This window comes from Lates calcarifer, unplaced genomic scaffold (genome assembly GCF_001640805.2).
Source record: "Lates calcarifer isolate ASB-BC8 unplaced genomic scaffold, TLL_Latcal_v3 _unitig_1009_quiver_891, whole genome shotgun sequence".
Lineage (NCBI taxonomy): Eukaryota > Metazoa > Chordata > Actinopteri > Centropomidae > Lates > Lates calcarifer.
In genome coordinates this window covers 1-54,634 of record NW_026115222.1, presented here as the reverse complement: position 1 = coordinate 54,634, position 54,634 = coordinate 1, and the positions used below count along the sequence as shown (strand labels likewise).

The window sequence follows — 54,634 nt, the reverse complement described above, 5'->3', positions numbered from 1 at the left end:
ATTTTTTATGTGGCTAATCCCATGAATGAGACACAGCCTTGCCCCCATCTCACATGAACAAATTGAGCAAATTAGGAGTCTGGTTATGCAGCCTCTCAGTAGGCAAGATGCTTTCGAGAGGCAGCAACAATCATATAGATCTTATTCCTCAAGCACAAGCACAGTGTAAGCAAACACAAATACGTGCACACAGTGTATACCAATTGCTAATGATGATTATATGCCCAACCTCGCCAAACGAGCTCAGACTCTGCACTCCAGGTGCCCCCTCTGTAAATACCATATTTTGAAGAGTATGGTCTAGACCTGCTCTACATGAAAAGTGCCTTGAGATGACTTTTGTTGTGATTTGGCGCTATATAAATAAAATTGAATTGAAAATTGAATTGGCCCCTCCTGACCCTGACCCTGAGGAGGGGCCTCCTCCTCCCCAACAAGCTGGTCTAGCACCTCAGGGGGCACTGGCACCTCCTCCCCTTATCAATATTACAGTAAAATAGCAAAATATCAGAAAAAGTTGAACATTTCAAAAAGCATAAATAGTTCAATAAGTTGAATAAGCAGAAACATAAAAGGTTAAAAAGTTAAACATTTGGAGTGGACTGGAGGAGCCTGGGATCAAATTGCCAACCTTTTGATCAAGAAGCACCCCCTCTACTTGGTGCTCCACTGAAGCTCACACTGCAGATATCTCTGGTGCATGGGTTTAAAAATAAAGCTTTCTTGTTGAAATGTTAGTATTTTCTGAAGCGCTTGAGTAGTTGAGCATGACAATATACAGCATGTGTCCACACTCCAAACACAGAAGGAGTTTTGGCAAGTTAAAGAAGCGGGGAGCACAGAGGAGCGCTCCACTCTAGCTGGTCATGTGATAAATCCTCAAGCTGTAACAAGCCTCACTAAAACGCCATAAATCTCCTAAAATAAACATTTTTAGCAGATTTAAAGGTACAACATTAAAAGATCAAGTCTGTCCCTGTCTGAGTCTGTTTTAGAGAGTTGAGCTGAGCTCCAACAGGATCCCATTCATTTTTTAATTGATAAAATAAATTAATATAAATCGCCCCATAAATAGCAGAAAAAAGTTTGAATAATAGCAAAAATGTCCTCAAGAGCTGAACATTTTGATACCTGAACTGTTTCTGTAGCACAAAGTATGCAGGAGTAGTTAGCGACCAAAAAACATACATAAAAATAATAATTAAGACTCACTCAAAATGCATTTCCTGCAGAAAATGCAATGTTGAATGCTGATAGCTAAATGGAGTTGCTGAAACAATGCTGAAAAATGGCAGAAATTGTTGAAATGCAGAAAAACTTAAAAGCCAAAAGTATATATATATCAAAATATATTTTTCAAAATGCAGAATATAACAGTAGCAAAAATAATAAAATAGTAAAATTGCTGAGTATATCCAAACCACTAGTCTTGGTACATTACCCATCATATTGTGCACAATGGAAAACACTATATAATCTTTAACAGTTCATTCTCCTGCCAAGGCCAAACTTTAAACAACCAACCCCTCCCAGGACCAATACTAGGCCCACTATTGCTATGTGTGCTGCTCTGTTTCCATCAACACAAAGTGGCAATCAGTGGGGACATTAAGTCCATGTTCCACCAAAAAAGAGTGGGTCAGTAACCTTTGATTGGTTGTGGACCATTTAACCCGAAAGACCGAAAGAGGGCACACTTGGTAGTAAGCTGACACTTCTCATGAGACACTCTAGGCTACAAGCACATACCAGCAGTCTGTAATGAAATGAATGAATCATGTGCAATGAAAGGGCTTATGACTCTGTAGCCTACTTAAGTAAGGAGAATGAGGAAGGAGGGACTCATGTTTCATTTGTTATGGCTCCCAAAAGACAGCTCATCATCTCTCACCTTGAGTTGTCTGCAGCCCTTACAGGAGCCCAGCAGGCTTAATCACTTAACAGTGAGTTAACAATTCCAATCAACAAAACAGTCAGATTCCACCCAAGTCCTAATCTGGTTAGAGTCATGCAGATATGAAGTCTTAAATCACTAATCACTAATCACTGAAATCCTAGACCTCACCTCCCCTGACCAGTGGTGCTATGTTGAAAGATCTCACAATCCTGCTGACAATATTACCAGAGGGATTAATGGAGCTGACTGAACCTTGCAGATGGAACAGAGGCGTTCTGTCACCACCCATCCATGATCCAGTCCTTTACACCCTTTACACCCCTTGAACCTAAGCTAAACCTTAGGTTCAAGGGGTGTAAAGGGAAGGAGGCAGACTCCATCTGGCAGATAAACTTGAACCAGGGGCAATGCATCCCAAGCATACAGTAACCTGTCTGATAATAAAGGACTATGACACACACCTCCTCCACACTGGTCCTGGCAGGGTCTTTGCAGAGATCAGATGTTCAAACTGGATTCTCCATGGCCGACAAGCCATTAAACAGCACCAATGGACTTGTATGAAATGTAGGAAGTGGAGGGGTAAACCCATGACACCCCAAACCCCAACCCAAAATGGCCAACTTGTCTCCTCCCTGAGTCAGTTTAATTCAGCTTTTCACTGAATGCTGAAGTCATCCCTTCAAACTTCTATCAGACTGTGGGATGAACTTGTAGGAGTTAAGGAGCTCAGCGATGCCTTTGCCACTTTGAATCAAGCACTAAAGCAGCTGTTGAGAAAGAGGAAAATCCAGTTCAAGTTTAATACTCCTAATGCTGCTCACTTTGGAGGATTTGGGAGAGGAAGGTGACATCAATGAAAACAGCAGTACAAGTGACACTGGGAACAGAAATGGTTACAGAGGAGGTGCTTAACACTTAACACTGTTTTGATAGAAATTGAAGGTATTCTGAACTCAAAGCCCTATGGGTATTTGTCATCAGCCAACTCCGTCAAAGTGACCCCAGGCAGTCTATGCTGACTCAGATCTTATCAGTCAAAGAAGATGAAGGCATAGCCAGATTCTAGCAGACGACCTCTGAATACGCTTCATCACGGACAACTTACCCAGCCTTCAAGCCTGCCAGACATGGCAAGGGGATATCTAACAGTGTCAGATATGGTTATGGTAATTAACCCACAGCTGCCTAGAGGACTCTGGCCCTTTGGGAAGAAACAGTAGAGGTCAACATTAAGGGAAAACATCAGACCTGTGGCAAGACTAAAAACCCTACTTTCTGTTAGCTCCTCAACCTAACCTTCTGCAAGTTTAATTCAGCATCTGCAGATGGACTTGCAGCATTCAAGTACATGAGATGATATCAGAGATCAGCCAAGAGCAAAGGAGATGTCAGGTTATATACAGTTTTGTGAGTCACACATTATCTAAGTCAGAGTTACACATTGTCCTGTGTGTGGGTGCAAAAACAGCATCTCGAAGGATAACACAGCAATTTGGGCCATTTTATCTTGTCTTCACCTTGGGTACAGACCAGGGGTTTCTTTTCGCTCCTTCTCATTTTCTTCCACACCACTGGCTGTTTTTTGAATGGTGATTTGTACCTGCTGGATGCTTGTAGTAGCATCCAGAGTCACTAGGGCACTGTCAGCCATGATGGTATCTTATCCTGGCTTGTTGTGGATGGATGTTGAGGGCCTTAGACTTTGCCCCGAATGTAGTCCGGGGTATCCTGCTTGTATTTCTTGATTTAGTTGTCATCAGGCCATCTTCATGTGACTTGAGTGTAGGAGTTGGTAGGAGTTTAGCAGAATCAATGACATTAAAATCATTATCCAATTTCATCCTCATGAGTACTTCATGATTTGCAGTGTCTTTCAATGTGTCCTATTTATTCAATATTTCACACCACTTCTTTTAAGGTCCCTGTGGAATGTGTTATTTGTGCCAATACTCACTCAGGACACAAATGTAATTTGAGACGTTGTCTCTCTTTAAAAACAACAACAACAACAAAAAAAAACTGGGTTAGCTTTGTTTTCATCTATTCAGATGAGGAAGGATGGTTTCCAAATATATTAGCAGCTGGAAATAAAATCTGCTTGGCATAAGCATCAGAGAAGGCAAAGGTCTCAGCTCCTTTAGTGGATAGAGCATTCATTTCTTAAAAGGACAATGAATAAATGTGCAGATCTGGGGATAAATATTTGCAGGATGACCACCAGTCCACCTGACCAGTTTTGTTTTAAGGTGTTGGAAGCATCAGCATGTCCAAAATTACAGAAGATGTCTGCACACCTAGATCCATGCAGTTTTTTCACTTTTTTGTGAGCTTTTGGTCTATCAGATCCTCATCAGTGCATACAAGACTCAACAATGAGCAGACAGGCAAAGATACACAGTCACACTATGATCATTGGCAGTATGAGCTACACCACTGTAAACCCTGGTGATAGAGACTCCCCCTCTTGGGAATTGTAGTTTTAGAGTACTATGAGGCCTACAGATTGAAGCCATATTTGTTATAAGACACAAGACAGGAGTGGGGCACTGTGAATATAGAAAAACATATAGAGAAAATCAACAAGCACTTTATACTAATGTAGCGACATCTGGCATCAGCCTGGCACCTATAAACTACGCAGAGGTAAAAGTACTTGAACCCCCATCTTCTCCTCAGCCTCCCCAACATTCTGTGATAAGAAGCAGATACAGAACTCTTCCTCCCAAGCCAGGGTCAAAGGTCAAATGGCCCGTTCAGAAGAGACAATTCTAATGGACCCCAGTTCATCAGGAACTTATGAATAAACACTCTCCAAATTTTCATTCTGTGCAACAAACTTTGTCTCTGCATGAAACATTCAACTGTTACTTTATCAAGAAAGTAACCTGAAAAAGAACTATGCAGATTGGACTCTAAGATCCACAGACCTAACCAGGGTCTTTCTTTTACTTGTTTACCTTTGTCACATTCCTGTACATCCAGATCAAAACATTTCTCAGGTATTGGAATCAAATGATTATTCTTCATGTCTTGTAATGCCACTCATTTATTACTGATGGTGAACACAATCTATTCTTTTGCAGCTTCATTAGTTAATCAGCTTAATTGTGCTTTGTGTTGACATTCACTCAGTGAATGAAAAACAACTGTATGTGTGTGACTACTGAGTAATAATAAAGTAATAATAAAGCACCACCACCATGAGGAGACACTGGTCTTCTGTCTTTCTTCTGCCGCCACCACTTTCCCCTCCCACAGTATGGTCCAGTTAATATGAACCACTTTTATTCACCTCAGCCTCCCTCTGGTGGCTTTCCTAGGGATGCTGCTTATTATCAGACACCTCGGCTAGTCCCAGGTCACCTCCAGAGGAGATACTTAGCCATGGATATCGTACCTGGAGCTCCCACCTCACAGCAGTGGAGTTCTTATAGAGACCCCTCCTTCTATCCAGATATCCAAGCCATCCAGGAAGAGAATGAAAAGCTGCTACAATCCCAACAGGCTTTCCAGTCTACATTAAAGGAACTGCATGAGGCCTGGAAAGAAATGAAGGAGCTAATAGACATAGCCCACTCATTGAGGGAGGATATGGAACCGTCCACAAGCAGCACCTCCCCCAACTGCCGCCGGGGCGACACCCAGCTCTCTCACCACTAACCACCCTGTACAGGCTCCTGTGCTCCTGTCAGAACTAGTGCATAGAGGCCCCAAACCTACAATCCCCAGCTTCATTCAACCAGATCCCAGTGAGTTCGCTAGACTTTGCCTTGCATTGGAAAATCTACTCCCAGCGGGAGTGGGAAATTCAAGTCAAGTCAGCACTTTACACGTGTCGGATTGCAACCAGTCCGTGAAGAAGTGCTACTCACTGTGTTCCTGGAAGTCAAAGCCATCGTCAACTCAAAACCATTAGGCTATGTATCATCTGACATAGCAGACATCGATCCTGTGACACCAAACAGTTTGCTCATGGGGTGGCCTGATGGTTCGTTCCCTCAAATGGTGTACCCAGAAACCAAGATCCTGAACCGCAGGTGCTAGCGTCATTCCCAGATCCTGGTGGACCAATTCTGGTCCAGGATCATAAGGGAATACCTACCTGGTCTACAGACTAGACAGAAATGGCAGTCCTCTCCTCCTGACCTACAAGATAAAGCAATCATCATGCTGGTGGAGCCCCAGCTACCATGGGCCCAGTGGCCAATCGGGTGTGTGGTCAAGGTCCATCACAGCAATGATGGGTGCATCAGATCAGCTGATGTCAACATTAAAGGACACATCTTCACATGGCCAGTAGCCTGGTTAGTGATGTTACCAGCTCTTCCATCTGGAGAGGAAGACCCTCCTCCAACCTCTAGACCCTCCAAGACTGACTGAGCCTTTTATTCGATGTAAATGTGCCATGCACATTTGGGGGTGGCTGTATAAAACGCTATTATTCTTTAGTGTGTCCATAGCCCCTCCCTCCTGTTGCCATGGGAAGTGACGACAACACCACTCGGAGCAGCTAGTAAAACAACAGCCTGCGGCCACACTAGTGGACTTTTCCTTTTCCTTTTCTGAGTTTATGTACCTGTGGGAACAATACCTGGAGTTTACCTGTGGTCTTACCTGTTTGTTGGAAGTGTGCTTTGTGTTGACACTCTGGGTGTTCTGTGAATGAAAAACAACTGTGTGTGTGTGTGTGTGTCATAATAAAGCACCACCACCATGAAGAGATACTGGTCTTCTGTCATTCTTTTCGTGTCCTGACCAACACCCATCTTGTGTGCTGTAATAACCTCAGAGAATCAGCATTAGATCCCTTACCTCAGCTACATTAAGAGATCATATATCGCTCTAACTGAGACAAAGAAAGTGAGGACAACTATCATGATTGACTGAGACCACCTCACTCCGCCTTTAAACCTGACTATCCTCAAAGTGAATAAAAACGTAGATTACACGACCGCCTGCAAAGAAACCTGCAAGAAGCTAAGTTTGCCGAGACAGAAAGTCTGTGAGTAAACTCAACTAAAACTGAACCGCTGAGACACTGGCAGAATCCTGTTAACCAGAGACACAGCCTCCGGGAGGATCCACCTAGAGATTAGATAGATATAGATAGATATAGAGATAGATTATAGTTACAGGCTAAAAGATTTGCCTCCACCAGATCACTCTGCTCATTTTACTGGCAGATCAAAAACAGACTCTTTTAGCCCCTTTAAAAGATTCGAATTATCTATGTCTGTGTCTCTCAATGAAAAGAAAATGTTAATGGAATGCTATCTTCTGTACTTGACATGCAGGCAGCAGCACCTCTGGTTTCACCACTGCAGCACCTCCCAGCACAGGTCTCAGTGTGGATGCTGCTGACATCACTGTGGTTGTCATCTATTTTATTTTTGTCATGGTGGTTGGAATCTGGGTAAGAAGTGGCTCAACTCACTTTACATGTACAAATTATTTTTGATGCTATTAAAGTATCATAATATGTGCTCAGAGGAAATATGCTAAACTCTGGATAATACCTAATATAGAGCCAATTTGGGCTTGAAAGGTTTCAATTTTCTGGATTTGAAAGAATCTGCAAATATCTGCATTTTAGCATGTAAAGAACACTGAAATTGTGGGAGCTCATTAATTTAAGTTACCAGAGTCACAGCTGGTTATCCAATGTGAAAATGTGGATTTTTTTTTTTGGTTGTAAATGTGTAATATTGTAGATGAGAGCACATCAATTGTTAGTGTTGTGTGATCTTTACCCCTGTCTCTTCTATAGTCATCAGTACGAGCCAATCGCAGCACTGTAGGGGGCTACTTCTTGGCTGGCCGTTCAATGACCTGGTGGCCTGTGAGTACTTGTGTTTCCTGGTGTGCACAATGTTTAGTTCCAGGTACCACATTAATGTGTTAATGTACAATATATACTGTCAACATAGAGTAGCCTACTGTTCTATTGTCTGCATTCATGTCCTGTTTTGTACTTAATAGTTACAGTCGTCCTCAAAATTATTCATACTCTTGCTAATTTTTGTGATTTTTTATCTTTGTGATGAAATGACTGCATATTTTCAAGTTTGTTTATGAGTTATATGTGACCAACAAGTGAAGACAACAATACAACAATCGATGCCAGCGAACCCATTCATTCAACATGTACAGTACTTCCCAGTTAGAGAGAGAGCAAAACCCCAGCAAGCTTCAGCAGGGAGCAAACAAGCCCAAGCAGAGTAAAACAAGATAAACACAAGATTAATATGTGCAGTAAATGTCTGAAGTTTCCACCAAAATTTATCTTAAATAGATTGCAAGGAGAGAGCCCAGAGGAAAAGACACTCAAAGAAGAAAGTGTTTCATTTATTTCTCCTAGACAATTGGAGGTGTGTGTGAAACCTCATCGCACTCTAAAATGATTATCAGAGTTCCACAACTTTTGTGCCTCTTCTTGATCTCAGGTCGAGTTATCAGAGAGCTCTCTCTATGAACTGAATCTGTTCTCATCCTAGCCCTCTGTTAAAGTTAATTCATGCATCTCAAGCTGAGCTCAGACAGAACAAGCTTGGGAAACAAAAGAGTGATTCTCACTTCAGCCTTGCTTTATTGTTTGTCTGTTTGTTTCTCATACTTTTCTCCTAAAATTAACTAGGAGAAATGGGTGAGAGAGGACAAATAGCAAGACTGGAGTCGTACTTGAGACTTAAAGGAAATACCTTGCTAAGCTCTGCAAACACAAATAAGTAATACTAGAACAGGTGACTGAGGCCTCAGAGCTGCAGCAAAGCAGACTGTCAGCCAGGACAAATCTCAACACCAGCCTCATGTTCATTTAGTCCATTAAACACAGGTAAAGGCTCAGTGCAAGTACAAGACTAAAGACTAAAGACAAAGTTCCTACATTTAGTTAAAGACTGGCCAAAGAGCAGGTGTTCTTCTCCTCTACTGAACTCCTCCATTTATATTATTAACATTACTGAAGAAGAAAACCAGAATCACATATCTGCTCCTCCTGAATTTTAGGAGAAAAGTACGAGAAACAAATAGAATCTAAAATGAAGTGAGCTGAAGTGAGAATCACACTTTTGTTTCCCAAGCTAGAGAAGAGCAAACTTTGAGCAGTAAAATTTTCCTCTGGAAGTGGTTGGACTTCTACTGATGATGTGATGACTTTGTGTTTTACATTCTCTTTTTGGTTGTTTTTTAAGCACTCGATGATTTATGAGAGAAACAAAAGAGAAATAGACATAAGGTAAAACAGACAAACAGGAGCATCTGATCATCAGTCAAGATGCCAGATCAGCTGCACCTCTTCATCATTTTGTACAGTTAAATGCTCAGATCTCATCACAAGCAGTGATAGATAAATAAATAGATAAATAAAAACCACTACCTGGCTGGGCTAACATTTTATTTAATCCGGCTGATAACACTTGATAACACATATGATTCAGTACACAAATATGGTACACATGCAGTAGTGTGACATAAATGCATGGGGACAGAGAGTGAGAGAAGAAGTGAAGAAGTGCTCTGTGCTGCTGAGCTTTGGCCCATAACAACATAACTAAGAGATAGTTCAGGAGGTTCATCAAAGAGGAAAGTTTTAAGCCCACTCTTAAATTTAGAGAGGCTGTCTGCCTCCTAAACCCAAACTGGGAGCTGATAACTGATGGCTCTGCCTCCCATTCCACTCTTGGAAACTCTGGGAACAACAAGACTGCATTTTGAGAGCAAAGTATTCTGTTGGGATGATAGGGTACTATGATGGAGCTTGGTCATTAATGACTTTGTATGCAAGGAGAAGGACCTAGAACAGGGAAGCTAACACAGGAGAAATGCAATCTCTTTTTCAAGTTCCTGTCAGTGCTCGTGCTACAGCATTTTGGATCAACTGGATGTTTCTCACAGAGTTATTGGGACCTTGTAGTAATAATAAGGAATGACAATAGTCCAATCAAGAGGTAACAAATGCATTTTCAGCATTCTTTTGAGACAAGATGTTTCTAATTTTTATAATATTGTGCAGGTGGAAGAAAGCTATCCTCAACAGCTTTTCTGAGGTGTTTAGGGCCAAGTACAATAACTGTAGTTTTGCCTGAATTTAGAAATAAAAAAAGGTCATTCAAACACTGGGGGGAGAACTAAGAGGGAACTAACAGGGCATAAACAGGATGATACACAATAACTAGTAGTAGTAGTAGTAACTGTGTTTGTGGCAAAGGACATGTACTGCTCAAAAATACTCCAAGATTCCCTCCAGTAGAATTGGAAGCCAAAGTAATGCCATCCAAAGTAACTATATGATTAGATAATCTTAGGATAATTTTTTTATGTGCTTATATGCAAATACAGTAACTCAGTGTTACCTAACAACTGATACCCAGTGATAGGTAAAAATCTAATTTAATTTCAATGCTGGGGTTTCTTAGGAATGCTTAACCAACCTTTGGCACATTTAACAGTATATTGATAACTGTCTGCCCGGAGGCATTGTTGTACACAAATAGTTGATTGTTTTGACTGTCTTGATTTGCTTCATTTTTAAAAAGCTATGCTGCCCTGATGCTAGTCACCATGATAGTCAGACAATTGTGAGTGCTATGTCACGGTGGCAAAATGTTTCCTCAAACAGATTGAGGATATGAGGGTTAATAGTGTTGTAGTTGTTCCTTCTAGATTTATAGCTCTCAGTACCCACAGCTCTTGGAACAGACTAAACACAATTTAGTCAGCTCTTATAGGAATTCAAAGAGAGAAGGCTAACTATGACGATAAAATAGTCTGTTATACTGAGTAGGCTTGGTCTGGATTTGGGGTGCAGTCATCTGGGATCTGGAACCTGGGAACTTACCCATGAAAGAATAATTTTTTTCATGTGATATTTGCTTTTATGACACAGACAGAAAGTTTTATTTGAATTATTCTGGATGAAGAAGTGTGAGGGCCACTTGCAGGTCAGGTCTGTTATCTCTATGTCCCTGTGGGCTAGTTTTACATATTTGTTGGTATATGTACTCGGAAAGTATTACTGTGCAATTCACAGGTTGTGATTTAAATTATTATCAAATACTGTCTGTTTAAGCAAATATAAACTTTTGTTGTTACTGTGTATCTGTGTATGTTGACAGATTGGAGCCTCACTGATGTCCAGCAATGTTGGCAGTGGTTTATTTATTGGTCTAGCAGGAACAGGCGCAGCTGGAGGCATCGCTGTTGGGGGATTTGAATGGAATGTAAGAGACATGGTCTAAGACTATATATGATGCACATTGTCAAAAAGCTCAGTATCAGTGTCATCAGCCCATGGAACCAGTCTTTTCAGTCTTTTCAGGAATTTTACATGTGTAAATGTAGTTTTTTTTTTTTTACATTGATGTATTGATAGTTTTATTCAAGTAAAAGCTGTAAATCTGAGCAGATTTACAGCTGTGCTATACTCTATACTACACTCTATTTCTCAATGATTGACTTTAATCTTCAGTGTGGGAAAGTGACTCCTGCTTTTCAGTCACCTTTTAAGAGTTGCTGAGAATGTTTCTTTATCTTCTTGATGTAGGTTTTTGGTATCTGTATTATTATTATTATTTAAGCCCTTGATTACACACATCTCCATTAAATCAATTAAAAACCAGCTAACTACACCAGTGATGATTTATGTCAGGCTTAGACTACAGGAGTTTTGGGCTGCTTTATCCCTGATCCACCCCTCCTGGCAATTGGAGGAGAAATCTGATGTGGGGCCTTGGTCTGTACTGATGTTCAACCCAGATTATCTGCTAATGAGGGAATTACAGATCCAGTCTTGACACCACCCTAATAATATCAAACATGATTGATATTTAGGAATCTGGAAGATTATGACTATGTCTCCAAATTGCCTGTAGGCATGAATGTGAGCATGCATGGTTGTTTATCTCTGTATGTCAGCCCTGTGATAGGCTGGCAACCTACAGGATGTACCACATGTCCAGTGTGTCTACTGGGACTGGCTCCAGTCCCCTAAAACTCTCAAAGGACCCTAAGCGATGTAACTAATGCATAAATGGATTATGATGAAGTCAGTCTTGGAGCAGCTGACTGTGTTGATAAGTAATAGTAAACATTCTAACCCTTGAGGCTAATGTTAGCTAGTATACTACTGTTGACAGATATTGAAACTGACAGTTGAAATCTCACCTCCAGTTCTCACTGGGGAACAGACACCCCCTGTTGACCAAATCTCCCCAACCATCTAATCCAGACTCGTTTAGCCTTTTGCCTTTGTTTTTTTCCTCACTGCAAAGCACTGCTAATGTTAGAGCAAGTATTTTCAAATCTATGCATGTTTGAGATTAGAGAGAACATCTGTGAAGTTTCTCCTTTTGTGTGTGATGCAACCAGCTCTCAAATTTGATTTTAAAATTCCTGTAGTCTCAGCCTGGCTTTAGCGGTGTCTTATGACAGTGAAGTAGGCAAATACATATTTGTGTAGTTTCAACCTACACAAAAGTATTACATTGTCTGCTACACTCAATATATTAATAAAGTAAAAAAAAAAGGACAATACCAATACTGTTTTTTGTGTTTTTATAACCTGGGCATGTGTGTGTTTCTCTAGGCAGCCTGGGTCCTGGTAGCTCTGGGTTGGATTTTTATACCTGTCTACATCTCTGCTAGTGTGGTGACCATGCCTGAATACCTGGCCAAACGATTTGGTGGCCAGAGGATACGCATATATATGTCTGTTCTTTCACTGATCCTGTACATTTTCACCAAAATATCTGTAAGACATGCACACACACACACACACGCACACACACACACACACACACACAATTTATTCATTTGGCAGATTCTGTTGTCTATTGTCATGACACATACTGTAAAGTGGGGTACAATCCAAAACATGGTGGAAAAAAATTTGTCTCATGTGTGTGTTACCCAGACAGATATCTTTTCCGGGGCATTGTTCATCCAGGTGTCATTGGGCTGGGATCTTTACCTGTCCACAGGCATACTACTGCTGGTTACTGCTGCTTACACTGTGGCAGGTAAACACACACACAAACACTACCATTACATACATTACCACTGGTGGATGAAGTGAATAGGATCTCCAGGATCACGACAAAGAGCCAAAGCTGTTGACCTAGGCTCCAAACTCCCCAGATCCCAATCTGATTCAGTACCTGTTGGACCTGCGTAGTATAGGTTCCCCTCATACTGGCAAAACAGCTCTGACCTGTTGGGGCTTGGACATGGGATCTCTGGGGATCTCCTGTAGTGTCTGGTACCGAGACATTGGCAGCAGATCCTTTGGGTCCTGTGGGTTGCAGGATGGGGCCTCCATGGATCTGACTTGTTCTGGATCATCCCACAGATGCTGGATCAGATTGGGATCTGGGGAGTCTGGAGGCCAGGTCAACAGCTTTGGCTCTTTGTCGTGATGTATGGTATAGTATGGTAATGGTATATGGATGTGTTAGAGTGCTTCGTGCATAGAGCAAGCACTGTATGAATGTGTGTGTGAACGGGTGAATGTGACATACTGTGTAAAGCACTTTGAGTGGTCAATATGACTAGAAAAGCGCTATGTAAGTACAAGTCCTTCCATTTACAAGTCAAGCTACTGCGCTAGCTGCAGTACAGTTGGATTGATGAGTAATTTGAAATTCTCTGCCAGGTGAAGTTACTTCCTTGTTAGCTGAGCAGTAAATCAACAGGCCTGTCTTCAGTCACTGTAGGTCTGTTAAAACAATCTAAACCACTAACTCTTGCTAGTTTTTATTCCATTATGTTGCGGGGGCTGTCTGTCCCCATAAGACAGACAAGTCCCCATGATGTGAATTTGTAAACAGACTTAGGCCCCAACAACATTTACTGATTCTGCTTGATTTTACTATAACCAATAAGTAGAGAGTATCTTGTCTGTACTACTTTTGTTATTTTGTTGATATGTCAGTTTACCTTGTTGTTATTTCTGTATGTCAACTTAGAGCAGCCTGTAAAGCTATGTTCATCTCATCCACTTTTGTCACCAATTTTGACCCCAATTTGAAAGTACACTTACTAGTTAAAAGTAAGATTTCCACTAGTAAGTATTTTCCTTATCAGCAAATAAATATTGTTTAGTTATCATAGAGATGGCTCAGTTGTCATCAAGTGACCTAGTGTGTTGAACTGTGCCTAAATCAGGATATTCAGAGTCAACTCAGAGCTGGCACTTCACACTGGACAAAGGTAGTGAGTAGAGGAAATTGTACTGGTGTCTAGTTCAACAGTAATTTAGCTCAGTACAGTAGCTGGGAGCATCATAATGGCAAACAGGGACAAGCTAATGAGCAAAGACATGGTAGTGACCCTACACCTTGGTTAATCTGTTATTTATCTGGGGATAAAACGGCAGTGATGATCAGAGCAGTATGATTAGCTGTGGCATCCAATGATTTCTAATAAAAGCCTGTATCAATTTGTTAAAGCATTTCCCGAGAAAGATGGTCTCTTGTATTCTTGCTAAAGCCTCCTCAGGCAGGTGCCTTGCTCCTCCGAAACAGAAAACTGTGATGTCCCTGATTATGGTGAACCAGATTTAGCGGGTCACCTGTTTATGGGCAAATGAGAGGCACTCAGATGATGTTGTCTGTTTTGTCCACTGATGTAGTGTTCCCCACAGCTGTTGCATGTAATGTTGTGATGATGTTATTCACCACTCTAGGCTTCCTTGCAGGGTTGCTCCCGACAAAGCGAATAAGTGGACTAGGTGTCATTCAATTCAACGATTTAAAACAATGATCAGAACAACAAAATGTGTTGATCCTATCTTACTTACATCATCTCTAAACAAACTGTCTGATGGCAGTTCCTTGTTGAATACTGCTTTCTGTTGCCCAGGAAAAAAAGAATTATCCTAATAGTCAGCATTAGGTAATACTCACTAAGTGTGTGTGTGTGTGTGTGTGTGTAGGTGGTTTGGCAGCAGTGATCTACACTGATGCACTCCAGACTTTGATCATGGTTGGGGGAGCCTTTGCACTAATGTTCATAGGTATTGCACACACACACACACACACACACAGTATATAAAGGGTCCAACATGCTGGAGACAGGCCTTGGCATATGATGATAATGCCTGATTGATTGAAGCACTGTATTTTGAAATGACTGATGTTTTGTACTGAATGTTGTTCAATTGATATTTTCATGTGAAATATCTCACAGAAAATAACAATTCACTGATATTAGAGTGTGTGTGTTATTTGTACATTTTCAAGCATTCTCCAAAGTTGGCTGGTATGAGGGCCTTGTGAACCGTTATATGTCAGCTGTTCCCTCAGTGACGGTTGCCAACACCACTTGCCACCTACCTCGTAGTGATGCCTTCCGCATGTTCAGAGACCCCGTGTCAGGGGATTTACCCTGGCCAGGACTGGTGTTTGGGCTCACGGTACTGGCTACTTGGGTCTGGTGCACAGATCAGGTGACTTTGCTTACGCTATTACATCACACATGTACATCGAGTATTTGACTAAGGGTTGGGGGTGTCTATGTCCATCTGTGTGGTATTGTGGTGTCAGCAGTCTCTGGTGAGAAGATCTTGTAATGACCTTGCCACTTGAGTTGATGCCAGTGCTTCCTTCTTAAGTCCTCCATCAGGATCAACAAAATCCATCATCAGTGGCTCAAATGGTCCCTGTGGTTTTGGATGAGCTTGCAGCAGGATGTGAAGTTTGTTTACCAGTGTTACTTTTAGCACATTGTTTTAAAATGTCTATAAATGAGAAACACAAGGACTAATATAATTAAAATTTACCCTGAAACTTTGACCAAAAAATAGTATCAGCACAAGAAAATACTTACAAATGAATGAGATACTTACAAATACTTCCAAATGTTACAGTGTTTGGTGTTTAACAACAAAAGGTAACAAATTTGTAACAAATGTAACAAACCTAACAATCAACTAACTCCCCACACTAACTAGAAAATAAGAATTCTGTTAAACTACAGGGTCAAGCAAAAGATAATCACTAATCTCCCTAACCACAAAAAAAGGATTAAGCATGATTAAAAAAAAAAAAAGATTACTGAGATTACACTGAAACTATGTACAACAAGCACAAGATATCACTTATAAAGGCCTCTGCAACGACATCAACTCCACAGACAGCTTGGGGGCTAAAAGGCAGGGAACACTGATTCTGGCAGGTTGATATAGAGGTCCTCTGACAAGGAAGTGAAGATCACCTGAGAGTGATCACGAGGAGTTTAAAGTGAGGGTCTTCCAGGCACTCAATGAGGGAAAGAGGCAAACCTGAAACACACAGTTATGTTTAAAAGAGCTGTCTCTCATAGAGGAAAAATGAGTGGACATTTCACAAATAAAACAGCTTTTACAGAAATAATCAGCAAAAACAGTAAAACCAAAGACTCTTTACAGTATTTCCCATCCCTACTTTGGACACATAGTCCAAGCCATGGGACCATGTGGTCACATAAAGAAAACAGGACCTGGGAAGAGCAGGGAACCTAGCCAGGCTAACATAAACACCAGAATCATCTGGGATCCAGTCATCTCACTGCCATGATTTTCAATTTCAATTTTATTTATATAGCACCGAATCACAACAGAAGTTATCTCAAGGCACTTTTCATATAGAGCAGGTCTAGACCATACTCTTTAGATTAGTATAATTACAGAGAGAGACCCAACAGTTCCCATCACCTGGGTGATGATATTATTCCAAGTTCAAAATATCTTTATTGATAAATTAGTTTGCAACCAGGATATACAAAAATGCATGTACAAAGACACACATAACACCAAAACATGGACATCAACAAACAACATGATATGAAGTGCAGAGGTCAAGTCAAGCAATCTAATATAGTAAAATACTATCTGTCATTTAACAATTGAATGGCAGCAGGGACAAAGTCCTCATAATTGGCAACCTAAACCGATTACCAGAGAGTAACAGTTGAAACTCTGTCCAAAGAGAGTTATCTTGGTACTCCAGAAGGGAAGGTCTCTTCCCTGAAATCTCATTAGCCTCTTTGATGAGATGACGGAGCTTTTTTTTGTTTTTGTTTGCCAGAATCAAATTTTCATGCCCTGTACCAATGGAGAACATTAAAACTGATCCAATAAAACCTCTATAGCAAAGAGTTTTTCTTCAATAGAGGAGATAATCCTCTATCTATCCTCTAAAACTCTTCAAAAAAGTTTTTGTTGGAAATGTTTTTGTCATGGAAGCAACATTAGATTCAAAACAATATGTATACCCAAGTATTTATACCTGTCTACCAGCTCAATATTGTCACCTTTGATGCTGGTTAGTTCAGGATTAGGATGTATTTCTATTAGTTTTAGACATGCTGAATTGGTGAAAGGACTCATCACACCAAGACAAAAAAAACACATGCTCATGTTGGAAAATCTGGTCCATGTAATTTGTACTTTTTTACTCTCATCTCCTCCCTAAAACATGACAGGATCATGGAACAATACAACACAACAAGTTCCAGCTGTTGAGAACATTGGTATTATTGGTCTAAATCACATCCATAGAATCACATTTCAATAATAAACAGAACTATTTCATTAGGGTCCTTGCACCTGTCAGTATTTGGGCCCTAATTACTGAATTTCCTTTTACCTGTTTGTACTGAGTTCTACTAACCACGTGGCCCACTGATCAATTTAATTGTCATGCCAAATTATACATAATTTTACTCTCTAGAAAATAACTGTTTTGTTTTACATCTAAAAAGCACATTTTATTCCTTCACACAGATGGAATTTCAGTCTTGCCAAACAGGTATTAATCTTGTCACACAGGTTTCTTTTTTGAAATTGAAATTATTACAACTGTAACTAAACAGACAGAACTAAGAAGCCAACACAACTAAGAAGTCATAAACACAGAATCTTAGATATTTTACATAGACTCAGGAATGGAGCATGCCTGTCTAGGCCCCAAAGGTCTCAGGAAAATTGAGAACCAATCTGGTTTGTCTGAGTTGGTATTTTCCTGCATTCTGTTCGCCCTGAACATCTGACTAGGGCTTCAGCCAGGGACACATCCATCATCCGATCCTTGTCACCAAATTGTAAAGGAAATCAATTAAATAAGTTTCAATCCAACTACTGAGTTCAAGACTCCTTAACTACATGCAGCATGGGAAGCAGTACATAACTGTAAGCTTCAACAGATAGAACAGGAACTTATATACTTGTGTAATTCCCCTCCCACACAACTGTCACATCTCTTGGCTTTTAGTTGGTGTGATAAGGCATAGCAAGACTGCTCCTAAAGTTACCTCGACCACTTTCATTCCATTCTCCATACTAATGCCAAACAAGGCACTTCCTGTTAGTTAAGCTCTTGTAATGCTGGTTATAATAGACATACAAGCCCACGCACAATAGAACTATATGGTAATTTGATTACATAGTAAAATGGAATTACTTATATTACTAGATCATTTTTAAGCATGATACATGGTTTAACAATTTGATTTATGCTGTTGATACATGAGGTAGGAAGTCAGTTGGTCAGTAAATTTCCACAACAGGAGTTATTCAGTTATGATGGTTAAGGTTAGGCTGGTAAGTGCATTGTCCTCATAAGTACAAAAAGACAAATGTATTTGTGTGTCTGTGTCTGTGTGTGTATGTGCAGGTTATAGTCCAGAGATCTCTGTCAGCCAAATCTTTGTCGCACGCCAAAGCAGGCAGTGTGTTGGGAGGCTACCTCAAACTGCTGCCCATGTTCTTCATTGTCATGCCAGGCATGATCAGCCGAGCGCTGTTCCCAGGTAAGTCTGTCTCTCTCTCTGCTGGACTTTCATGTCAAAGGCTTTTTATGCTACATTTTCATTTTTTACTGTCTCATTATAGCACATTTTTAAGGATTGTCATTTAACCAAGTATATTTCCATTTCCAGGCAGGCGTTAGTGTTAGGAGCTCTCTATGGAGCTTAGCCCTAAATCCTTTGAATGAGTCTGGGGTCACTGGTCAATCAATTATTTCTGAGGTCGTAGTTTACAGTGGTGTTGTACCAGACCACATTATATTTAATTTATATATAATTAATATTTTTCCTCCCCCATGTTTGGATATGAAAACATTATAAACTCCTCTCAATACAAGGCAGTGCAGTTTAACACCAGTGAAAACTACAACCTCAGTAATAAACATATTGCCATTCAGTTCAAGGTCAGTGCCTCTAGGAAACCTCATGTTAAATTGTTTCATGTTTCATTAAAATATTTCATGTTTTTAGTGAATATGTAAACACAGCTCTGTAAGGGTTTGTCTTACTCTAAAGAACCAAATAATGCATTTAGACAAATGCCTGTATGCTCATAGCAAAATTGGATCTTCAGAGTTTATCCCTGGGGAATGGTATCATGGGGTCCTCTAGAGTTGATTCTTCTGAACTGGCCATTTGATCTTTGACTTGGTAGTATACTAATCAATGTGCTAATAGATGGCCTGGTTTGAGAGTAGAAGTTCATATCTGTTTCTTAGCACTAGATGGTGGGAAGGCCAGAGAGGAAATGGAGGTTCAGGTTATAATTGACAGTGACCTCACTTACCTTAGTGCGGTTCCTGGTACATTTTATTTATTTATTGTGATAGCCCCATCACAGATGCTGAACTTGAGGATACTACACCAATAAAAGTTTATGATATTTTAATGTTTTGTTCAGCAAGGTAATCTACACAAACAAACAGCACTGTGATGATTTTTGAAGCCTAAATACAATCACTGGAAGTACAAAGCTAATGTTAGGAGATAAACAAACTACAACATGACATCAACGTCACCATGACTAAGCTTCCAACTTGTGATTTCATTTAGCGCTGACCTCTTCTACAAAATCCTTTCTTCTTAGAAAGTTAATAATAGTTTGCAAGACCTTGAATATAAACATGAGGCCGTAAAGATGGACTGGTGAATAGATCAGTTTTCATGTGTGGTTTATAACCTCTGTAGTCTCATTTAGCCAATTGTCAGCAACTGCCTGATGCATCTAACCAAAAACCCTTAAAAAAAATTTGGGGGCGAGGAAACCAGGAATGCTAAAATGCCAACTTACTTCCGGGTTTTAGGACTAATTTCTGCACCACTCCATAGACCAGAACCATGGATGTATTATGAGAACTGGATGCAGTACCACCACTCAGCCTTGCAGCCAATTTTTTTTTCAGTGGCCACTCATGGTACTACAACGAGAAATCTCCATGGGGCCCAAAAAGCATTTTCTCCATAGGCCACCATTGTAACAGAGACGCCTGTAAAACTGTTGACAGGACACCTCCGGCTATAAACATAGTCAATTAGGACTTTTTCTATATTTTTAAGCCATGGAGTTTTAATATTTTTAAAACCTTTCAAAAGCTCAGAAAAAGCCCAGAAAAGTCATGTTTCTCTGAGTCACATCATGACTATGTGTGGACACTCTCGCGCTCATGTTGTGTCTCGGGAACACTGATCCTTGCTAGCTTACAGCGAATGCTGTGTGACTGGTAAGACACTGTAGGTGATTTTTCATAACTTCTATTGTAAGTTTTTTTTAGGGTATTTTAAATTTGTAAGTCATTTACCTTATATGTGATAGTTGTGTCTGTGTATGCTGACAGTGTCTTTTTATATACGGCCTCTGGTCTCATCCACTGATGACTGAAGCTCATTAAACCTATCATTTGTTCAGAACAACCACATTTATTTATTTATTCAAGGCTTAAACTGTCTCAGTGTGGTAAATCCTCATCATGGGGAAGATCGTGGATGGAGCTGGGTGCAGTGATGAAGCGGGAACTGGCGTACCTCAAACTGAAGTTCCTGGGGATGCTGATCATCTTCTCCTCTGTCGCCCAGAGGCGTCAATTGAGGACTGTTAACCTGGGACAGTTAGATACATTGAGTAAAAAAGTATATTTCAGACTCTTTAACTCATTATCAGTGGGCAGTGAAGCTGCTGTAACTAACTGCAGTAAACATATATGTTACTGGAGCATACTCATTCGCTTGGCTATTACACATTATATGAAGCTCATGTCCAGTTCATCAGAAAACAGTCACAAATTAAAGAGTTTTACCTTCAGATATTTACACTTATGTTTATTTTACAACATTAAATACAATTTGAAATTTAATAGTATTTTTAAATAAATACATGAATAATATTTAATCTAATTTATTCATAGTGAATGTAGCTGTGGAGAACAGTAAAACAATAGACAGAAGAAATAACACAGGAAATGAACTACTAACTAGCACTGCACATATGAATATGCCTTTTAACATAAAAAGTTAAAAATGATTTGTCATATACAGAATCACTCTCTCGTATAAAAAATGCCCAAAACAAATTAAATTACTGCTCACCACGAACCACAATATTAGCAATTTCAGTGTTTAATACTATCTTACTTTATGGATCATTAACTTCACTGATGGTTGCTGTTGTCATATGCACAAAACATCCATGGTTTAAAGGCAGGCTAGTCCTGTTTAAATTTTATTACACAGTCCGCTAGCATAGCACTCACAAACGAGCCGCGCCAGGCCAGGATGTGGTTCACTTGTTCTCGTAACCCACAGGCATGATGGGAGTAACACTACTGCACCTATTCAGTGGGCCCCATAACACGGAAGTAAACCCGGAAGCCAGAAACTTTTTTCGGCGTATGCGCCAGGTGATCAACTCTGATAGGACTGAGTGGCCATTTTCGATCCGGTATCCAGCTCTAAAACATCCACGACCAGAACCTTATGATTATGTTGCAGTGTAGCATGAGGCAAAACAGGAAATACTGGTGACTAACACCAATCACCCCAGAGTAGAAAGCATTTGGTAGGAGGTAAATTTTATCAATCTAATCAGTCTGATATCTGAGATCGTGATTTCTCTGAGGCGCCATCAACCCTGGTCCAATCAGCGGCTCCCATTGCACTCGACTTCCTTAAAGAAATATCATGGGAACAAGTGAAAGGCACCCCCCCTCAGACAGGGAGGGAGAACAGCAAAAACAGACAGAAATCAATATTAATACTAATACCAATACCAATACTAATACAGATTATGACCCAGGGTCGTAAAATTAATCTGGAATGCTTGCACGCATATCACATATTCACCCTCTACCATAACATATACAATACCAATACAAACGTAAATCTCAGCCTATTACTTGCAAATCTTAACACAATAATGCTGGTTAATTGATTAGACAAAAGAATAAATGTTTCCTAACATTATTAGACTTAGACAGACTTTATTGATCCCTTTGGGATGACTCCCTCAGGGAAATTACGTAATTAATTAAAAAACGTTATTAATAAAGAAGTATCGGTGTAAAACAGAAGGAACAATCATTTATTTCAAATGGCTGTGAGGAACATTATGAAACGTATACGTATTAAGTATGTGGTCAATAGATGGCCATATAGTTTTATGACAGATATTTGAATGAATTCCTCATATTACTATCTTAGCCAGGCAATATCATAGAAAATTCTGATTTTCACTGAATCACTTGTAAACATTTGATTAATACAATGGAGTATTTTACAGAATGCCTAGACAATTATTTCAGATATAAAGAGAAGTGTGGGCATTGTTGGTCTAGATGTTATTTATGGCCAGAGATAAACAAGGAACAGAAGACCGTTAGGTCTGTAGATCTCAGAGATTCCAGTCACTGTAGTTCTTTACATGTTACTCTTAATCTAAAGATTTACATGCCCTTTGTTTCTCTTCATGCTTGATTTCTCAATCAGGGAGGTGCAAATATCTGGCCTGTAATCATAGTGGAATGTCTGTCCATCGTCTATAGAGTTATGTGGGTACAGGTGTACAGGTCAGCCAGTCTAGTCCCTCTGATTAATATTAACTTTGTCAAGGTACACTCGCAGTCATAGAGGGTAAATGACTGTATGTCTTCAGACAAATTCACATTTACTTCAGCAACTGCTGAAAAACAAGCCAACAAAACTTGCTCACTAGCATTAGCTAACATGTATTTATCAATGGTGGGCTTTCAGGGCCAGCAAGGCCTTCTCTGCTTGCCTAAACACTGTCACTGAACTATATTTTTATATATATATTTTTTCCCATTAATACTATATGTACTAAATTGTTCCCAATGATGAAACCTTGCAGATCCTAGCCTACCATGATGTCGGCATGTTTATGTAAGGGAAAACACCCCTGCAATGTTGTTTATTAATCTTCAAGATAAGAGTATGGGGTAAACTTAAATGGCATTTTAAAAAATCAACATAAGGAGAAACCTGTTCCTTAAATATTGTTTTATATTTTGCCAGTATGGATACATAAATGCCCCCTACAATGTTGTTTGTTATCCCATGGGGTGTGTGATTATTTCTTAAAACCTTCAAGATAAATGTGAGGGGTAAATTACATTTTTAAAAAATCTACATAATGATGAGATTAACATGTTCCTAAAATGTTGTTTTGCATTAGTCTGTGTGGATACAAGAAATTTTCATACCTAATGGAAATATTGATATGGCATCATAATTATGCTTACTTATGCTTATTGAATCCACACTAACTAACAAGAAAAAAATCTCTAACTTGGCACTACATGTCAAAAAGGTTGCAAAGGTTGAATCACAACAAAAGTCATCTCAAGGCACTTTTCATATAGAGCAGGTGTAGACCGTATTCTTTAAAATAGGTATTTAATATTTATAATTTAATATTTTTAATATTTATAGGTATTTAGTATTTTTATTTAATAAATAGCACTGCTGCGATTGCTATAAGACATTTTTAGTTAATCATTTACCTTGCTATATCTATTTACTGTAATGGTACGATTGTAATCATTACTGTCTATCAGCCACCAAAATCTAAATATGGCCTTCTTGATGAATTTTCTGAGCTACAGTCCAAGGTTTCCATCAACTATGATTGTTTAATTTTCTCTTGTGATTTAAAAATCATGTTTACAATCTGGCACACAGTGCCAGAAACTTAAATATATTGGATTCATTTGGACCCATCCACAATAAGGGGCACACTCTAGACTTGGTCATATCAAAAGGACTTGATGTCCCGTGTCATGGATATTGCTAGCTCTGATCATTGCTGCACATTCTTATGATATGACTGTTTTCCTGTACAACAGAACAACAACAACAACAACAAAAAACAGACAATTAAGAAACAGTTTACCAATAATAATACAATTTAAACATGTAAGAAAAGGTAACGTAACATTACCAACTGAGGATCTTGTGAACCACTTCACCTCAAAAATATAAAATACTGACAAAATTGTATGTGTTTAAACTGAAAACATAGAAAAATGAAAAAGCCACTGGAGAAATGGAGTGACAGTTCTTTGTGTCCACTGGAGACCTTGCCTTTGCTAAAGTGGGTATTATGTGTGGAACACCCCAAGGTTTGATTCTTGGCCCAACACTATTTAATCTTTATATACTCCCACTCACATGTTATATAGAAATTCTAAATAAATTACCATTATGTTATGTCAATAATTATGCAAATGAATCATAATGGTACATATCCCTCTCTCCTGGTGACCTAGATCCCATACATTTTGGATGTACAAAGGCTCAGAAACAGGAAACTGCAGCTCATTTCTGTTCTCTGTCTCTGGAGAGCAAAAGTGAAGCAGGGAATCTGCGATTTAAATTTCATGAACCATATCAATCATCTCACAAGGTCAGCTTTCTACCATCAAAAACATATTTAAAAACTAAGGGACTTTCTATCAAAATAAGATTCTGAGAAATTAATTCATGAATTTATAACAAGTAGACAAGACAACTGTAATGGTATATTCACTGGCTTCCAAAAATCAGCTGTTTGGAGTTGGTTAAAAATGCAACTGCACCTTTCTCACTGGAACTAAAAAGTCTGAACTATTACACCTGTTTTCAAAACTGTGCTTTGGCACCCTGTTGAAGATAGAATACAAAGGCCTTGCACCCCATTATACAAAAGACATGTTAATTAGATAGACCAGCAAGTCCAACACTCAAGTCCACAGGCCATGGTTTGTTAACCATTCCTGGTGCTAACTGTGTGGCAGGGGAGGCTGCCATGAGCTTTTATGCCCCAAGTAGATAGACCTGAGAGAGGCACTAACACTGAACACTGTAAAATGCAGATTAACCACCTTTTTGCAACAGTGGGAATTCTCATGTGTATGTATGTGTATGGGTGTTGGCACTTGTGTGGACATTTATGTGTGTGTATTTTGTACAGCTGATATTTGTATTTTCTGCACCGATTTTGTATAATTGTACCTGCTCATGCAAACTTATCTTCAGCACTTGCACTTTTATGATTGTATTGTTGTTTTAAGTAAAGCACATTACCTTACTCTGTATGATATGTGCTTTAGAAATAAAACTTGACTTGACCACTGTTTTACTTTCACACGTCGTATTAGTGTGCACTGCACACTTGTGTCCTGAGAGGTGCACAACATGAAATACTTGAGATCTGTGAGACACTTCATACCTTAGAGGTTTGCACACATTATACACTCAGGAAAAAAAACACTTGAGCCTCCTGGCACTTCACTACTACTCCAGTGACAGCACTGCACAATAGAAGGGCTGTGATAACCATTCTATCAGAGCTTAGCTCTGATCATTCCATTTAAAACACATAGTACCTACACAACTATTATTGGGGTTTAGCAAATAAAATAACTAGTGTGATGAAGCAAATAAGCTGGACAGATAAGTGTAAATGAATCATTGATAACTCTGACAAATGAAGACACATTTTCATGATGTTTTTTGCCTTAGAAAGATAGAGGTGCCCCATTGCCTTGTTTTTTGACTGGAGGAATTGCTGTGAAAATGTAATTGATTGGACTTCGCTTAGAGGCACACACCTGTGTATATACTGTCTCATAATTCACACTGCATGTCAGCACAAATACCAAGCCAGGACAAGGGCATAAAATTGTTTCTAAAGCTCTGAATGTTCCCAGGCGTGGTCTCCCTAATGATGAAATAACAGGAGTTTGGAATCTGTAGGACTATTTCTAGATTTGAATTTCTAGCCAAACTGAATAACGGGCAAAAAAGGCCTTTAAAAAAAGAACATGTTACTTTGTCATTATAGGTTACTGAATTTTATTGATGGGCAAAAAAGTCAATTCAAAATTAAATCTACAAAAATAAAATTGTACAAGGGGTTTCAATACTTTCTGATGCCACTGTAGCTAACTAAGGTTTTACATCTTTTATTTTCTCCCCTTTGTGCTTGTGTATGTTTGTAGATGAGGTAGGTTGTGTGGATCCAGTGGTGTGTCAGAGCGTATGTGGAGCTTCAGTTGGCTGCTCCAACATCGCCTACCCGAAACTAGTGGTAGAGCTAATGCCTGTGGGTGAGTTACACGCACACACACAAAAGTTGTTTTCAGTCCATTTCAATGTTGGACCCCTGCAGTAAAGTAGAAGAGGACAGCATATGTACATTCAATGCAAGCTTTTGGCAAAAGGGACTCACCATAACTTGAAGCTTGGTCTTAAAATAACTTACATACAATTGCAAGCCAGAATCCTTTGGAATTATCTGCAGTTATGTATAGATTTGTGTTCAGATACGGTCAGATCATCATCTAAGTTACAGCTATGAACAAACACAACTGTAATGTATTTAACTATTAACCGAGAAGAGCTACTCTGAGTTATTATACAGTAACTTCAGAAAGTATTCAGCCCCCTTCATTGTATTTTATGCAGGTTTATGCGAAAAAAAATCCTCATCAAGCTACACTCAATACTATGGAATTTTTTTAAAAACAAAAAACTGAAATATCACACTGACATAAGTATTCAGACCCTTGATCATTTTTGAGACATACACCTTGACTGGGGTCCACATGTAGTAAATTAAATTGATTGGACATGATTTGGGGAGGTTGAGAGAACTGCCTGTAGAGCTCATAGACTGGACTGTGTTGCATCAGGGGAAGACTATGAATAATCTGCTGCATTGAACACAGCACACAATGGCCTCTAGTTCTTAAATGGAAGGAGTTTTGAATAGGACTTTGTAGAGACGGGGGAAACTGCTAGAAAGACAACCGTCACCGATCTGGGCTTAAAGGCAGAGTATCTGGTCAGAAGCCTCTCCTCAGTGAAACTTTGCAAAAAAGCACCTAAAGGTTGTCCTCCTAGAAATTCCTCAGATCTCCACACAGGATCTCTGGAGCTGCATTGAAGGTTCTTCAGTGCAACAGATGTTTTATGAAGCCTTCCCCAGGTCTGTGAATTGACACAATCTTGTCTCTGACCTCTGCAGGAAGTTCTTTCAAACTCATGGCTAATGTCTAATCAATTGAATTTGGACTCCAATCAAGGTATAGAAACATCTCAAAGATGATCCAGAGAAATGGGAGGAATTCAATTCAATTCAATTCAATTTTATTTATATAGCGCCATATCACAACAACAGTCATCTCAAGGCACTTTTCATATAGAGCAGGTCTAGACCGTACTCTTTAAAATAGGTATTTACAGAGAGAGATCCAACAAATCCCACCATGAGCAGCACTAGGCGACAGTGGCAAGGAAAAACTTCCTTTTAAGAGGCAGAAACCTCGAGCAGAACCGGACTCAGGGTGGGCGGCCATCTGCCTTGACCGGTTGGATTAAGAAGGAGAGAGAGGGGGGGAGAGGGGGGGAGAGGGGGTAGAGAATAGCGAAAGAAGAACATAGCATAACACAGGTTCCATATCAGATGTAAGGTGAGGCCAGTAATACAGCAGTAGTAATGATAGTAGTGATAATTAAAGTATTAACTGTTAACACAGCAATACAACTAATAGCAGTGTAAGTAATTCCTAATCATAACAGCAGGTGTTGAGTGGAGTTGTAGGAGCAGCAGGAGGCTTGTCATCACAGATCAGACTCTACAGCTCCAGAGGCAGAAATACCTGCAGAAAGAGACCGAAGAGGAGACAGAGACGGAAGAGCACAATACTACAGGAAAGGGAAGATATTGAGTTAGTAACATGTAACATGGGATATATTGAGTTGAGAGAGAGGGAGAGAGAGAGAGAGAGAGAGAGAGGAGCTCAGTGCATCATGGGAGATCTCCTGGCAGTCTAGGCCTATAGCAGCATAACTAAGGGATGGTTCAAGCCTGAGCCAACCGTAACTATAAGCTTTATCAAAGAGGAAAGTTTTAAGCCGACTCTTAAAGGTACAGAGGGTGTTTCTGCCTCCCGGACTGAAACTGGGAGAAGGTTCCACAGTAGAGGAGCCTGATAACTGAAGGCTCTGCCTCCCATTCTACTCTTGGAAACTCTGGGAACCACCAGTAAACCAGCATTTTGGGAGCGCAGAGTCCTGGTGGGATTGTAGGGGACTATGAGATCTTTAAGGTAAGATGGAGCCTGACCATTAAGGGCTTTGTATGTGAGGAGGAGGATTTTGAATTCCTGAGCTAAATTTTAAGTGTCACAGCAAAGGGTCTGAATATTTATGTCAATGTTATATATGGCTGATTGGGAGCAGAACAAAGTTGACAGGTGGTTGCGGATCTGAAGCGGAGAAAAGGGAGAGAGCTGGTAAGTAGTAATCCAAAAACAGGTAAGTAAAAAACAGGATACTCTAGAGACAAGTGTTTGATTGTAGCGTTTATCGCAAAAGGATCCTTAACTGGACTGGCTTGAGTTGAGAAACACTTTCTCAATAGAGAAGGGACCAATGAACCAGGGAAAGTTTATTGGATTCAGTTAAAAAAGGGGAATATTCTGGGTAGACAACCAGATGAACTGATCACTTCCAGACCTTCCTGCACCTGTGGATATGATGCTGGACAGATGGCAAGTTCATCTGCCTGTGTGGGGAAAAGCAGAGGATGATAGCCTAATGAGGCTTCAAATGGTGATAGTCCAGTGCGCATATTAATGAGTTATGAGAATATTCAACCCAAACCAGATGAGTGCTCCAGGATGATGGGTCAAAGGCTGCCACACAGCAGAGGGCCAAATCCAGCAGCCTTAGAAAAACGGTCCACCACAGTGAGAATGACAATGTTACCCTTGGAAGGAGGGACACCTGTAACAATGTCTAAAGCAATGTGGGACCAGGGTCTCCCATGAACTGGAAGTGGATGAAGCAGTCTAACGGGGGCCTGGTGTAGTGTCTTCCTGTGGGCACAGGTGGCACATGCAGCCAAACAAACTCTCGGCTGTCACTTTCCATAGTTGGCCACCAAAAATGTCTCTTGAGGAGGGACAGTGTGCGGTTAAACAGAATCTGGGACAAAAACACAGATAGGGGGCCCAGTACCTCGTCAGATTGGCGATGACCTGGCTGGAAGGCAGGATGGTCTCTGTGACAGGGCTGGAGTCCACAGGTTAGTACTGATGAGACAGGGCATCCGGTTTAATGTTCCTGGAACCTGGGCAATAGGTTAGAGTGAAGTTGAACTGACTGAAGAACAGAGCCCATTGGGCTTGAATGTATGACAGATTCTTGTGATCTGTCCAGACAATGAAGGGCTTCTCTGTCCCCTCTAACCGATGTCTCCACACCTCTAAGGTTAATACTTCCCTGTTACCCACATAATTTTGATTGGCAGGGGTGAGACAGCGAGAATAATATGCACAGGGGTGTAATTTATTCTCTGGAGCAAACATTTGAGAGAGAACTACCCCAGCTCCAATATCTGAGGCGCCCACTTCTACTACAGTATGTACTGCTTAGCAGGATCTGGTTGGATAAGTACAGGAGCTGAGGTGAACGGGGACTTGAGCAGGGAGAAGGCTGGGTCAGCTTCAGGGGGCCAGTGATAAGGGACTTTAATAGAGGTGAGTCTAGTAAGTGGTGCAGTTACCTTACTGTAGTCCTTTATGAACCATCCATAAAAAATGGCAAACCCAAGGAAATGCTGGAGTTCTTTCTTGTTGGTAGGAGTGGGCCACATGAAACTAAGTCCACATGAAAATTCACACTTTTCTGCTTTCACATAAAGCTTATTTTCCAAAAGTGGAGTACTTGGTGGACATTATAGACATGCTCATCAATGGTCTTTGAAAAAAAAAAAAAAACAGAATGTCATCCAAGTAGACAAAAACAAACCTGTTCAAGAAATCTGAGGACATTATTCACCAATGCCAGGAAAAGTGACAGAGCATTGGTATGGCCAAAAGGCATTACCAAGTACTCAGTATCTCAGTATCTCAGTGGTGTGTTGAAGGTGGTTTTCCATTCATCCTCCTCCCAAATGTGGACTAGATGATAAGCATTCCTCAGATCTAGCTTGGAAAACACAGTGGCACCTTGTAGGGATTCAAAAGCCGAACTGATCAGACTGTTCTTAACGGTGATGTGATTTAAACCCCAAAAATCAATGCAGGGGCGCAGGGACTTATCTTTCTTTTCCACAAAGAAAAACCCAGCACCTAGAGGAGAGGAAGAAGGCCAGATTATACCTGCTGTGAGGGCATCAGTGATGTAATCCATGGCCTCTTTTTCTCACAGGAAAAGATTGTACAGATGACTGGAGGGCAAGGAGGCATCAAGTCAATGGCACAATCATAAGGCTGGTGTGGGGGCAGGGACAGGGCTTTATCCTTACTGAAAATCTTAGTGTGGAGGGACCTGGGACAGGTCAGGGGCTTCCGTGGTACAGGTGGCTCGCTCTCCTGGAGAAAGGGCAGATTGCAAACAGACAGAGTGACAAAAACTGCTTCAGCCTAGAATTCTCCCTGCAGTCCAGTCAATGTGGGGATGGTGTTTGCTTAGCCATGGATGGCCCAGAACTAGGGGTATATCCTCAGTCTCCGTGAGGAGACGGGAGGAGGCACAGTTAGGATGGTCAAAGACAGTCTTAATCTGGACAAAAAATCAGCTAACTAAAGAGAACAGATTACTGTAGTGGAACTTAAAGCCTCGGCCCAAACTAATGCTCTTCCCCTTCCCCACAGTCTCATGATATGATGTACCTTGGAATGATCAGTGGTAAAGGTTGCTGGTCGTGGGTGAAAAACCAGGTTGCACATTAGGAGGAAGCTCAGGAAAAGGTTCCGGGTCGGTGGAGTACGAATCCCTGACTGGAGGTGGAGGCTCAGGACGAAGCAATGGCGGAGCAGGTGGTAAAACTGCGAAGGAGAGAGCTGAGACCTGCTGAGTTAGTTCCGAAAATTGAAAGTCAAGGCCTGGTTATTGTTGACTAGTGATGGGACATACTGTCGATGCTTTGAAGCGTGTGTTGATAAATCCAGGAGGTGTTTAGTGAAGTGCATACCGATGCTTGTATCGTGCAGTGATGACATTTGAAGCCTCGCTGCATGTAGCGGTTCAGGAAGTGGTTCATATTTCTCTTCCTTGTTAACACTGCCATAGTTTGAAAACATAATTGTCCCCCTGTCATTATTATATGACTTTGTCAAATATTGATGTAAAGGAGGAGGTTCACTTTGGTATGTGTACTACTACCACGGAACATTGATTAGCATGTATCAGCCAAGAAACTCTTGCACACTATTTACAAACAAGCATAAGCACGTTAATAACGGGAGACAAAAACACATGGTTTAAATGGGTTATTATCATTTAAATCTAAATTTATTTATTTCTTGTTCCTGCAATTATTATTCCCATGCCCAAACTGTGGCAAGACAGCTTTGAGAGTATCACATACAGTTAAAATGACTATGAATACATCTGCCTGTCTTACAGTCTTTGACCAGCAGGGGGGGGTTTGTGTGCGCATGAAGCCTCAAGAAATGAACCCTTTTGCAAACCACTTAGCTGGAAGGCTTCTAGGCTTCATGAAGCTTCATCTCGCCATCACTACTGTCGAACAGAGCCCGAAGCTGTTGTTCATGCTGACCCAGTAACACACCCTGAGATGAGAGGGCTTTGTGGAGAGGTGAGGGACTTGTGGCCTCATCTGAGGGGTTGTCTTAACAGTTTATTTACACAAAAATGAAAGAGGGTTTACGCTGAGCAGGGCAGATTCCTGTAGAGTCTGAGTGGGGAACAGGAAGACAGGACTGGATGTGGCCAATCGGGAGTAGGACAAGGTTGATGGTGGTTGCTGATCTGAAGCGGAGAAAGGGGAGAGAGCTGGTAAGTAGTAATCCAAAAACAGGTAAGCAAAAAACAGGATACTCTAGAGAAGAGTGTTTGGCCACTGCAAAGCTGAGAGCAATGAACTGGCGAGGACTGGAGAGTGGGACCAAGCCTAAAATTTACAGATGAGGTGGACCAACTGAGGACAAGCAAACAAGCAAAAAACAACAACAACAACAACAACAACAAAACACTACAACTCCCAACACATTTGCATAAAACTGAAAAGGATTACAAAGTAATTTCAAAGCTATGAGAGAATCGTCAGTCCACAGTTAAGAAAAACTGTCTATAAAAAGAAATGATTTCCCAGAGGAGAATTTTACTGCCCAAAGTTTGCTTTTTTTCCCCTAAAGCTTGGGAGACAAAAGTGTGATTCTCACTTCAGCCTCATTTTAGTTTCTATTTTGTCTGTCTGTTTCTAGTTCTAAGTTCCTTTGGAATCAAAAATTAGCAATACCAGAACCACTATGGATGCAATATTTGAGCCTACCCACATACATACATTTAGAATCACTAATTAACCTAAACGGCATATCTGTGAGAGGATGCCAGAGTACGGATAGAGAACCCACACAGGCACAGGGAGAATATGCAAACTCCACTCCACCCTGTGCAAACTGGAGCTTGAACCCGGAACCCGACTTCCCCTTACATACAGTAAAAATGCTGTGTACAGTGGAAGTTGGTTACAAAATTTCTACCAGGGAAACAAATTGAATCAAAAATCAATGTCCAGTTATTTTAACGGCCAGTTGAAGCAGGAAGGAGAGAGAATAACAAAGAGAGGAGCAGATATGTGATTCTGGTTTTTTTCTTCAGTGATGTTAATAATGTAAATGGAGGAGTTCAATAGAGGAGAAGAACACATGCTCTTTGGCAAGATTAAAGTCTTTAACTAAATGTAGGAACTTTGCCTTTAGTCTTGTACTTGTGCTGAACCTTTAGCCACGTTTAATGGAATAAATGAACATGAGGGACCATGTGGAGGTTTATCCTGACTGTCAGTCTGCTTTGCTGCAGCTCTGAGGCCTCAGTCACCTGTTCTAGTATTACTCATTTTTGTTTCCAAAGGAGCATAGCAAGGTATTTCCTTTAAGTTTTCAAGTCTGACAGAGAGCTCTCTGATAACTCGACCTGAGATCAAGAAGAGGCACAAAAGTCATAGAAATCTGAGAATTATCTTGAGCTCAATGAGATCTTATTTGAAACTTAAAAGGAGGCTAATTTGAGACTTTGAGACCATAATCTCATTTTGGTTTCACACAGACCTCATCTAGGACAAATAAATCAAACACTTTCGAGAGCTCTTCTTTAACTTTCTTTTCCTCTGGGTTAGTGCTATAGCACTGTGTAAGTCCATTATACACAAATCATGGATCATGGTGCATGGAGCATGATGTCCATGGCCGGTCAGCACAGAAGATGCTGCACTCAAAAAAAGTAAATAAAAGTTAAAATTGAGGACTGCTGAAGCTAGGGTTCAATTGTTTGCAAAGAACACACATATGGTGGGGGAACATCATTACTTGAGGCTACTTTACTGCCTCAGGGCCTGGCAGCTTGCATCACCATGAAAATGAATTCCAAAGTTAATCAAGGTATCTTGAAGGGTCATGTCAGGGTGGCTGTCCACCAGCTGAAGTTGAGTGACACAGTGGGATAATTACCCTAAACATCAAAGCATATCTACCATGGAATTACATGAAACAAAGACAGTTCACCTTTTGGAGTATCCCAATCAGAGCACAGACCTCAACCTAATACAGAGAGTAACCTCAAAAGAGTCATTCACACCAGTCATCTTAAGAATATACAGGTTTGTAGGAAGAATGACCAGGAATGTTGAATAGGTGTGTGGAATAAAAACACAAAAGATTCTAATTATTGTGTGTTATTAGCTTAAGCACACTGTGTTTGTCTACACTTTGACTTAGATGAAGATCACATCAAATTTCATGACCTAAAGTATGTAAAGATTTACATACTTTAAAAGGCTTACATACTTTTTCTTCTCACTGTAATTGCACAGAGCCTTCCATTCTTCTAATATGATTTTTTATACCTTAAAATCTGCCTTTAAGAGTTGTTTGGGCTCTCTCCACTAGTCCTCAGACTCCTCACTGCCCATCACTTTAGACTCACGATACAATCCGTTAAATTCAAACATTTATCAAAGTGTCATGTATAGTACACCATGCAGAGTACTGTGGAATACACTGATTGTAATTTAGTAGCAAATTATGTCATTTGTACTTATGTTATGAAAATGATGCCAACAGACAGCATTCAAATCAACATATGAACACATCAGTGGAGAGCTCTTTTGCAGTTTTACAAAAACAAACCAACAAATCACAAACAAAAATCTTATTTCAAAGCTCTCCTACTCAGCTTCTTCCAGAGCTTTCAACCATGTCTTATCAGCAGAAGGACTTTGCTTAGTTGCCATGGAAATGACTGTTGTCACTTCACTTCAAACATCACTTAAATTCCAACAGTTGTTGTATACATATAGTAATTGATTCCATGACAAATTAAGCCAAGCTTGAATCATGAATACTATTGCTATTACTTTTTTTTTTTTATCCTACTGTGAATATGCAAAAAGGCAAAGCTTCTAAGGTAACAGTGAGTCAGGAAACTGGTTTCAGTTATCGGGGCGGCTGTGGCTTAGGAGGTAGAGCAGTCGTTCACCAATCAGAAGGTCGGTGGTTCGATTCCCGGCTCCTCCAGTCTGCATGCCGAAGTATCCTTGGGCAAGATACTGAACCCCAAATTGCCTCCGATGTGTGTGTTTCACATCGGTGTGTGAATGTGTGTGAATGTGTTTAGAAAAAGCACATTAATATATAGAATATGTGCTGTGTGAATGTGTGTGAATGGGGTGAATGTGATCTGTAGTGTAAAGCGCTTTGAGTGGTCGAAAAGACTAGAAAAGCGCTATATAAGTACAGTCCATTTACATTTATCAACAAAATCTGCAGCAGGAAGGCTGTTGAGGCAATCTGGCAGTTAATTAAAAACACTGATGTGGTATATACCTACAGTTTTGCCTTGAGTGCATCTGCTTGCTTGTGTCTTTTTCTCGAGTCTTACATTGTTACATTTAAGTCACATAGAAGAGACGCAGGGAAAAGAAAGGAGGAAAAGAGGAACCGGAGAAATGTGTTTAATTAAATCAGCTATGCTCTCCTCTCTGGCAAGCAACATCACTTTCAGATGGTAATGGCACAGCTGGATCAGTATCATTATGTGTATTTAACATGCTCAACTACTATGTGTTTGCTGTGCTGTTATTTGCTTCTGTATTATTAATGTTTTTCCCCTTGGAATAATAGAGTTTTAGAACTCTGAATGGTAGTATACAAATATCATAATTATTTATCTGATATTTCACCATGAGTGTGTCATCCTTTGTCCTCCTCTCTGTGCAGGTCTTCGTGGTCTGATGCTGGCAGTGATGTTAGCTGCACTGATGTCATCTCTGACCTCCATTTTTAACAGCAGCTCCACACTGTTTACACTGGACCTCTACCACAGAGCCAGGCCTAAAGCTTCCGAGAGGGAACTCATGATTGTTGGACGGTGAGGGTTGACCAAAATTTTTTCACAGAATAGAAAGAATAAAAAAATCAGAGATTCAACTTCATAAATACAAAACCAAAGATCCAACTGGTAACACTTATAATAAGGGTACATTAACAATATTTAATGCCGTAATGACCATTAACTAATAGTTAATTAACAGTTAACTAATTATCTAGTAATTATTTACTAACTGTGTTCATGTTGACTTAGGCATTAATTTATAATTTATTTAATAGTCTATGATAGTCTATCCTCTAATTTATTTTTGGTTAAGGTTGAGATCAGTGGTCACACTCCTTGGTCTTTATGTTGCTTGTTGCTTCCTTAACTCCAAGCCCAACCTATAATTTATTATGCATGTTATACTGTATCAGCAGTACCAATGTAACAAAATGTTCCATGTAGAGATGTAAACTAATATAGTATAATAATAATGATGATGGCAAACATAATAATAATAATAATAATAATAACTAGATAAAATACATTTCCTGCAGAAAATGCATGTGAATGCTGAGCGCTGAATGGATCGCTGAAACAATGCTGGAAATGACTGAAATCATTGTTGAAATGAAGAAGAAAAACATAGAAGTTGGAAGTCAGTTGGAAATCAAAAGTAATTTCTGAAGCAGTGATTAAAGTGGTGGAAATTAGCAGAGAGAGAGGGTAGATGCAGAAGCTGAAAGTTAAAACCAACAGCTGAACTATTCAGTTGAATAGCAAAATTGCAATAGCAAAGTTGAACATTTTAAAAAGTGTAAAGAGTTGAATAAGCACAAATGTAAATAGTTTAAGCATCTTGATAATTGAATGGTTTCTATAGCAGAAAGTATGCAGGATGTGTGTGTGCGCGAGTGAGAGAGTGAGAGAAAGAGCAAGAGAGAGAGAGAGAGAGAGAGAGAGGAGGTGAGGGACAAACAGTTCAAAGGAGAGGTGTGTGTTAGGGTTAATCACCAATCAAAATGACCAGTGTGTTAATGTGCAGGTGTCAGTTGTGTGTACATGTATGTGCGTGTATATGTGTGTGTTAAAACAGGTTAGTTTAAATGTGTGTAGGGGAAGCCCATCAATGAGAATGGCCCATGTGTAAATGTGTGTGTGTGTAAACAGCACAGAGAGCAGAGGAGGTCTTAATGACCAAATGTCCATCACCTGTGTACAGGCAGCTGCAGTAAGCTGGCCCTCATTCACAGTCACACAGTACTGAGAGGTGGCTCAACCCACCTCTGGAATTTGTGTTATTGATTAAAAAACCATAGCTGCTATCAATGAAATGAGGTGACTACCAGCACCAGGAGACTTTACTGAACACAGACGTGTGTTATTTGTGTAGATAAAGTGAAAAATGACCACAGGATGGCAGTTTAAAAACTGGCCTGATTTGGCTGTTTTATGAACAGAGAGAGAGAGCCTGATAATATGGAGATCAATGGAGCAGGTGAGGGCTCCTCTTGGTGATCAGAGGCTGCTACTGCAAAAACTGTGATAATAGTATAAATAGCACAATTGCAAAAAGCGAATTGAAGAGTTGTGGGTGATTTTGCAACTACTATTACTGTGAATGTGCAGATTAAATTGGTGATAGAGTCAGGGATGTAGTGACAGTAAAAGAGAAATGAACTAGTCTGAGACAGGCAAGCAAGAAACGATCTCCAAAACATCAGCAACTGGAAGTGACAGAACACGCTTACCACAGCACGTCAGCACGTTCACGTCTTCCCCAAGTCAAAAAGATTCCTGTAAACTGGCACATTACCACGAGTTGATATCCACATTAATATTAAAATCACCTACAATAATTGGTTGGAGCCTCCTGTCCAGCACCCTGGCATGAGCTTTCCTGAGGAGGCTGAGCAGTGTGATACCCTGATAGCACACCATCCAGACCAACAGAGGAGCTTTCTGACTACCTCAGCAACCTCTACTAGTATTGGTAGGCCATTTGCCCATAGCACTGACCTTGGCGTGGTCCATCTGGATACTGTTCTGGGAAATGTTAAAGCCCAGGAATGAGACAGTTGTAAAATGTGTCAACTCCACCTTCCATAGAATATAGTCTCTGCGAGTGACAGGCACATCTACTCTGTTCAGTGAGTGGGGTGAGATAAGTGAAGCAGCAGTTTGTTATCCAGAGGGCTGTGTGCCTTGTGAGTGGCAAAATAAGAAAAATATTCTGTTGCTTCTAACTCTCTGATAATTTTAAGTATATCAAAAATCACAGCACAGCCATTTTATTTAGCTCATGTGTATCGTGATTTTGTCAGACCACATTGTAGTTATAAAATCAGAGTTTTAACAGTGCAGAAAATCAGCTTGAAAATGACTTGGTTGTATCTGCTGGGTAGATGTAGTCTGAATGGGCTGCATTCACTGTTTCAAACTGAAAAACCTGTAAATGAGAGCAGCTTACTTGGGAATTCTGCTGTATTAAGTACTGTATATATGGTGAACACAGAGAATATATATATATATATATATATATATATACAGAATTTTGATTTAGTCTTATTTTTTTTTTATAGTTTTTACCACATTGAAACAATAAATAACCCAAAAATGCTGGGTACATAATAAATAAAAAAACAAAAAGTTTCCTCTCTTTCTTTTCTTTGATGACTTAAAATCTATCTTCTGTCAAATCATAATTGGTATTGTTGACAAGGTCCTGTTTTGGTGGTCTCTCTACAGAGGCCTTGCTTACAGTAAAATGATCACTTCACATGTGTTGGATTGCAGTGAGCCATAACCTGTGCTGCTCTAGCATTATTGGAAACCTAAAAATTAGCTAGTTCTAAGGTGTAGCAACCACAACATTTTTCACACCCAGAAACCATAAACTTCATTGGTATCAGTATTCTTTTGCCAAGTACACAATAAAGTTGACAAAGTTGTGCATTCCACCTTTGCTTTATGGAGCAGAGTCTGTCCAGTCAGAACTACTCATAGGCAGGATACCTGTCCTGCTACTGATTCAACACAGAACTACATAGAGGGAATTTAAATCTCCATGGAAATATGTCCCAATTTGAGATTTTTTTTAGGCAACATCATGATTACCATGAGTTAGAAATGCATTTTGTAAAGCAAAGCAAAGCAGTTTGTAAGGTGGATGAATCATCTAATCATTACACTATGAAATGTAGAGAATTCTACAAAATATTTCAAAAGCTAAATATGGCAGCATATTTTGGTAAATGACTGGCCCTAACAGTAAGTGTGAGCAGATAGTAGTTGTTTGGCTCAAACATGCAAAATCACCAATATGATGGAAAATTAAAAAGCCATGTTTTCAAACAAACACAGCCAAAGACCAAATTATTCTTTCAGTTGCCATTTACATTGACATTAGACTCATCTCTTTGAAACTTTTCTGTATTTCTGACTTATTAATAATACTGTGTGTCTTTTCAGGGTGTTCATCCTGGTCTTGGTGTGTGTGAGTCTGATGTGGATTCCAGTCATCCAAACAGCCAATAGTGGGCAGCTGTTTGATTATATCCAGTCAGTGACTAGCTTTCTAGCTCCACCCATTACTGCTGTATTCCTAATGGCTATCTTCTGGCCACGTGCCAATGAGCAGGTAGGTCTCTCTCTTACTGTAAACCCTAAAATGTACTGATTTTTGTTGTGGGGACTTGCTTTGCCTCCAAAAGGAAGGTGAGTTTCATCCATTATAACAACAATAGTCACCCTGACATAATCAATCAATCAATAAAACCTGCAGCCTGACTAAATGTCCTCTCTCTCCGCTGTACTGCCAGTAGTATAAACTAGGAATGGGCATTTCAATTACTTTTTGAAGTTGATTAATCAAGTCAATAGTGGTGACGTAATAATTAATTTGTGCCCTCCATTCAAACCAAGATAATAATATGTTGTCATGTTGAGTTATGTTTTTTCCACTGTAGTGTACAGATGCACTAACTTTACCTCCCAAGCTCCAATCATCATGAACGCATCTCAGACTAGTTCTCAGCAGTGTGTCTCTCATCTGTGCAGTGAGTCTAAAGCGCAGTACCTGAAGTGTTCCAGTCACCATCCATGTAATGTCAGGTGACTGTGACATGAGAGCTGTCCATGCATCAGTTGTTATTGCTACTTTCTTGGCTTCCATCAGAATCTTTTTCAGAGCTGTAGCTGCATATTGTTTGAAATCATTTAAGTCACCAAAGCTATTTGTTATTTGTTCCTGTCGTTTGTGTGTTTTGGTACTATGAGTGTTTCAGTACTATGAATCCGCAAGTGCTGGCTGTCCGCCGGATGGCTGGACATTAAACATTTTCACTTGACTGCTTTATGAATGTTTCAAATCACGTCACTTTATATAATGTTATCTTAAATGTTTTTCTGATGTAAATGTAATCTTAAACCAGATGAAGGATTTTTGTCATCAGATGTCTGCATCTTCAGTAATCAGAGAAACAAACTGAGCAAACAGCCACTCTCAACGTCCTGTGTCCATGTTGCAGAGAAACATTGTTTTTTTTAAAACATGAAACTGCTTTATTCAATGTGGCCACGGTAAACAATTCCGCTCTCAGTAAAAACCTCCAGAATGACCTAAAAACAAGCTGGGCATCTAGAAACAACATGATCTAATGTTAGTGCAGGTTGGTTAACAGCCCACTGGTCCTTATTAAACAGATTTTGAAAGTGAAACTACTAAAACGATAACTCCTGTGAAGACCATTAAACTATGTTTACCGTGTCGATTAATCAACTAATCAATTATTCATGCACATTCCTAGTAAACCTAAACCTCATCATCCCATGGTATTATTGTGGTATTATGCACTCCCATGTTATTTTAACAACATCATCAAGTGTAGTGGCATCCTGTGTCCTTCCCGTTTGTGTTGCGCAAAGGTGAGTTTTATGGTCCTGATTTCACCTCAAATCCTCAACAACTGTTGGCGTTTGCTATTTTTCTTTTGTAATTTTCCCATTTTTAAATAAACCCAATTAGGGTTTAGAAAATGGCATTTGTTACATAAAGGTTACACACACACACACACAAATCAATATTTGGTGGAATAACCCTGATTTTTAATCACAGCTTTCATGTGTCTTGGCATGCTCTCCACCAGTCTTTCACATTGGTGTTGGGTGACCTTATGCCATTCCTGGCTCAAAAATTCAAACAGCTCAGCTTTGTTTGATGGCTTGTGACCATCCATCTTCCTCGTGATCACATTCCAGAGGTTTTCAATGGGGTTCAGGTCTGGAGATTGGGCTGGCCATGACAGGGTCTTGTTCTGGTGGTCCTTCATCCACACCTTGACTGACCAAGCTGTGTGGCATGGAGCATTGTCCTGCTGGAAAAACCAGTCTTCAGAGTTGGGGAACACTGTCAGAGCAGAAGGAAGCAAGTTTTCTTCAAGGATAACCTTGTACATGGCTTGATTCATGCATCCTTCGCAACGATGAAGCTGCCTGATTCCATCCTTGCTGAAGCACCCCCAGATCATCACCGATCCGCCACCAAATTTCACAGTGGGTGCAAGACACCATGGCTTGTAGGCTTATCCAGGTCTCTGTCTAACCATTAGACGCCAGCTGTTGGGCAAAGCTGAAAATTAGACTCATTAGAGAAGATGACCTTACTCCAGTCTTCTATGGTCCAATCCTTATGGTCTTTTGCAAACCTCAGCCTGGTTCTTCTTTGCTTCTCATTGATGAAGGGCTTTTTTCTAGCTTTACTTACTTGAGCCCTGCCCCTAGGAGCCTGTTTCGAACTGTTCTTGCCGTGCACTTCACCCCAGTTGCCATTCTTTTTGTAGGTCACTTGATGTCATCCTACGGTTGCTGAATGACATTCGAATGAGTTGATGGTTATCCCGGTCAGTGGAGAGTCATTTTCACCCTCTGCCAGCCTGTAGCTTTGTTGTCCCCAATGTCTGCTGCTTGACCTTGTTCTTATGAACTACTGTCTTAGAAATTTTAAGGATGGAAGCAACCTGATGCTCACTGTATCCCTCTGCCAGTAAAGCCAGAATTGAACCCTTCTTTTCCTCACTCAAAACTTTTCTTTTCAACTCTTTTGGCATGGTCAGCACTTATTTTTTTGATACCAATTACTTTTGAGGTACTACTAGCACTGTTTTTGCCATCCAGCTGGTCCTATTGCAAGAGGATAGTGATGACCACAGCAGTGTTTTTTATACTTTTCTTTGTTAAACAAGATTTGGTTCAGGTGTTCACCTAATCAATACCTCATTAAGTAGAATGAGGTGTGCTTGTGTTGGAATTCAACACTAGAATGGAATGGCTGTTAAACATGTAGAGATGCTGATTTCAGAAAAATTTGAAGTGGTCTCTTAATTTTTTCCAGAGCTGTATATATGTATGTCTATATAAATAACAGCTTCAGTGCACCTTGGCATTGATTCTACAAGAACTCTGCTGGAGGGATGGAACATAATTTTTCCAAGAGAGATTGCCATAGTAGTAACAGAGCCACCAGATTGCCTCACTGTAGGGGTCAAACACACAGGCCTGGACCTATGTCTTGGTGCTTTCTTATGTACCCAATTGGCATGAAAGGAAAGTTATACTTCCAGTGAAAGGGAATTCTAAATTCTTAAAATGGTTAGATATTTTTCCTCATTAAAATGACCTGATATTTCTGGGAAACCATGATGCCAAGTACATAGTCAAGACTTCCAGTTCCTGCAGCAGAAAAACATCCCCACATCACCAATTACCCACCCCCATGCTTGACTGTGGTGATGGTATTCTTCTGGTCATAAGCCTGCCTTTTCTCACACCATACATACCGCTGGTCCATGTGTCTAAACAGTTCCAATTTTATCAGTCCATAGAATTGTCTCCAAAAACTCTGCAGTCTTGTTGAATAACTGTGACATAGCTATATTAAAAATATAGTGTTGCGCACATATACTACATCATACAATTATTTTATGTATCACTTGACTCATGACGTCATCCAAAGCAAGTAAATTATGGGAGCGAGTAAGTGTAAATTGCTTTAAATAATTATCTTTGGATTATATTAGCCCACTTACAAGTTAAACCTGTAAATTATAATATTATAGTTATAATATTAACTTGCCCTTTAAACTTGACAAGTCCTTTCTCAGTCTGTTAAATAATAGCACTGAAATGGTCTTCAATGCAAAAGCAATGAGTGTCTTTGGGAGGAATCCAAAGGGATGTTATCAGGCGCAGTGACTTTACTCAATATTCACTCTCAGCAGGATTCTTGTCACATCCACTGTGGATCCTGACATTGGCAGGTCCTCTGGAGGCAGTGTAGACTTTGTATTCTTTGAGATCAAAATGAGCATAAACTGTAGTAAGCTCATTTAGGAAAGTGGCCTCACACATGGTGGGGGCTATGATATTCTGGATTGCTTGCCACATATTCTTGGTGTTGTTGGTGTTGAGATCTCTCCCATCTCTGCAGATTTCTCCACTTTGTCTCCTTGATGCTAGCTTGATTGTGCATATTGACAAAACCTTACTCCATTGAGGAGGTGAACGATGCCAGTGTGTTAAGCCAGTTCAATTCAATTATTTGTATGATGCCAGATCAAGCATACACTGTCTCAAGGTACTTTACAGAGTACAGTTGAGATTTTACATAATTATAGTGAGAAACCCAACAGTTCCCATAATGACGAGTGACGAAGAGTGGGAAGGAAAAACTCCAGAAGGACTGGACTCAGGTTGGACTCAGGTTGGACTCAGGCTGACGAATGAAAGTGCTGGCAAAATCAGCCAGACAAAACAACAGAAGTCTGCCCCTAGAGTCTGCTCACCGCATTGACAATCTATACAAGTCGCACTCAACTGACTCTTGTAAAAAATTAACTCAGCAGTCCTCCTCTGCTCTTTGCCAAACGCATGCTATCTCACATAGATCACTGCCATTGGTGGCTGCACTGACTGACAGGCTTCACAGCCTCTAGGCATAATCACACATTCACTGATCCTCAGAAAACTCACTAACTGCAGTAAAAGTCCTTTTAACCTTAACTGAACACAACACAGTCAACACAGTAACACTGTACCCAAACATGTCACTCGGATCTCTACAATGTCTTTGACTGAGTAAACAGTGTGTATAGGTTTCCAAAACAGTTTGATTTATTGAGAGGAACACTCATATATTTTGAATAAAGAAAAATACAGAACAGCTGTGCAGGTTTTCCACAATGAGTTGGGTATATTTGATGAATTGTGAGAGCAGTTGGTAAAAGATAAATGCTGCAATATCAGCCTTTTACATGAACTCAGTCACACTGTGTCCGATTTTGACTACAGTTGGTTTATACTCCACCCCAGCAGTCAACAACAGTTCACAGATGCACTAACTTTACCTCCAAAGCCCAACACATCAACAATGCATCTCAGACTAGCAGTTATGTTGTCAGCAGTGTGTCTCATCTGTGCTGCAAGTCTGGAGCACAGAACGGGAAATGTTCCGGTTACCGTCCATGTAATGGCAGGTGATAGTGACATAAAACTCTGATGTGAGAGCTGTCCATGCAGCGGTTGTAATTGCTACTTTGTTGGCTTCTGTCAAGTTCTTTTTTAGAGCTGTAGCTGCCTCATTGTACTTTTTTCAATCTGGCTGGTCCGTGAAGGCACGGTGTATTCGGTTTCCATGAGCCTTTGACAACTATTCCTCTGAGAACGCTAAAAGGACACGTATCGTCTGAAATCACCATTTCAAGTCATTTGTCATTTGTTCAAGTCACCAAGTCATTTGTTATTTGTTCTTGTCATTTGCTGTCACATGAGCGTTTTTTTATTATTATTATTAATATGAAACTGCTTTATTTAGTGTTTCTACCCATTTTCCATACTTTGTTCGTTTGTTTTGGAGTTAATGAGACCTCAGTAGATAATTCATCCACTTCAGGTGCACACTCGGGCAGAAACAGAACCATAAACATTAGTTCCATGTCTCTATGAGGTAAAACATAAATCTCCTCCCACCCCCAACCAAATAAAGTTAGTCAAATAAAATTTTGTCGATTCTTTAAAAAAAACATGTTGACTGTGCTTACTGTTTCAACTAATCCACTAATCAATTAGTCGTACACATCCCTACCATAAACCAAGATGGTGGAATCAAAAAATGGCCTCTAGAGCTGATGACATGGCATGTGGGGGAGGTTAGCAAAGGCATATTCCTTTGTTTAAAACCAAGTAAGAAGGTGCCAGGTTGAAAGGGGTAGGTTAGCAAGTTACATGCAAGACAGTGAGATGTACCCTCATTCCTATAAATGTGAATATGCCAACACTGATCAATAAACTGACTATAAGCAGATATAACAGCAAAGCTCAGGTAGTGCATTAAATTGAAACAATACAGTACACTGACAAAAGTTTGCAGTCCTATGCTGAGCCATTCCTTACAAAAAGAAGTATAGCCCAAGTTTATTTTATTAGGAAAACCTAAATAAAGTTCAAGTATATTTCCCAAGTATACTTTATGTTATTATATATTAAGTAAAATGTACTTAAATGCACTAAATGTACTAGTAGTATACTTTTAAGTGTACAACTTCAGTACAAAACTGGCCTAAAAAAGTTATACTCTTAAGTATACTTTAAGTGTAAGAGAAGTATACTTTGAGTACACAGCTAATTTACATCTAAATTTTAAGTCAGCTCACTGTAAGCTGTCAGCTGATTTGCAGTCTATCCAAACTTACTTCAGTAGGGGAAAAATAAATAAGTCAGGTAAAAAGTACATGTAATAATATTATGTAATTACTGTTGTAAAGAAGTAATCTGAACTGCAGTAACATTTTATGTTAGTACATTATTCCCTTCAACTGAGGGATATTTTTCTGTTATGTTCTGTTCTGTTAACTGAAGGATGTTTTCATTATAAATAGTTTCTATTTTCAATGCAGCACAGAATCTTTTGATATATAAAACATCTGTCTGTTTCTGATCATTCCCCTAGTCAAAGATGGGGTGGTGGTGGGGTTCAAACAGTTAATAAAAACTAAGGTAAAAATGAAAATAAAAAGAGTGAGTGAGATAATATGTGGGCTACATGTATGGTAATGGTTTATAATAGCAGCCAGTATGAATCAAGTCTGTTGCAATACTCTCATACCTTTGTCAGTATGCTAGGTAAAGTAAGCTAGGCTCCATTAAATTACCAAGGGCATTCAATTATTATTAGTTTTAATAATAATTAATAACTAGCTTTGAAAGGTAAGTTATCAGGGATGTTTGGCAGTTTGCTTTTTTGCTTTTTTTCTCTTTCACCAGTCTAGCCAAGCCAGTTCTCTCACTACATATGGCAGACTCACCATTGATAATAAGCCTCTCCCAGGGTAATTTCATTTAATTTACTAACTACTCCACCTCACTGAAGATGTCCCTCTACCTTGTCGTCATGTGCATGGTGGCCACATCCAAAAGCCCTCACTGACAGACAAGTCTGTCTTCAGGCCTCTTAAAAATGGCTAGATGCACTGTATCAGTATTGTCAGTCCTTTTGTCATTGGCTAATGACAAAGCCAGAAAACTACATGCTTCTTCAGCCAGCTGTGTCGTCAGATTTTCTGCTATTTCTCAGACTTTGTCTGCAATAGTTTTATCTGTCTCCATTCAACACAAACATGTATCCATTCTCCCATTTCTCATTAAACTACCTTCCCTCTACATTAACTTTTTCTTCTTGGACATTATGGAATGATTTACTTACTTTACTTTTTTAACCCAACTCCATCACTGACAAAAAAAAAACAAAAAACTTCGTAGATAATGTCTGCCATCCAGTGGCAAAAAGCTTTCATTACACAGGCAACAAAATTGAGACATATTCACGGACCTTCTATAAAGCACTATAAGCATTGTATTTTACAATAATCACAGTCTTTGAAAGCTTTTGCAGGCCACATAAAAAAAAATGAAGTGATGGGCTTGATTTGGCCCATGGGCCTTGAGTTTGACACATCTGCTCAAGGTATTAAAACTAGATTTTGATACCAGACATCTCTACAAGACAGGGGCACAAGATTGCAAATGTGTAACCTTAAATCTCTTTTCAGTTCAATGTCTTTTTTTGCCAGTTCCATATGACTCTGCATTTAATATTTTGTGTATGTGTGTCTCAGGGTGCATTCTGGGGTCTGATGACTGGCCTAGTGGTGGGACTGATCCGCATGGTTCTGGAGTTCTCCTATGTAGCTCCTTCCTGTGGTCAGCCTGGTCACCGGCCTGCTATCCTGGCTGATGTCCACTACCTGTACTTTGCTCTCATCCTGTTGGGTCTCACCTGCCTTATCATTGCTGCCGTCAGCTTGGCCACTGCCCCAATACCCAAAGAACATGTAAGGAACATGTCATACATTAATTTTATTTATGTTCTAATCTGTGAAATGAGAAACACTAGAAAAGTACAGAAGAAACTATCTATAAACCCATCAACAATCTGTGAAAAATACCTAAACTGCCATAAACAAGTATTCAGTGCTGCTATCCAAGCTGTGAATCAGCAGCAGTCAAAGGCTGTTACCTTATGACCTTGATGAAAGCTAGAGAGCCTAATCCTTCATAGAGGTATGCAAGGTATTACACATGAAAGTATATGGAACTTACATTTAGTGTCACCTTCTATGCACTGCTCAAATTTAGTCCAGGAACTTCTCCCCAAAGAAGGTGCAGAACAGTGGAAACAAAAACAGAACCGCTGACAGTGGCTACATGTTAGATTACTGCAGTGGGAAAGCTCCCACATAGTGAACATAATACATATCCTTAACTGGAAGGTAGACCATGAATTGTCAGTTGTGCTTTAAAGTTAAAGGAATGTCAAGAAAAAATACTATTAAACAAACATATGTGCTGGATCTCCTCTCCTGCCCAGCTGTACAGGCTGACCTGGTGGTCCAGATATAGCCAGGAGCCTAGGATCGACCTCACAGGTCCCCAGATGACTTCTGACCCAGTGAACTCTAACTTCAGCAATGACTCTGATCCTTTGCCAGCTTCCTGGTGGCAGAGAGCTGCTCTGTGGCTCTGTGGTCTGACTGGTCCGAACTCTGGCCCCGCACCTCCAGGAACTGAAAACAGTGAGCTGAATTCCTTGCAGGAGGACCCCCTCTGGCGAAGAGTCTGCAACATTAACGCTCTGCTGCTACTGGCTCTTAATGTGTTTCTCTGGGGATACTTGGCTTAATATGCAGGTGTCATAAAATCCTGGAAAGGATGTTATTAGTAAGGTTAAACAGGTATTTGGTTTTATGTTGAAAATGTATGATGACCTGAAAGCCTTGGTCCAGTGGCTAAACCAACCTATTGCTGTACTGGATCAGTAATCTATGCAACAACAGACTGTTGATTTAGAAGTGTCTTATCAGCAAAGACATTTACTATTTAATAATGATCATGTTCTACTTTGATTTAACCACTGACACGATCTACAACTGACTCACATGGTCTGTAATCACTTTTAATAAATGGAGAATTACAGAAAAGACAAAATGTTGTCCTGTAATTCACAATCCATGTTGTGCTCATCCTCAAAGTAATGGACCCTTTTTGGGGTGTTCCAGTAAAGTGGTGCAACATAGTGAAAAGTTACAAAGGATGGCTCCTTGAGAGCAGGAAATGGTGGCTGGAACCCCTGAGGACACTGGAATGAGGATAGGCCTGTGGCAGAGCTGGTCAAAGTGTTGTGAGAGTATTCGACCCACAATAAATGCCTTTGACCAGGATGATGGATGCTCGGAGACCATGCAGCGTAGAGCCATCTCTATCTCCTGGTTCTTCCTTTCAGTTTGGCTGTTGGACTGGAGGTGGAACCCGGACGACAGACTGATGAAACAGCTGAAGGATCAATTCTGCAGTCTCTTCGGCCAAAGGACATTTGGGCAGGGACACAAAGTGGGCCATTTTACTGAATCTGTCCACCACTGTTAGGATGGTGGTGTGTCCATTGGATGGTGGTAGACCGGTCACAAAGTCCAGGGAGATGTAGGACCAGAGCCGATGAGGCACTGGTAGCAGTTGCAGGAGCCTAGCGGGAGCCTGTCATGAGGACTTGTGCTGGTTACAGACAGGACAGGCAATCACAAACTCCCAGGTGTCCTCCTCTGCTGCAGAACCTCCTTCATGCCCTGAATCCCGGGGTGGCAGGTGAGTATGGAGCTGTGGACCCATTGCAGAACCTCAGACCTAAGAGGCTGAGGGACAAACAGGTGATCTGGAGGACAAGAATTGGGGCTGGGCTGGTCCTTCAGGGTGGCTTTAACCCTCTGTTCAATCTCCCAGGTGACAGAAGTGACCAGACAGCTGGAAGTATGGTGTCAGGAACAGGAGCAGAGTCATCCTTCCCCACGAACTGACGGGACAAGGTGTCAGGCTTGACATTGCCGGATAGGAAAGGGAGAGGTTGAATCTTCTGAAGAAGAAGGACCACCTGGCCTGCCTCGAGTTCATCCTCTTTGTGGACTGCATGTACTTGTTTACTTGTTATTGACGTACAGTAAGTCTCCATGGCCTTCCTTTATGGTGTGTACAGGGAATATAGACGTCCCTTGCTTGGCACTGTGCCCTGCTGCAGGTCGATTGCACAGTCAGATGATGTGGAGGCAGAGAGATCGCCTTTGCTTTGCTGAACACCTCCCAGAAGTCATGGTATTCATGAGGCACCCCTGACAGATCCAGAGCTGGACTGGAACAGATGGCCTGCTGAGGTGCAGCAGCTTGCTTGAGGCACACCTGGTGACAGGACAGACTCCATCCCAGTATGGCTCCTGTTGACCAGGCAATGTGGGAGTTATGGGGGAACCCAGGGTCAGGGGCAGATGAGGAGACTGCAGTATATGAAACTGGATGGTTGTTACGCTCCCCGAGGAATAATCTAGGGTTGGGGGGGAAGCAACAAATAAAGAAATAATGTCCCGGGGGGGGGATGGAGAGCAAACAAGGTCGGAGACACTGTATAGTCAAGAAAAAAAAGGTTTATTCACTAACAAAAGACGCTGGTGCTCAAACCAAAGACAAAACAACCAAGGGACCAAGATAAACTATAACCACCACACACGAGTGCAATGCAGCATAGATAAATCCAAATTTCACACTCCAGAATGGAGTCCACTGGAAGCCACTGCTCCCACACACACACCCGACCGGCATACAGAGGCCCACTGGCCACGACTGGTGCCTCTCTCTCTCTTTTATGACTTCCGCTCCTAATCAGGAGCGGATATGGACTCAGGGCAAGACGATCACCTGGAAAGAAAGAAATAAAAAAGAGGGAGAGGGAGAGGGAGAGAGAGAGAGAGAGAGAGCACAACACACACTCACCCAAGCAAACACACGGCCCCTAACACTAGGGCCGTAACACCCCCACCCTTAACGAGCAAACCCCAGTTTGCTTAATAAGTTGGGGAAAAAAAAAACCCAATTTGTTCACTAAAAACAAACAAACAATTGCATCGTACTGGATGAATCTGTCAGTTTTTTTTTTTTATTTTTTAATTTTTTTTTTTTACTCACCACACATCCCTAAAGGGCATTTGAACTCACCCCCGGGACAGAGCATCAGCCACCACGTTGTCAGCTCCTTTCTTATGCTTAACTTCAATATTGAAGCCTTGCACCAAGAGAGCCCAACGCATAAGGCGTTGGTTGCAGTTGTACATCTGCTTCAGAAAAACCAGGGGATTATGGTCAGTGTACACAATCACTGGGAGTGTACTGGACCCGACATATACTTCAAAATGTTGTAATGCAAGAAGCATCGCTAGGGTTTCCTTCTCAATGGTAGAATAGTTCAGCTGGTGGCGGTTGAACTTGGCTGAGAAAAAAGATACTGGATGAGGAACACCATCACCATCATCCTGTATCAGTACTGCCCCAGCTCCTGATGCACTTGCGTCCACCTCCAGCTTGAAGGGACAAGTCAAGTTAGGTGCAGCCAGAACAGGAGCACTACACAGGATTGATTTTGCTGCTTCAAAAGCACGCTCACAATCAGTAGTCCACACAAAAGGCACTTTCGGACTACACAGGGAGGTGAGAGGGGCAACTACTACTGAAAAATTTCTGCAGAAACACCGGTAGTAACCTGTCATACCAAGAAAACGGCGGAGTTCACGTCGAGTGGTGGGAACGGGATACGTTAACACCGCTGTGATCTTGGCATCAACCGGACGTACTAGTCCATGCCCCACCTGTTTACCCAAGTAAGTCACAGAGGCCCTGCCAAACTCACACTTAGCAAGGTTTAGTGTCAGATTTGCCTCTGCAAGTCGCTGAAAAACCTTCCTTAAAATGGAAATATGGTCAGACCATTCGCTGGAGTAGACAACCACATCATCCAGATACACATTACAGTGAGGGACATCACCCAACACCTTGGTCATTAGACGCTGGAAGGTGGCAGGAGCGTTCTTTAAACCAAATGCCATAACTGTGTACTGCATGAAGTGGTCGGGTCACAAAAGCAGAGATCTCAGAGGCCCTGGGTGTTAAAGGGACTTGCCAGTAACCTTTCAAAAGATCTAACTTAGTGATGTAAGTAGCTGGACCAATGTTATCGATGCAGTCCTCTAAGCGGGGCAAAGGGAAACAATCAGGTACTGTAATTGCATTAACTTTCCTAAAGTCTGTGCAGAATTGAGGGGAGCCGTCAGCTTTAAGAGCTAGCAGACATGGGGAACTCCAGGGGCTGCTGCTAGGCTTAGCTAGGCCATTCTTCAACAGATACTCAACCTCGGTTCTCATCACCTGTCGCTTATAGGCTGAGCACCGGTATGCATGCTGCTTGATGGGAGCAGCGGAACCAACATTAATGTCATGCTGTAAAATATTGGTGCAGGACGGCACATCACCAAACAAGGTGGGGAAAGAGGACAACAGTTGAAGAGTATCCTGACGCTGCTGGGCAGGTAGATAAGACAGACGGGAGTCAGCATCAGACAAGAACTCAGAGTTAGACAGCCTACCACTCTGTTGGCCACCAGAGGGCGTATTGAGTCAGTCTTCCGCTACTACCTCTGAACATACCATGGACGTAGTCAACCCAGAGCCTTCTGGTTCCACCTGAGGGGTTTCTCCGGAAAAGTACGGCTTTAACATATTTACATGACACAGCCGTGTCTTTCTTCTACGCTCAGGGGTAGAAATGACATAGTCTGTGTCTGAAAGCTTCCTGTCCACCAAATAAGGGCCCAAGAAGCGAGCTGTAAGGGTAGACCCAGGCACTGGCGACAAAACCAGCACTTGGTCACCAGGAGAGAAGTGTCGCACCACTGCCTTACGGTCATACCACCTCTTCATGCTCTCCTGGGAGGAGGAGAGCGCATCCTTAGCCAGCGCGCTGGCAGTAAACAACCTGGACCTGCATTGAGACACAAAATCCAACACAGTCGTTTTGGAAGGTGAACTAGACATGAACTGGTCCTGCAACACCTTCAAGGGGCCACGCACATTGTGACCAAACACCAGCTCAGCCGGACTAAACCCCAGTGACTCCTGTTTTGCATCTCGGATTGCAAACAATAGGAAAGGCAGACCCTCATCCCAATCCTTCCCTGTCTCTGAACAGTACTTTTGCAAGCATAGACTTTAATGTCTGGTGCCAGCGCTCCAGCGCACCCTGGGACTCTGGATGGTAAGCGCTACTTACTGAATGAGAAATCCCTAAAGACTTTAAAGTCTGCTTGAAAGTCCTTGACAGGAAGTTGGTACCTTGGTCTGTCTGCACAACATGTGGCAAGCCAAAGGTGGTAAAGAACTTGAGGAGGGCTTTGCTAACAACTGGCACAGTGATCCTCCTCAGAGGTATTGCCTCAGGGAAACGAGTAGCCAGACACATTACTGTAAGAATGAACTGATTACCCGACTTTGTTTTAGGCAGGGGACCAACACAATCAACTATCACATGTTGGAAAGGGGTACCAACAGCTGGAATGGGATGTAGTGGGGCTGGAGGAACCTTCTGGTTGGGTTTACCCACCAGCTGGCAAGTGTGACACGTTTTACAAAAGCGAGCAACGTCTCTTTTCATGCCTGGCCAAAAGAAGTGTTTTAAAATACATTGGTAGGTCTTAGTAACACCCAGATGACCGGACCACAAATGCTCATGTGCTAGTGTCAGCACATGCTGCCTACACCCAGCCGGGACCACAATCTGATGAACTGCCCTCCCAGTCCTCACCCTCAACTCCCACTGGCGAAAGCCACTTCCGTATTAGCAGACCCTCATCCAGTGAATACTGTGGTCTACCCCTATACCTGTGCTCATCCCCACAAGCAGCCATAAAACACCTGGTCAGAGATGGGTCAGACTTTTGGGCCTGGATAAGAGCATCACGACTTAGAGGCAGTGTGACCTCTGGGACGGTGGCAACCTCCACCGTACTCTCAGGCTCCTTGGTCTGACTGTTCGCTGGCTCACCAGTAGGGGGCAGTTTGTCCTCAGTCAAGGCTGCAGCAAACAGTGAGTCTGACAGGTTGATTTCCTTTCCTTGCTTGCGAGCTTGAGCTCTAGTCAAGACACTAGTGTGAAACACATCTGGATGTTTTTGTTCCAGCTCATCAGGCTCAGCGACAGAGATAGGATCACCTCTGGTGAGGGATATACTTTCCCTCCAGCAATGTCATTCCCCATGATAAGGTCAACACCCTCAATGGGAAAAGATGCACGAACTGCTACTGGGAAGAAACCACTAACTAGTTTGGACTGGACATGAATACGATGTAGGGGCGCAGGTACAAAACTCATCCCAATTCCCCTGACAACAGCACTCACATCACACGCAGACTCACTACCCAGTGGCAACGCACTAGAGAGGATAAAGGACTGCGAACCACCAGTATCACGCAGTATAGTGACTGGGTGTTGATCCTCGGCCTTCCCGGTAAGGGACACAAACCCTTGTGAGATAAAAGGTTTAAAACAGGCATCGGGCCCTGACGGAACAGTCAGTGCTGGAGCCACGGTCTTTATTAAACCCATACCTTTTGGTGGCACAGGAACAGCAGACTGCTGTTTGCGTTTCAGCGCAACACAGTCAGCAACCAAATGACCGGGTTTGTGGCAGAAAAAACATTGTCTTTCTGCTTTTGGAGTGGGGACGGGAGCACTGGCACGGGGAACCTGTACAGAGGAGTTACCAGATTTTTGAGGGGTGGCACCGGTGGAAATCACATCCTGCTTTTAAGAACCTGGCTTTGTGAGTGAGGGCAAACTCATCCGCCAGCACTGCAGCTTCCTGTAGAGAAGTCACTTTCTGCTCATTCAGGTAAGTAACTACACGCTCAGGGACACACTGCTTAAACTCCTCCAGCAACATTAGCTCCCGCATGGACGTTACATCACCTATTTTACACGCTGAACACCAGCGGTCAAATAAAATTCCCTTTTAACGGGCAAAGTCAGCATACGTTTGGCCGGGGCTCCTCCTAAGGCCCCGGAAACGCTGACAATAAGCCTCTGGCACGAGCTCATAGGCGCGTAATATCGCGCTCTTAAGCTTTTCATATGCAAGCAATCGGCGGTAGACAGTGAAGCGCAAGCTTCCTGAGCTTTACCTGTAAGCTTACACTGCAGCAATATCCCCACACCTCCTGTGGCCAGTTTAACGCCACAGCCAACCGCTCAAACGTGCTGGAAGTACGTCTCCACCTCAGACTCACGGAATGCAGGTACCAAAGAAATATGCTTACTTATGTCAAAAGAGGTAGCTGAGGCTGACGGCGGCACTCCGACAGCTGCCCTTAAACTGGATTGCAGTTCTAGCTGCCGCATCCTGATGGCGGTGTCCGCCTCCAGTTTCCTCAGCTCCAGCTCCCTACGAAGCGTAAACTCATGTTCTCCCTCCCGCTCCTCCTTTTCCAGCCGGAGACGGGCGAGGCGAACTTTTAAACGAGCCTCCAGCTTCGACCAGGGCTAGACTCCACTGAGAAAGGATCAAACTGTGGGAGTGTCGCGGTTTTCTCTCAGTCACCACATGTAAACCGGGAGTAAAACTGACCGGCTGTGCCTCGACCGACTCTATCATAGGTGAAACACTACGGCCTCCCGCACGGCTCTCACCCGCACGCTCAACTGTC

General features: G+C 41.2%; 1 protein-coding gene across 3 annotated transcripts; it reads left to right on the top strand.

Annotated features, from left to right (window-relative positions):
• The first annotated feature begins 7,174 nt into the window (after positions 1–7,174).
• LOC108885720 (sodium/glucose cotransporter 4-like) lies at positions 7,175–48,053 on the top strand. Of its 3 annotated transcripts, none has more exons than XM_051067018.1 (13): positions 7,175–7,313; positions 7,668–7,739; positions 11,014–11,118; positions 12,483–12,647; positions 12,810–12,915; positions 14,829–14,909; positions 15,136–15,341; positions 18,547–18,682; positions 26,170–26,277; positions 35,422–35,572; positions 38,987–39,155; positions 46,684–46,899; positions 47,444–47,600. In XM_051067018.1, exons 1-13 carry the CDS (start codon positions 7,296–7,298, stop codon positions 47,465–47,467), a joined length of 1,557 nt encoding a protein of 518 aa, XP_050922975.1. In that variant the 5' UTR covers positions 7,175–7,295; the 3' UTR covers positions 47,468–47,600. The 3 variants fall into 3 exon arrangements, with proteins under 3 accessions (XP_050922975.1, XP_018535656.1, XP_018535657.1); XM_018680140.1 differs by having other exon boundaries at positions 7,176–7,313; positions 47,436–48,052; XM_018680141.2 differs by lacking the exon at positions 14,829–14,909 and having other exon boundaries at positions 7,176–7,313; positions 47,436–48,053.
• Positions 48,054–54,634: the final 6,581 nt, after the last annotated feature.

Excerpts from the sequence above, each read along its gene's own strand:
- LOC108885720 (XM_018680140.1), top strand. Across the intron at positions 14,910-15,135 it reads CTTTGCACTAATGTTCATAG|CATTCTCCAAAGTTGGCTGG; the intron begins GTATTGCACACA and ends TACATTTTCAAG. Across the intron at positions 15,342-18,546 it reads GGGTCTGGTGCACAGATCAG|GTTATAGTCCAGAGATCTCT; the intron begins GTGACTTTGCTT and ends GTGTATGTGCAG.